This window comes from Propithecus coquereli, unplaced genomic scaffold, assembly GCF_000956105.1.
Source record: "Propithecus coquereli isolate 6110/MARCELLA unplaced genomic scaffold, Pcoq_1.0 Scaffold110, whole genome shotgun sequence".
Lineage (NCBI taxonomy): Eukaryota > Metazoa > Chordata > Mammalia > Primates > Indriidae > Propithecus > Propithecus coquereli.
The window spans coordinates 1-51464 of NW_012134970.1; the positions used below are offsets into that span (position 1 = coordinate 1).

Consider the following 51464-nt stretch of genomic DNA (forward strand, 5'->3'; position numbering starts at 1 on the left):
TTTTTTTTTTTTTTTTTTTTTTTGAGACAGAGTCTCATTCTGTTGCCCTGGGCTAGAGCGCCATGGCATCATTATAGGTCACAGCAACCTCAAATTCCCGGGCTCAAGCAATCCTCCCACCTCAGCCTCCCGAGTAGCTGGGACTACAGGCATGTGCCACCACACCCGGCTAATTTTTCTATTTTTAGTACAGACAGGCTCTCGCTCTTGCTCAGGCTGGTCTCAAACTCCTGAGCTCAAGCAATCCTGCCGCCTCGGCTTCCCAGAGTGCTAGGATCACAGGCGTGAGCCACCGCACCCAGTCCAGATTTGAACATTTTAAATAAGAAGCTACCTTGTCTCTGAAAGCCTGAAAGGTTAATCTTTTCTTGTTTCACTGAAATAGCAATGACACATGCATTTGTTCTCATGGAAGATGCAGGAGTATTTTTCAGATTATATATTATATTATATCTATATTTATATTCAGAAATATTATAATATAGATTTTATTCCTTTCCTAGGAAATAATGTTGTTGTACTAATGAAATGAAATGAGGTGCCCATTGTGTTAGCAATGATGATGATGATGGAGATAATGAGACGGCAACGGCAATAATGATGAAGAGTAGTGAGCCCCATGTACGTGCACTTACTCCCTCCACTCTTTCAGTAATTGTTGCCAGTTTCAAACCTATTAGGCGTTGTCCTTCTCTCACTGTAACATAGCCCTTTGGTGGATTGTTTTTTCACTGTAGCTTTTCTGCCATGAGCTATTATTTTTCTCTCCTGCCTGAGGTCCTTTCCATTCATGATTTGGAACCTCCGGATTTTTCTTGAGATACCAAATTCTCATGATTCTTCCTCAATTCTGGCCCTAGCAATTCCAAATAATTTGCTGACATTCATAATTGACTCTAACTTTACATCATAGTCATTCTCTCAGTTGCTTCATAAACAAACATTTCTTGTAATTGCAAAACATCTACCTAGAAAGTTGGGGGAAAGGGGTAGTGGCATCAGTTTCTTTTTTCAGTGTTAATCAGAGAAAGACTGAAAGTGATGCTTTATGACTAAGCTTTTGAAGAAAGGAGACTAGTCAAGTTGGTGCAATCTTTGTCCGGAGTCTGTGGTTGGCATTAAGTATACACTTCCAACATTGTTTTTTATTATCTTGACTAAATTTTTATAACTTAAATATCCCAAGTGATGAAATTAAAAATTTCCAAATAACTCTAAACATCATGAAATTTTCATTTAGATCCCATATCTCAGTTCATCTGAGAATGAGAAGCACAGTGGTGAATTATCATCTTGATGACCAAAAAGGAGAAAAGAGTTCTGAGCAACAGTGAACCAAGATCAATGGGAACACAAAGGGAAAAAAAGTTATAACTAAGTAGGGGGAAACTGGCAGTGAAAAACATCTATTTTTTTTTTTTTTGCCAAATGAGAGTCAATTAAAAACTTATGTAAAGAAAGAAGGATAGATAAATATAGGGAATACCCGTCTACCTTAAAGCATAGAGATAAACACAGACTCCAATGAAGACTGCTTATTTCTTACCCTCTGTCCATCAACAAGATGAGTTTTTGAAATGACTCCAGAGAGTGGATAGCCTTGCTCTTTTTCCCTGGCTGTCCTTTCCCCCAGCCTCCTGGGACCATGTTAATTTGGGAGACAGAGTAAGTGCTGTATCTACATAACACCAGAACAGGAAGCTGAAAGGGGAAAAGCTCAGTGTATTGTACATCTGACCTCCAAAGAAAGATTTAATTTGACAGCTTTTTATTTTGAGTTGACTGACTTTAGGTATTGAATAGAAAAGCCTAGGTTTGCATGAAATCAAACAAAGGAGACCAAGTAGCGGAACCAACCTTTGATGCAGAGAACAACAGAGAAAGCAGATCTGATGTCCCAGCCAGCAACAATAGCCACTGTTTGTGGAATACCTTGTACATGCCAGGTTCCTGCTAAATGTTTTAGGGCTCATAACTGCCCTTTGCAAAGGCATTATTATATGCATTTTTAAAATGAGAAACTGAGACAGAAAAGAGTGGTTTGCACAGCCAGGTTCTTTCCACCACCCTATAACCTCTCTCTGATGTGATCAGTAGCTCTCTAATGGTACTTAGCTTTTTCCATGTTGTATTGTGGACTGTGGAGGTCCTCCACAGATACATTTTTAAAATCTTTGTGTATCCTTGAGACTTAGTCCATAATTGTTGCACAATATTTTTCTTTTAAAAAATGAATGCATACTACAATTTAAGAATTTTGTCTAGAAGAGAGGTTTTCTTGATCTCTTCATTTGCTTATTTCTTGCTATGCATATTTTGTGTGACTTTGAGTCAGTTATTTAATCTCCCTAAGTTTTAGATACTTCACCTATAAAATAGGAATAATACAACTACTTAAAAGGGTTGTAATGAGGCATAAAAAAAAAAATGAATGCACAAAGTAAGCAATGACAAAACTCCCACTGCAGAAGCTCTCCTATCCAGGTGAAATTGATCAGTTAACTAAAACAATAGAATAAATAATAGCAACATTTAAAAAAATTGTAACCTAAATATTTTTTACTTCAGTTAATTTGCATTAATTTCCCATATATTCATGTAAGACTAAGTGTTTTTCTGAGCATAGTTCCTCTTACTGGAGTTTGGTGTTGTTTTCCACGTACTTTCATAATTTCTAGTTTCTCTTTCTTTTAAATGGAGTAATATACTGTTGTGAAACTGAGTGAACAATGCATTTCGATATTTATGGGTTTTCTTATTAATCATTAACAATTATCTCATACCTAATTTGTTGTAATATTTCAATGCAATGAATGAATCAACTTTCTTTTTCAAATAAGTCACATATGTCTTATAGAAATGATAATTTTTATTTTATGTTGATGGTTCATCAGTTTATCTAGCATTTAACTAAACTGTGTAATTACCATGACAATTACATCTGGCATAAACCATTCCACTGGTCAGAGTGGTGTGTCTTGGGTGTTTAGCAGGCCTGAAGAGTCAGCTAATGGGGAGATCAGATAAGAGTGCTTCTATTATACATGGTTGTTATTATTGTCTGTTCCTTCTCTTAGCACATAGCCTAGGAGAGAATGTACTAAACACTATATTCAAAAGAAGAGAGGACAGCTGAGTTTTACCTTCTTAATCAGTTTGATAGGTCATTGATACTGCTGTACCACCTGAGTTTTACTTGGAGTAACAAGAAAAAGTACAAAAGAAGAGATACGCAAAAACAAAGGCAGCGCCAAACTTCGAGTAGACAAACAAGGCAGGTTAAGAATTGAGGGCAAGGATTCATAAACTGCCGAAGTAAACTTTGCCTCTTTAAGACTGAATTGTCACTGCTTGCACTGCCCCCATCTGTTTCTCCCCTACTTATTACTATTTAATAATAAAACCACTAGAAAATTCAAAAGATTAGATGTTACCTTTTGATTTATTTAATCTATTTTCATTTATTCCATAATGCCACAGAAATTACATTAGAAATATTTAGCTATTTGTTTTTCAGACAAAACCTTTTAAGAGTGAAATTTTCCTTTCAAAGTGAAATTTTAAAAAGAATTGCTAAATACTAAAAAAATTAATGAAGGACCTGTACTATCAATAATTATAGAGGAGGCAGATGGTTCCACTGCCCCACTCCCATTGTCCCCTGAGGACCTCCACAGAGGCATAGAGCTCCATGAAAACCAGCAAATACTTTTCAGAACCTTGTTCCTGCTATATAGCCAGTCTAAAACCAGTCATATTAAATATACATGCACACACACACTAATGCACTGATAACAAATACAGATTTTACTGCAGGTTTCTTGAGAATTTGGAACAGGGCTATTATATGGTACAACACACAGAGAGATAGCCTAAGACTGTCAATTTGCCCAAAGGCCTATGGCACATTGGTGCTCTCCTTAGTCCTGTACCACCTTCTCTTCTCTGGCCACTCAAGCTCTTGGCATCTTTGCCCATATTTTCCCTACATATGCACATCAACCATTTCTTTTCTTAAATAAAACAAAGCAAGCCAACTGTCTACCAACACGAAGCCCTGATTTTTAGCCACACAAGACCACCTCTTGTCGCTAATCATGCTCTTTGAGAGCCAGCCACCATTCATTCAACCACACACTGGTCTTGCCCAACCCCTCCTGCCCAGAGAAAATAGCTCAGAGTTGAACTAGTCAGATACACTTTCCATCACACTGGTAGCTTCCACGAAATAAAGTATAGTTTCAAAGAGGAAAGGTCTCTGTTCCTTGTGCACGTCTATGAGCATATCACAATGTGAAGTCAGAGATTTCCGACCAATCTCACTGGAGTCCCGTGAACAATGTATAATTCTTCAAATCACATCATCTGAACCATGATTCATCTCTTCCTGTATTTGCGCCGTGATTCTAGTTATTCATACTAGAATACTAAAGTATTACTCCTTTGTGAGTAATGCTTTCCCCAATCAGATATCAGAATGGGACTTAGGGTATTGTCTTCCCCTCTTTTCTTCTCTCCATGATTTTCTTAGAATATTTATATCTATGGTACATCAGAAAGATGTGCCATTGAAAAAAAGATCAACAAAATTGACACAAGCCATTAAGTAGACTGACCAAAAAAAAAAAAAGAGAGAGAGAAAATTCAAATTACTAAAATGAGGGATGAAGAGGAGGCATCACTGCTGACCTCACGATAATAAAAGGAATTATAGGGAATGCTATGACCAGCTGTACGCCAACAAATTAGACAACCTAGACAATGGATAAATACCCAGAAAGACACAAACTACCAAAACTGACTCAACGAAAGTATAAGAAATCTGAATAACACTAAATAAGTAAAATGGTTAAATTAGTTATTTTAAAACTTCCCACAGAGAAAAGCCCAGGCCTAGATGGCTTCACTGATGAATTCTACCAAATATCAAAAGAATTAATGGCAATACGTCATGAATTCTTCCAAAAAATAGAAGAGGATGGAATACTTCCCAACTTATTTCATGCTGCTGGTATTACTCTATAGCAAAACCAGACAGACATCACAAGAAAAAAAAAAAAACCTGTAGATTAATGTCCTGTATAAACATAAAGACAAAAATCCTCAACAAAATACTAGCAAACTTGAATCCAGTAACAAAATAAGACCATGAACAAGTGAGATTTATCCCAGAAATGGAAGATTGCTCTAACATCTGAGAATCAATAAAAGTAAGACATTATATAGGTGAATAAAGGACAAAGCAAATATAATCATCTCAATAAATGCAGAAAAAGCACTTGACAAAATCCAACAACCTTTCATGATAAAAGCATTCAACAAAGGAGGAATAGGAAGGAGATTCCTCAACCCGAGAAAGGATATCCAAGAAAAAGCTACAGCTAACATTATGTTTAATGGTGAAAGACTGAATGGTTTCCCCCTAAAAATTAGAAAAAAGACCAGGATGTCCACTCTTACAAGTTCTGTCTGCCATTATACTGGAGATTCTATCCAGGGCAATTAGTCAAGTAAACAAGTAAAAGTCCACCAGACTGGAAAGAAAGAAGTAAAACTATCTCTACCCACATGTAATATGATCTTGTATACAGAAAATTTTCTATTTTCACACGAATTGACAGGGGAAAAAAGGAATTCACAAGAAAAAACTATTAGAACTAATAAATGAATTCAAAAAGATTGCAGGATATAATATTAGTATACTAAAAGCGATTGTATTTTTATACCAAACAAATAACAGTATGAAAAGGAAATTAAGAAGACAATTCCATTTACAATAGCATCAAAAAAAATATTATACTTAGACATATATTTAACAAAAGAAATATCAGACTTCTACACTGAAAACTGTAAAACACTGTTTAAAGAAATTTTAAAATCTTAAGAATGGAAAAAATCCTATGTTAGTGGATTAGAAGACTTAATATTTTTAAGATGGCAGTACTCTCTGAATTGATCTTTGGATTCAATGTAATCCCATCAATCCAGTAGCCTTATTTTCAAAAATTAGCAAACTAACCCTAAAATTTATATGGAAATACAAGGGATCCAAAATGTCTAAAACGATCTTGAAAAAAATGGAAAAATAATGTTGGAGGACTCACACTTCCTGATTTCAAAACTTACTACAAAGTTATAGTAATAAAAGCAGCAAAGTGCTGGTAAAAAGGTAGATACATAGATCAACAGAATAAAATTGAGCATATAAAAAAATAAACTTATACTTCTGGTTAATTGATTTCAGACAAGAGTGCCAGTGTAATCAAAAGGAGAAGGGAAAGTCTTCCCACAAGTAGCCTTTCCATCGCCTGGATATACACATGCAAAAGAGTTAAGTTTTTTTATGTTTTGTACCTGATGTGATTCTCTCTAGAGCAGTGGCGAGGAGACCTTGGGACTGCCGTGAGCTTCAGGTCTCCAGCGATAGACTTTGCAGTAAGAGAGCCAAAGACTGCCACCAGCCAGGCCTTGAGGGAGGGTGGGACTGGTGGGACAGTGTTGGAAGGGGATGAAGCAGTTGCACATCCAGGCAGGGATCTCAGGGAAAGGAGCCTATGGAGCTTATAAGTAGCAGGAGGACTCGGTTGTTCTCCAACCAAGCCAGAGGGAATTTCCTTGACTCCTCTAGAGAAAGTACTAAATAGGAAGGCTAATTTAGTTGGAAGTCCTGATTTAGGGCCTTCTCTCCAAGAGTGGCAAGAGTGGCTGTGTTGCCTGTGACAAGATTGCATGTGAAAGCAACGTTGCATGGGACACAGGAAGGAGGAAAGAGTGGGACAGCACAGCAGCCTGGACAGTGCTGGAGGACTGTGGCTGCAAAAGGCTTCTGCCCTGGCCTTGCATAGCTGGTCCTGGGGGGAGGCTCAGGCACCCCCAGGACACTGAAGGGAAACAATTGCTCTGATTCTTCTCCAGATGGAGTTTCCTTTGGGGGTGGGGTGGAGTGGGCAGGGGAAAGAAAACTATGCTCCATTAACTTTTTTTTTTTTAGTTCCCATTTAAGATCCCTTTGAAAAAGTCCAACTCCACTAAACCAAGAGAAAGAAATTTCAAGAGGTGAGTGGGTCAGGGAGGAAGAGGCCAGAGCCCCAGCATCAGGGTCATTGGTAAAAGCCAAGCTTCTCCCACAGCTCAGCCTCCTGGGGGAACAGGCTGGGCTGTGGCAGGGAGAGAAGGGCAGTGGGAGTCCACTGCATGCACAGTCTCCAGGGGACTCGGTCACTGTCTCATAGACATTGAGGCAGGAGGTCTAGGATAGGACTGCACAGGCTGAGTGTGACATGTTCCATAGGTGAGTATGTGCTCAGCCAGGGTTGAGAACTGCCAGAGAAGGAAATTCTGAAACCAGGGTGTGAGGGATCAGGAGCAGCTCTGGGCCAGAGGCTTTGTCCTGAGCTTTTTGTGTCTGACCTCCTAGCCACCACTTTAAGCCAGACAAGCAGTTGCTCTTAACATCTTTGAGGTCACAAACTCTTGGGAATTAGGGGAAAGCTATAAATTTTCTCCCCAGAAAAATGGAAAGCAAGTTTTGCATGCTATTGTGAGGGGTCTCCTGCCCCCCAATCTATCTGTGGGTCCCAAGGTGGAGCACAAATAGATGTGCCAATGCCATGTCCACCCTCCGTCAGAGCCTCTGTCAACACAATGCAAAAACTCCCCTCAAGCTCCTGTTCCTGCCCTGTTTCTGCCCCAACCAATGCATTTCTGCATCTCCTGTTTTAGACAGGAAGCCCATCTGAGAGTCTTTGTTATTCAGTCCTACTTTAAAGGAATCTAGTGTTTTCCACAAGATATACTCTTCTTTAGACACAGCCATCTTCTGAAACTCAGACCATAGTTAAGTACAGGACCCAAATGTCGTTTCAAAAAATACTTATAGGCCGGGCGCGGTGGCTCACACCTGTAATCCTAGCACTCTGGGAGGCCGAGGCGGGCGGATTGTTTGAGCTCAGGAGTTCGAGACCAGCCTGAGCAAGAGCAAGACCCCGTCTCTACTAAAAATAGAAAGAAATTAATCGGACAACTAAAAATATATAGAAAAAATTAGCCGGACGTGGTGGCGCATGCCTGTAGTCCCAGCTACTCGGGAGGCTGAGGCAGAAGGATCGCTTGAGCCCATGAGTTTGAGGTTGCTGTGAGCTAGGATGATGCCACGGCACTCTAGACCAGGCAACACAGTGAGACTCTGTCTCAAAAAAAAAAAAAAAAATATAGGAAACTCTCATTGTGAAAAAATGAGCCAGATATGTTACATGGTAAATTGTTCTACAAAGTTTTCTAGCCTTTTATTTTCTTCCCTAACAAACCTATGACATAACACATATGAGATAAAAACCAAAATAAATAGCTGGATGTTCAGGAACCAATTTCTCTTTCCTCAATTGAAATGCCCCTCCCTTCTTTCTGATCCCTCTTTCATAGTTAATGTGGTCAAGCCCTAAGAATTGCAGAATTTTAAAATGAGAAGTGGGGGATGGTGTTTAGAAGACTATTTGGATCCTTTCTTGCTACAGAGAAGTAAAGTGAGCCCCAGAGCAGTTTAACTTCTTGGTCTCAGAGGTCATGATGCAGTTTTGTTAAGTAAAGCTCTTTTAATTGCAGCAGGTAGATGAAGTAAGATGTCACTCGAAATTAGTTTGGCTCTGTGAGAGATTCCTGATGAGCTCAGCTGAGCCCTGAATGCCCAGCCTTCTCTGTTGACACTTGTCTTGGTCCGTGTCCATGTAGAGATTGCACTATTTTTCCAGCTGTAGAAAATGCTCAGGTGTGCAAGAAATGTGACCCTTTATTTCTATAATTCAATTCTGCTTCTACCTTGAGTTTTTATTCTACAAACAGTGAAAAAACTTGACCTTGCCAATGCAGAATAAAATTCATATGTTTTGGTTAAAACTTAGTTCATTTGAAATTTTTCTCCTTCCATAGCTCTTCTTGCATGATTGACTTTTAATTTTGTTTGGAGTTTGATTTAAGTGATGGTTTCATAATCTCATGTCATCAGGGGACAAATGTGGCCCTTGAACCCATGGTCCTCCAGAAATGTTTCTTCCCTCTGCAGCATCTTCTGGAATGTGTCATTTCATCTGGATCTCAAGCATGTTATCTCACCACAATGGCCTCTGCTGAGGCATCTGAGATTACACCTGGCCCCCAACACCTCCATGCATACAGGATCTGTTGACAGCAGCCCCTCAGCCCACAGCATCTCAGTGTCATATCTGTACAACTGTCAGGAATGCAGGAGAAGTGTTGGGCTCCTCCCTGGGCCCTCAGGGCACACAGTGCCTCTGTGAGAGCTCAGGCCCTTCTGCCCAGGCACCCTCTGCAGCCATCTCTACTCTGTTCCCCAGTGCCCTGGCGGTTTAGGGAAACCTGTGAGGAAGGCACCTCCTGGCATGCTGGTGACTGGTGAAGCCCAGGTCCCTTCTGTCTCTCCAGTCTTGTGCTCCCAAGTCTATCTGGGGAACTTCTCCCCTTCCCTGGATTCGTATCCCAGTGCAGTGAGCTGTTAGGACGCAGCACCCCATCTGCTCATCAGCGTTCAGCTCTCTCTTCTCCACTCCAAATCTTTTTTTCCTCCTTCTCCTTCCCCTTCCACAGTTCAGAAACTCTTGATCGTGTGTGTGTGTGTATGTGTGTGTGTGTGTGTGTGTGTGTGTGTATGTGTGTATACACCAGACTAGTTTAGCATGAGGTAGGGGAGAATGTGTCTTGCCTGACAATTGTTCTAAATCTTTCCTGTCTTATAGAGCATGGCTTTTGAACTTGAAAGCCAGGAATTTAAAATCTCTGTTTTCTAGTATGACAATTTCCACTTGGAGCAATAGACATGGATATCTGGTGGCAGAGGCCCATGGGGTAGAAGTTAATGGGAAGGGGAGACACATGGTTTAATATTTTTTGTGTGATTTTTGTTTGGGGGTGGGGTTTGTTTTTTTTTTTAAAGCTTTAAAACGTTTTACTTTTATCAAATTATTATTTTTTATTTCAAAATATTAAGGGGTTACAAATGTTTTTGGTTACATGGATAGCTTTTGTAATGCTTCAGTCAGGGCTATAAGTGTGCCCATCACCCAAATAGTGTTCATTGTACCCTTTAGGTAGGTTTTTGCCCCTCCCCCTGCCCTCCCCTCTGCTTGATTTCCACTGAGTTTTACTTCCCTGTGTGCATATGTGTGCTCATTCGTTAGTTCCAATTTAATAAGGAGTACATGTGGCACTCTTTTCCATTCTTGAGATACTTCACTTAGGATAATGGGCTCCACTTCTACCCAAATTTCTGCAAAAGGTATTAATTCATCCTTTTTATGGCTGAGTAGTACTCCATGGTATACATATACCACATTCGGTTAATCCATTCATGAACTGATGGGCACTTGGGTTGATTCCACATCTTTACAATTGCAAATAGTGCTGCAATAAACATTCTATTAACAGTACAGGTCTCACTCTCAAGGAGATGAGCAGGGGTGGGCTCCATTGCTTTTCTCCTGCGCCTTTCCTTCCCACAGCTCCTGTCAGCCTGAGAATGTGGCCTCTTGTCCCATCACTTCTCCCCGTTCTCTTCTCCCCTAATATGAATACTTCTCTAGTCAGTGGGATGGAGGGGTAGCAATTTGGGGGTGAGAGAGTTGGGAATCCTTTCTTTTGTTACCCTAATTATGCCATTCTTTCCCTATCTCCAAGGCTCAGACTTTTGAAATTTAAAAGCCAGAAGAGACTCTTCCTTCAGTGCTTTTAAATGGCACCTTTCTTCCCTGAGTCAAACATTCAGAGTACCTGGCCCGTGTATGAGGTGTGAGGGGTGAGAAGAGCAATAAAAGGAAGTAAAATACACAGGGGGTGGGGGTGGGAAGGGCAGTGATTATTTCCAAAATATCACCATGCTGGAGCTGGGACCACAGCACACTGGCTCAGCCTCCTCTTCCCTTCTGAGTATTTTGGAGGCCCCTAAGGCCTTTATAGAGGACCCTCTGAAAACTCAGGCACAGAAGACAGCCCCACATGATCTGAGATTTTACTTAAAATAAGATTTTGCTTTGTGGGAGACACTGTAAAATGACCAGTATAGGCAAAATCCAGCTTCTCATATGAACTGGAGAAGCTAAGAGTTGATGAAAAACATTAATTCTTTCAATGGAAAAACAAGTACAAGATGAGTGCTAGTACAAAGGCTGAAGTTCCCAGCCCACCCCTTGCCGCCATTATTACTCTGCATTACTCGGCACTACTAAGCTCCCGCTTTCAGCTTTCATCAGTGGAAAGGAGTTTAGCTAAGATAGCACAAGTCTTGGGCAGGGGTGGAGGAGAGACTACACAGTTTGTAGAGAGGAATAGACTTTCTTTGGAAAGGGGACAGGCAGTGCCTAAAAGGAAGTAAATGGCGGGAAGCCTCCCCAGGAGCAAAGCCAACCTCCCTCCAGGCACTGGGGATAAAATAAGAAACGATAGCTTTCTTCCTCTGCTCCTGAATAGGGAGGCGAGAGACCAGCATGAGGAAGCGATGACGGATTTGATGATGGATTTGTGATGTTGGACATTCCTGCCCTCACCTGATGAGACTAGAGTGAGAGAACTGGCCAGGGTCCTGCAGTATCCCAAAACACAGAAACTCAAATCTAGAGTCTCAGACACAACCATGTGGCTTTCTCCTGGTCATTGGTTCCATGGTGACCACTCAACTGCTTCAGCATGTCGTCACTCTTGGGTCAACGTATTAGAATTTAAAAGTTTTGGTCACAGTTTCTCTTGAGAATAAAATAAATGAAAAAGATCTTATACCTTTTACCCCCATATATTTCGTAGAGCTTCGGGAACCCCATGGAGTACTCATATTTGCAACATTAGCTTTAGAGTTTTGATTATATTTAAAATCTCCTGGGATCAGAAATCTGAGATCAGAAAAAATGGCCCTGGTATAAATATTAAAAGTTTTACTTCCTGATTGGCCAATGCAAGCTGTGCCTTGCCCAGGCCTAGGTCCACTCATCTGATAGGTCATTTTGTGTCTTTTAATCTCAAGATCAAATGTCTACTCTCTCCTCCCATAGATGGAGATAGCTCCCACTGCCCACATTCTTCATGATGCACACATTTGCGTAACCACTGAGGATACTACTCTTGCAGAGGCTGCTCGTTCTCTCAACATCCATTCTCCCCTTCTTCCTTTTACTAATAGCACCTCCAGTTTTAGCTGAGCACATAGCAACCCCTCTTCAGCCTACATTTCCCTGTCTCCTTTATAGTTAAAGCAGCCATGGTAACTATTAATATTTCCTGGCCAATAGGTTATGAGCAGAAGTAACTTTCAGATCACATCCTTAAAAAGGAAACTGGTTTCTCCTCACCTTCTCCTTTCATGAACTTCCCAAGTGCTAGAATGGGATCATGGTGCTGATAAGCTAATCTTAAATATGTGGTCAAGGGCAACTGCTTAGGAAATGAAAGGTGAACTGGGCTCCTAATCAAATGAACCCATGGGGCTGCCTATCTATCATGGATCATCTACTATGAGAAAGCAAGAAATGTGTGTTTTTGTTAAAGCCACTGTATTTCTGGGTCTCCTTATTTCAGCAGCATAGCCCAACTAATGCATACAACAAAACAACAAAAAATCTTACATTAAATCCCAAAGTTTCCTGAGACTGATAATATAGTGAAAGCATAAAGGTTTACATGTGGAAAAGTAAAAGTTGACAGTACTTTACCATTTTCTTAGAAGGTATCTGGAAGGGACAGTTGTATCTTAAATCCTTAGCCAAGGGTTATGTTGTGTGGCCATAGACAGAGCCCTTGCTTCATTTTTTAGGAACACCTGCTGATTTCCTGTGACAACTCCATAGAGAGTACCACTCAGGGTCACTTTTGACCAGAGAGAGAGAAAGTGCTGAGCTGCAGGGACACCCACGCTGGCTCCAGCTGCCCACAGCCTTTGCCAGAAGGCATAACAATTTCCCCAAGGGTCAGCCCTCTTGTTCACATTTTTATCAAAATCTGGGCAAGTCCTGAAATCAAAATACTACTCACTTTCTGGCAGAAATGTCTTCAGCAAAGAGTGAAAGGTTGATACTCAAAAGTTTCCCTTTTTGTTGCATCCCAAGGCAGAGGCTAAACTCATATAAAGGCAAATCAATATGACATTTCAAATTCTGCCCAGAAAGAACACAAATGACAGTGAGACATGGGGATGAAGATATGGGGTAAGGAGGAAAGGGAAATGAAAGAAGAGCCACAACAAGGAAAATGTTGTGCTCCTGGAAATGAAACTTCGAGATGCTGGGACTCCCCCTCAGAACCCCAGGGACTGACTCAGCACACACCGATCGAACGCTGAAGACAATTCATTGAGGACCAGAGCAACACTGGGTTTCTCTACAGCTGTCTTCGCCTGTTAGGACCCCCCTGGATGTTTTTATTTCTTTTTCCATAGCCCGTGGGGGTCTCCAGTTGCTCCACTGAGCAGGCCTGGATTTTTTTTTTTTGCCAGAGGAAGGCAGGGGCCCAAGACTGTTTTCCACCTTAAGGATAAAATCCGTTAATTAAGGAAGACACATTGACAGTAGATGGGAGCAGTTACACAGATTAAATAGAATGTGTCACAGAATGTGTTTCGGCGCTGTTGAATATTTTTCAAATATCGGATTTTGCCCAGGATATTCCTGTTGCAATATATATTGCCTATTACTGTGGTTGTTGTTCTTTCACTTTATTGCCCTTCAATATGCAATTACAAGGTAAGTGACTTTTAAATCATTCTCATTTAGGACAAATTACTAAATGTTTAAGTGCTATTTTATAAGCTTCATATAAAAACAGAGTCAGAGAAATACTTTTGCTCTTGAAACAGTTTGTTTCTAAGAGTGCTAAAAGAGATAATGCACCAGTATCTGTCCCACTGAATTTATAATTTCTGTAGAGGACACAGACAAACTTGCTGTTCCTAAGAGATGAGTCCAGACAGTGAAGATTAGTAATAAGTCTAGATGCTCAGCCTGAATTTGCCCAAGAAAACCTTTGTTCTTATTGATTAAAAAACAAAAAAGGAAGACATGGGACTTTCTGAGGTGGACTTTTATCCAGCTACCTAAAATAAAAAAACAATCAAATATGCAGACACTCTTCCAACTATAACATCCTCTCAAATTTCACCAGAAGGTCAGCTCTCTGAACTCTCTAGGACTCTACCCATTCTATAGGAGCACCACACAATTTATTGCAATATCAAAATAAAAGGAAGACTTTTTTATGTGCTTTGTTTGACAAATGACCTAAACAATCACAAAAAAAAAAAAAAGGAAAGAAGAGACTTCGCTAACTGGTACTGGGAGTCTTCTGAGGTCAGTGTGCTCTGCTTGTGTATGAGAAACAATAAAATGGTTTTCTTCTTTAATGATTCACAGCATCATAGGAACTCATGAAACTAATAAAGGAAGACAATGTGTAAAAGAGAGAAGAGAAGTGGGAATGATGAAAGGAAGCGATGAACAAAGAGGAGGAGAAGCCATAGGATCCAAGCCAGCTGCCACGCCAGAGGACTTGCTCTGCCCACAGTCCGATGCTTGAGTCCTGACGTTGCAGCTGGAGGCTCAGGTGCCCTGAATAGCCCTCCTAATCCTCCCTTGCTCTCTCTGTCTGTGCTTGTCTCACCAACAATAATGACAAAGCAATACAGTGAATGTCTTTCATCTGGGGAATAGGTGGAGCAAGGCGGTTCTTCCTCAGCTTTCCTGTTGTCAAAGACTAACAAGACTCGGGTGAAGGAAGAGAGAAGATAGCATTGTTCCTCCACAATCTCTAGAAGCATTAGTGATGCATCTCATTTTCCTTTGAGCCCCTCACACTTGATCTGGGCTTCTCTCTGAGGTCCTTTCGGCATCTCCTGCCCCACCCAGAGAGAGCAAGCACCCCAGTGGAAATCCCCTGAACAAACTAGCACATGCTGTACCAAAATATTGTGTCTTGGCTTTGTTCTCTCACATCTTCACAACTAAAGGAAAGAGATACAATCAAAATGATAGGCCACTTAAATGATAAACATGAGAACTTAAAGAGACATGACCCAATTACTCACCTGTGCTGTGACAATCTGTGAGCAGTTTATGAGATCTGTGTTGGTAGATAGATGTAATTTGTGATTCCTCCTTGAACACTTGCTTAATTCATGGGAATGTATAATTATAGCTTTCTTAAAAAGATGTTCAGCTCAGTGCACAAAACATACCAATTTTTGTGAATCAGGCTTATAATTTTTTAACTAACCTTTCAAAACAAGATTAGAAATGAGGACACAGAGCATTATCTGATGCACAAAATTCTCACTCTATTTGATTTGGAAGGCATCTTGAAATGCCAAAAGAAGGTCCCAATAAATGGAGAAGATAGAATTGGTCCCCTTCAGTTGGATTCTTGCTCTGAAATATCCAGAACATGGTCCTATAACTAGTGCAGACTGTGTCTGTCACTGAGTCTGTCTCAAAACTGAAGAGGGGTTTCCAGAAACGGGTCCCAGCTCCTTTTTTCTCATTTTCTTATCATCAAACAACTGTGATGATGTGATAAACTATTATAACTCATGCATCTTTCAAAGACTCTCCAATTTGCTTTACGTCTTGGGGGATATTGTTCATCTCTGTTAATTTAGGCAATTCACAGGCCCATAGGACCAATTCTACCCAATGGCAAGGAATCCAACAGAAGTCCATAATTTACCATCCACTCAGTTTCTCTGTACTCATCACATTTCAATCACAGTCTTGTGGCTTCTTTCCAAAAGAGAGCCACTGTAAATCAGGAGATTGGTGCTTTATGGCCTAAATCCAGGTTATTCATTTGAAGACCTAAGCAGAAGTGTGTCTTACAGGAGGCATTTTCTGTCTGTTGATGATAGGACAGCTCTCAACCTGTGCCTTTGAACACCAATAATGGCTTATAGAAAAAAAATCCAACAATTATTAAGAAGTCAGCCAGGCTTAACAAACACCACCAGTTTAACCACAAGGCCACATTGGGAAAGATTTTGATTGGCATACAAGTTTAGGGAGAGTCTGAATTATCTATGTCATAGTCTCAGACATCTACCCCGTATACCTAGGTACGAGTGTAGTTTGTAGGTACTACATGTTCCTGAAAAGTTGTGTGGCAATCAGATTTTCACAAATAAAATCCTGTTCGAAGCACACTAAGAAAGTAACTATTTTATCCTTTAAACAAGAGGTCAGCAAACTTTCACTACAAAGGGTCAGATGGCAAAGATTTTATGCTTCGAGCATCATACAGTCTGTCTCATCTACTCTACCACTGTAGCACAAAAGCAGCTTTAGATAATATACAAATGGGTAATGCATTTGACTCTCAAAATGTGGATTTTAAGTGTTGATTGATACCTCTGCTCTTATTAAAAAGCACTCAAATAGACACTACAATTGTGCTTGTTGGAAAATCTCCAAGGTAATTTTACCATGTCAGGCAATCAAGCTGGATTTATTTATAAAAACTTTATTTACAACAACAGGTAGTGGTCCAAATTTGGTCCCTGGGCTATAGTATTCCAACCTTTGCATTAAACAAATAATTCTTGAATGCCTACTATGATAGGTGAAGTATGAGTAAGTACAAGAGATACACAGAGAACAAAAGAGAAAAATTGCTGTTCTTGTGAAGCTTAGAGGTTGGCGGTAAGCTATTTAAATTAAACCTACAGTAAATTACTTCATAAAGTACAGAATCTTTCTTTAAAGCAAAACTTACCCCAAACAACCAATTGATTAGTTTTGTAAATTTCAATTTTTGACTTGTGATTCCTTTAAAGGGGGCCCTAGCTTGAAATAGGTTGAGGCCAGATTTGAATCTAGCACCTTACTTTGAAGTAAGCACAGTAAGTTTAGGACTGCAAGGAAGATCAGAATGGCATAATAAAATAAAATGGTCTTTCTCTTCATGTCCTCTACCTCTGCTTACAGCAGTGACACTTTTACTCAGACTTCCTGTTTCTGGAACTTGCCTACTTTTTTGCTGTGTTTATACTTCCCCCTGTCTGTGGTGAAATAAGTATAAAGCTTCAGATCTAAGACTCTCTCTGTCTCTCTCTCCGCCCCCCCATTCATTTCATACACACAGGCTCACAAGTCTCTTCTCTCCTCTCCTTCTCTCTCAGAATGACAATTCTAGGTACAGCTTTTGGTACAGTTTTTTATTTACTTCAAGTCGTTTCTGGAGAAAGTGGCTATGCACAGAATGGTGAGTCATTTCTTACTTTTCTTAAGGATTTTGGATTATCTCTAGCACACCTTCAGGTTACTCAGTTCTCTAACAGACCTGAGTCGGGCACCAGGTTAGATGGAGATTGAGCACTTACCACGTACTCGTTTTGTATTGTCTAACCATCAGGACAGGGGGATGGGGACAATACTGTGGGTGAAATATAAGGCCTCGGTGTTGTCCAGAAGGAAGGCAATGGACTCTCAAAATGTGGATCTTAAATGTCTATTGATTCCTCTGCTCTCACAAAAGGAACACCCGTATGGATGCTACAGTTGTGCTTGTTGGAAAATCTCCAAGATAATTTTACCTTGTGAGGAAATCAAGCTGGATTTATTTTGTTTGGCTTTTTAAGAGTTCCCAAAAGCATAACTTTCAGGACAAAATAATGTCCAGAAACAATAGTTTTGCCTGCATTGACAAGTACTATTTCCCCAGCACCAAAATGTGTCTAGAATACAGTAGATATTCAATAAATATTTTTAAATGTCTTCAATATACTTTAGTTTTGATAGATTCATGTGAGAGTCTTAGTAAATAACTGAGGGGAGAAAGATCTCAGTGAGTTGTCTCATTGAAATACACTTAATTGCCTTCCCATCAACAAATTTATCGTATGTAATAATTATCTTTGAGATATTTAGTACCTAAAAGCAGATCCTGCCCACTCAGCAAACGCACTGTCATTACAACAAAACTAGGCAAAAGTGTCCAGCAGCGGCAAGAACTACCTAGGCACTTAGCCCACCAATTTGTTCCTGCAAATGAAGCCCTTTCACTTTAAGAGTTAGAAAGTATTTTCCTATAGACAATATCAAACACATCAGCTTGATGACTCAGCTTAGATATTTTGAGTCGTGTAATTGCTAAGGATGGAAATCCCTAGAACTTTCTCATTAAGGGAATTGTCAGAGGGTTGACATTTTTCACAGTGTGACCATGTGAATCACTCTGTGGGGGATGATCATTATCCTGTGCTAAATATTCCCTAAATGTGGGTTTGCACAAAGATGCATGGCAGAAAACATATAAATCTTGCCCTCTTTTGGTGTAATATGTTCTCTCTATTTCTCTCTGGTGATCATACTGTTTTCAAAAGAAATAAGAATTCTAATTGAAAGCTTGGTTTTCACTTCAACTTTTTAAATTTCAGATTTTTCTCCCCAAGATCTGTAGCCACCTATCCACATGATCATATCAAAATACTTTCCAGTTTGGGGTGTAAGGAATTCATTGTCAGCTGCTGCTCGTTGAAAGATAAGTTAGTTCTCTTGATAACCACAATTACAATGAAGAGAATAAAGGAATACTTATAAAAAAAATCCAAACGATTTTAACCTGTTAATCAACTAACTCTATCCATTCAGTAGGAAAAAGACTTCTAAACCACACTGCCTTGCCTATTATACATACTCCAAAAATTTTAAATTTTTATGGATAAAAATTTAAATAGATACCTATTTAAATATTAACAATATTAATTATTGAGCACTTAAAAATAATAGATTAAGTCACTGTTCAAAAGCTCTGTAATTTCAAAACCATAGTGATACCAACACCTTCAATTGACATAGAACTCTTTTTCAAAAAAATCCCAATGTTTCATGTATGTTTTCAGAATTAGAATACTTATTTTACCTTTTCTTTCTTATTTCTCAGAAATAATAGTCATAGCTAACCCTTGTTGAGTGCTTAGTGTGTTCTAAGCCAAGCGTTCGTATAGATCCATTTAATGATTCTTCATATCACAAGTTTATTTTTGAGAACATTGAATATTAGAGAGGTTCGGTACCTGGCAGAGGACCACAGCTACAAAGAAGAGTAGCTGGGATTTAAACCCACATCTGTCCAGCTTTGACACCATAGATCTTAACCACTGTGTACACTACTCTTCCCTAAGAATTTTTCAGCTTGTGCCATGCAAGAACATTCTCTTTGTAAAATGCTGTGCAACTTTATAAGTAATTTAAGGGAATTTTTTCCGGTTACAAGGCGATTTTGCCCAGTAACACCTGCTAACGAGCCAATGAACTACTTCTTAAAACACGGCCATTTTAAGTGCAGAAAAAATTGTATAAATGCTGCTTTGCATATTACGTGAGAGTATACAGTAAGCATGCTTTTCCAGACTTAATGGCCAAGGTTAATGGGAGCCCTTCATTTTGCTGGTGCCCAGCATTTCCTAGAGAGCACTCCACTATTTCTGGTTTACCTTGTACATTGAAGAATTGTGAAGACAAAGCTGACCCACAGGATGTCTGAATCTGAATAGTAATGTATGTGCTGTGTACAGGATAGGTGGAAGGTCCAAAGAACAGAAGAGGTCAAGGCAATGAGAGAACTGCCATGGAAGGCCAGAGCCATTCCATTTAGAAGGTTGCCATCTCTTATGGAAGAGATCTAAGTCTACAAAATCAGGAATGAATGTGCTTTAAAATGTAAGACCTAAAGGGTGGGCTACCCCTCATTGTTTCACACTGCCATCAGGACCAGGACCATACCCTGCCAAAATTACATCAGGAGCCTTTTCTAGTAGCAGAACTGCGAGCTGGATGGATCTTGGGAATGGTCAGAAAGACAAATGCCCATGGCTGTGAACAGTGCCCACAGCTCTTATCTAACTGGGTCTGTTCCAGATTTGTTGCTTTGACTGAACTGACCCATCACTCAAGTGGTTGGTCCATTCACAATCAGCTTTATTAACTTTTCCACAGACCTTCCAGGTTATTTAAGTAAAGAAAGCATTGTTTAGACATCCCATGGCCTCTGGGGCACTCAATTGAGATTCAATTTTAGTATATTCTATATCCAATTTTAAGCCTCAGAAGCATCCAGTTTCTAGTACTGATTAACCAAAATATTATACCTAGAATCAGTCACAAGCTCACACTCAACCACTCTGAGAATAGCTTTGGTTACTATTTTCTCGGGTCCTAATGAGAGTATATTTGCTGACATATTTTTTTCTGCCTCATTTTTCTATTAAATATTGTTAATTACACATACAAAATAACCATTTAATCATAGAGTCTACAGCCTAGCTTAAGAAATTGAATACTACTGTTACAGATTGTACTTTCCAAAGTGGTAGCAAAAATAATCTGATGCCACATTTTCTTCCAGAAAGCTATAGCTAGCGCCTATAAGATACTGTATCTATAAAAGAAGAATCTAGAACAGAAGCAGTATGTATAACATTCACAAGAAGATCTACCAGATCTGAGTCAAGCCAGATCTAATTTTTTTCTTATCCTGTTTGTCTCAGTCAGTAATATAAGACAAGTTGCCTTAAATAGTCACACAATGGAGATAATCGATGCTACTTTTAATTGGGATGCCTTTTAGGCAAGAAAAAGCAATCCCTTAAAAAAGTGAACCTCTGACAGTAAGACAGCTATAATCTTCCTTCATTTGAAAAAAAAAACTTGGGAGGGAATAAATGAATATTAGTAGTAAAGTCAAAAATTAGATTAAGTGTTATATGAATAATGGAAATAAAGTATCTCTTATTTGAAATGTACAAACATTTCAATGTAAACAAATGTAGCAGAAGAAATTCCAGTTGGAATAAAGGAAAAAGTCTGTTCAGTGTCTCTTTCTAGTTCTCTAATGCATAAATATTTGGAGATTACTTATTAATTGTGATGCACTTTTTTCTGTTAGAAAACTCTGTGTGCGTTGTTTCAGTTTTTGGTTTTTGTTTCTTCATTTTGAAACCCTTTTCTTGTCTTTGCCCGTGGGCTTTTCTTCTTGAGATAAAATATAATCATTCCTTCGTGTCTGCCACAACATTCTGCCATTTTAGTAATATGATGCCAGACTTCAAAAGGATGGATTTATTTGCTTTATTATGAGCCTGCATGTTTCTTACTCCCCAGGAGACTTGGAAGATGCAGAACTGGATGACTACTCTTTCTCTTGTTATAGTCAGTTGGAAGTGAATGGATCCCATCACTCACTGACCTGTGCTTTTGACGACCCGGACATCAATAGCACCAATCTAGAATTGGAAATATGGTAAGGAATGGTGATTTCAAGGATATTTAGAAATCCTCTGTCTCTCTTTTCATGTGCTCTTTTCCATAGCTGCAAAGGAAAGAGTGTGTGGCCTAATTAACAAATGTTAAAATCTAATGAATTTACAAAAACCTCCTAAAACTCTCTGTTCTTCACCAAGATTGAAGCAAAGCAACTCTCACAGTTTATCTTTCATGTTCGGAGGGCTACAGCCAAATGCTGCTATGGATCTTGGAGATTTAACATCCTTCCCTACTTCATAGTAGAATTTAAACCCTGATTTTCCTAGAATGCTCCTCACAAAAAATCTGTTTGCCTAACATGAGATAATTTAGTCTCTTCAAGCTGCATTTGGGAGTGAAGTCGCCTGGTTTCTAATGCCAATACCAGTGTTTATGAGCTTTCTGACCTAAAGTAAGTTATGTAACTTATCTATGCCTCAGTTTCCCCACCTGTAAAATGAGATAATCTACCTCATAGGTAGGTTATGATGATTAAATAGTTTAATAATATACAAAGCACTCAGAATAGTCATTCAGTGTATGATGAGTAATGCAGAAGAGACACTAAATCATAATTCTGTGAATATCAACCTAACTTCTACCCTCTTGACACAGTTGGACTTCAGATGATCCTCTCAATGTAAATTTTCAAAAAATCTACAGGAATAAGTGGGCACTTGGTTTCCTAAGGCCTCAGAGTAAAAGCAAAGCAAAGAAAAAAGTCTCTGGCTTGAAAGTTTAGTAAAGAGCTCAGGAAGATTTACCTTCTTCCTCTTTCACAAATCATCTCCTGTTGCCAAGAGTTACTATCTCTGAAAAATACTTGAAAAAATACTCTAACGTGAAATTATGACTTGTGGCTATCTCCAAATTCTTATTAGATGACCTAATTTTTAGTTTGTTTCCTAGCGAGGAAAGTAAGTCAAGATCCACGAGTAGTAAAAGAGGTCTTCCTAAATTCTGTAGACGCTGCGTCCAAGAGCCCTGCATTCCATCTTCCATTAATTTATGGAAGCTTCCTGCATCTATTCAAACAGTGCTTCTTGCTGCAGTCATTGGATAAATATGGTTTTGGACCCAAATACTATAGTATGTTCTCAGTCTGCCTCTGTTAGTTCACTTCTCTAACATACTTTCCAGGAATAAAATATGTTGAAAGAACGGAAGCCTGAAATGTCCCGTATCTAGGCTGCAACTGGACTACACTAAAACAGTCAAACAACTCGTTCAAACAATGCACTCATTGTTATGGGCAAAACACCCTCCCACACAGAGGTTTGACTTTGGGTTCTCCAACCAGCTAGTGGTAGATGGCTGAGTTCATTGTGGTTTCTCTTGGCCAGGCTAAAGCCGACCTTTCTGTCCACTTTAACATATCTCTTGATTTTTCCTGTCATATTTTAAACTATCGAGAGCCTCCATTTGGGTTTTCCAATTGTATTCAGGTATTTGAGTTGGAAAGGGATTGTCAAGGGCACGTATTCAGTGTAAAACAGTAAGTATGAACTCTGATAGATTAAGGTATTTCTAGAGAGCAGCCATTTCCATCAGAGGTGTCTACAGCTTGAGGCGGAGATTCATGCACCTCAGGTTCGGAGAAGACAATGCATCTCAAATTAAATTCAGTTAAACAGAGCACTCTGTTTGCTAGTTAGATTGGGCTTCTTTTTCACTATGAAACTAGCTTTATTCGTTTGCTTTTTCTGTTAATATAAATCTATAAAGAAGAAATTGAAATTAATTCAAAATGGTGTGTGCTGATGAAGTCATTACACAGGTGGGATTGTTGATAGACACTTGATGCCATCTCTTAGAGGGCGATAAATTTACCAACTGCCCTGGATCTGACCACCAGTCTCCCAGGCTTAGTAAGTAATTTAGTTAGTGTTCAATAAGTGGATCTCAGAGAGAGACTTGGATTAATCAAGCTGACAGATTTGAATTACCAGCATGCCAGACTATTTCACATTGACAAATACAAATATCACAGAGATCCAAATAGTTATACTGGGCTCAGGATCTGTAGGATTTGGTATTGGGGGAGGGGAGCAGAGAAGGCTAACAGGTTGCATATCGGTACAAATTCACCTTGACTGAGAGGCCCGAAAATTTTTCATTCATCAAAATTCTAGCCAGATGTCAGGTGCCTTGAGTGACAAAACAGACTCTGGAAACAGGCGCCTGGGTTGGAATTCCAATAGCAACACTTAACTAACTCTGCGACCTGGGTGTCATTTGAACTCTCTGATCGTAACAACTGCCTTGCACTGGGGTAGAAGGGATGAGTGTCTGGCATATGGTATGTGTCTGTAAATGGTCCTTAATCATCTCAGGATGGTTCAATTTTCATTAAAAATATCATCAAAATGTTATTTGGTATAGAAGCAAAACAAAGAAAACATTTTTGTTGATTTTAGGTCCAGAGTTATTTGGTTCAGATCACAATGTGGTTAATTTTTTTTAACTAGCTCCCAGCATTTAAAACTCTTAATATCTCTTTAAAAAATCAGATCTGATAACATTGGGCCCATACAGCAAAAAGCAGTGGGAACAGAATTCTGGCTGATTCTTACAGATGGAAAATTAAATCTCAGTCTTGGCCAGGCATGGTGACTCACGTCTCTAATCCTAGCACTTTGGGAGGCTGAGGTGAGAGGGTCACTTGAGGCCAGGAGTTCAAGACCAGCCTGAGCAAGGACAAGACCTCATCTCTACAAAAAATAGAAAAATTAGCCAGACGTGGTGGTACACACCTGTAGTCCCAGCCACTCAGGAAGCTGAGGCAGGAGGATGGCTTGAGCCAGGAGGAGTTTGAGGTTACAATGAGCTATGATGACACCACTGCACTCCAGCCTGGGTGACAAATGAGATCCTGTCTCAAAAAAAAAAAATTCTCAGTCTTAAATGTAGAACCACTTCTCTTACATATATTACTTGCATAGACCCAACAGAAATTTTAATTTGAGGCCTTTCTTTTTAAGTGTTTGCATAGTTTTCATAATCCACTTTCAGAAAGTAATTGTATTTCCTCTATTTCCACATTCTTGGGGGTACCACAATTTCCCATGTACTGCCTACAGATACCACTTCAAATATATCATTTTTTGTTTTCAACAATTACCGACACCATTACAGGCTGCACCCTGATATTGTAGGCTCAATTAGCAATATCTGTCAAGTATTGTTAATTTAGTCCTTTCTACAGCAAACCATACTAACCCCTAAAATTGTTAAGCATTTTTGAACTAGATTCTGTCTTTCAGGGCCAACTGAGAAATGAAAGCAATATTTGTGGGGTTTTTTTGTTTGGTTTGGTTTGGTTTGGTTTTATTATGTCTTTCAGTATTTCCACAGAAGGACTTGTTTGCACCTACAAGAGAAATGCATTTATTATACTAAACTACATAAGAACAGAGGAGGTTTAGGAGGGTGGAGGTGAGGTTAAGAATCAGATTACATGAAACCAGGAGATTTGTGTGAGTGGCTCCGGGTTGAAGTCCCTTAAGAAGGTCCTCCAGGCTCAAATTCACTAGTCTATGGTACTACTTGGATACTTACAGTGCTCTTTCTCCCCCCAGAACCCTAAAATAGCTCTGCCCAATAGAAATACTAGGCAATCCACAAATGAGTGAGCCATTTAGGTAATTTTAAATTTTCTAGTAGCCGCATTTTAAAAAAAGGAAAAAGAAATAGGTGAAATTAATTTTAATATTTTATTTAATCTAATATATCCAAAATATTACCATTTCAACATGTAATCAATACAAATAAAAATATTAATGAGATATGTTACATTCTTTTTTTCATACTAAATCTTCAAAATCTAACATGTATTCTGTACTTAGATCATATATCAGTTTGGACTGCCCACATTTCAAGTGTTCAATAACTATATATGGCGTGGTGGCTATTGTGTTGGGTAGTGTGGCACTAGAACATTCCTAACCCTAACAATACATAGGAGCAACCAAGTGAGTTGTTTTAATTGACTTGAATTGAAATGATTTGGATTGCATTGAGTTGGACTCCTCATGAGGGACACTAAGTTTCCTTCAATTGCCTGAAGCTGGGGTCAGTAGCACAAAACAAGGCTGTGTACTCTAGCCCATAAGGTTTATCTCAGTCTTCCAGCATGGGCCCCAACCCACATGGAGTAGCTCCTCAAGTTCAGATCCCTTAAAAGGATGCCTAGTCTCAAAGGACAGTTATGTGGTGATCCTCGATTGTCCATTGCTCATAAATCTCATTCTCCAAAAAGTGGGAATGAGCTGAGATCATTTTGGATCCTTTTTAAACTCCCAGCAGTACCAGAAACCTGCTACAGGTTTAGCACCCATAACTGGATATTCCACACATGCTTTTCTTAGAAATATATTCTAAATTCAAGGATTGAACTAAAAGACATTGTCCTTCTAGTTTCCCCACATCACAAGTTTACCTAAAATTCAAAATAGAAGCTCTGCCCCCAATTCTTCCCTCTATTCTAATTTGTCAAATCATGACAATGTTGCTGTCTTCAGACCTTTCCAGCCGGTGTTCATCCCAAGCTCGTTCCCTGATATCCATCTAGCTTACCTTAAAATTTGCTTTTTATTTTTACTTGGTTCCAAGTGGGAAAATCCATCTACCCCAACAAGGGACACAACCCTCTAGAAACTCTGACACACACACACACACACACACACACACACACACACACACACTTCAAAGCCTGAACAAACTGCATACCCTAAAAGATAGCAGTTAACAAAAGTTATATTTTGAGAGGACAATTTTAAGGAATGCCCACAAACATTCAACATATTGGCCAATTAATTAACAAAATTTCTTGACCAATCTCTAGTATTCATGATTGCAGGAGCTTAACCTGTCACTCAAAGACCACAGTAGTCCAAAAGTGAAAGATTCTGTACCTAAAGCTGTGAGTGCTTTTCAGCTTTAACCCCATGACCAGCTCACCTGAAGCCATGCGCAGACAGGTTCCTTTTTCTCTATGGAGTCCCGGAACCATTCTAGAAAGGACTCACTTGAGCACGTGCAGGAGCACAGTATACACACATCCAATTCACTAAAGAAAACCCGACACACATTCTGGGTTATAGACTGCAAAGGACCTTCCTAGAACACACCCCTCAGGACTTAAACAAAGATATCTGGTTCATGGGAACGGTTCTTTCATGTAAGCAAACTTACACAGAGGTACTTTTTTCCGCCGAGATTCTCACTTCAATTTGACACAGTCATACCTCTTTTTAGAGCTATTTATCTGAGTTTAAGGAGCCACAAAAGAAAAGCAAACTGGTAACAGTGGTTATCAGAGGAGAGAGGAATTAAATTGTGGGTTGGAAAGGAAGGAAAACTGTAATTTTACTTTTATTTCGCTTGGTTTAATTACTTTTACAACAAGAATGTATAACTTCATTATTCTTTAATTCTCATATTATTAATTTGTTTACTTTCTTTTTTGATGACAGTTCATTTTGAGAGTAAAATTTACTAATGGGAAAATGTGCAAATCTTGAGTTTAGAAAAATGTCTATGACATATAGCTGACCCATCATTCAAGATGTAGATCATTTCTTTTGCCCTAAAAGGATGCCTTATGTCCTCTTCCAGTCAACCTGTATGCCCAGGAGCAATCATAATTCTGAATTCTATTTAATATTACCCTTGGGTTTTACCAGTTTCTGATAGTTCTTCTAAATGGAATAACTCTGTTCCTACTTTTCTGTCTGAATTTAACACAATGTTTGTTAGATTTAGCCATGTGGATGCACGTTTTATAGCTCATCTTTTCAATTGCTGAGCAGTAATTCCAGTGTATGAATATACCACAAATTTTTAATCCTTTCTCCTCATAATGGACTTTAGTGTTTTTTGAAGTTTGAGATGCTATTAATTTTTTAAGTAGTTATTAACATTCTTTTACAAATCAGTTTGTGCATATACATTTTCATTTCTCTGGGGAAAAAACCTCAGAATGGAATTGCTGTATCATAAGGTAGGTGCACATCTAACACAAGGAACTGCCCTGCAGTTTTCCAAAGCCATTCTACTGTCCTGTCAGCAATGTATGAAAGTCACACATTATTTCTAACATTTGAGTTTGGAATCGTATCTCATTGTGATTTTAATTTTAATTTATCAAATAACAAATGTTGAACACTTTTTCAAATATTTGGCCATTTGAATATCTTCTTAGGGCAAGTATCTGTTAAAATCATGGAATTATTTGTCCTTTTATTATTGATAGATAGTAGATCTTTATATGTTCTGGATACAATTACTTTGCCAGATATATGTATTGCAACTATCTTCTGTCAGTCTAAAGCTTGCCATTGCATTTCCTTAATGGTTTATTTTAATAAGCAAGAGACTTTTTTCATTTTGATGAAGTCCTATATAACTTTTTTATTCATTTATGTTTAGCGCTTTTTGTGTTCTTGCTAAGGTATCTTTGCCTACTCCCAAAGTTGGAAAGATATTTTCCTGTGTTTTCTTGCAAATGTTTTATAGTTTTAGTCTTTATATTTATATCTTAATCTATGTATAACTGTGTGGGATTAGTTCATATTTTCCATACATTTACTCAGTTGTTTCAGGGCAATCTGCTGAAAAGAGTTTCTATGTCCCCTTGGATCTATTGGGTGTTTGCATTTAAAATTAATTAACCTGATACATGTGAATCTATTTCTGAACTCTATTATTCTTTCTATTGATCAATTTATTTATCCTTATGCCAGTACTAAATGGTTCTGATTGTCATAGCTTTATACTAAGTTTGAAATCAATGCTCTGAGTCCTCCATATTTGTACTACTTTTATCAACATTACTTTGGCTGTTTCTGGTTCCCTACACTTCCACATTAATTTTAGAATCAGCTTATCAATTTGGTAAAATACTACTAAGATTTTGATTAATATTATATATGTCAATTTGGTAAAAATTTCATGTTATCAATATTGAATTTGCTAATCCATGATCAGAACTCTCCATTTGTTAATATTTAGACTTCCTTTAATATCTACCAACAATGTTTTATAATTTCCAGTGCAAAGAACTTGAGCATCTTTTATTAATTTTATTTCTAAGTATTTAATATTTCTGTTGCTATCATAAATGGAACTATAATTTTTAAATTTTATTTTCCAATATTTTGGTGCTAGCCTATAGAAATATAACTGACTTTTGTATAATGGCCTTGACGAATTCACTTTATTAGTTTCTGTAGTTGTATCAGCAATTCTTTATAATTTTCTATGTGAACAAACATGTTGTCTGCAAATAAAGAAAGTATTTTTTCTTCCTTTCCAACCTGGATGTCTTTTATTTGTTTCTCTTATCTTATGCATTGGCAGAACCTCCTATACCCTGTTGAATAGAAATAGTGAAAATGGATATTTCTGTCTTGTCCTGATGTTAGACGAATAACTAATATTCACAATTTCACCATTAAATATGATATTAACAGTAGGCTTTTTGTAAATGTCCTTTATCAGATTGAAAGAGTGCCCTGTTCTTTTTTATCTACTGAGAGTTTTTAGTTATGAATGGACATTGAATTTTCTCAGATGCTTTTTCTGCATCGATTGGAGATGATCAGATTATTAATATCTTTTATCCTGTTAATGTAGCAAATTCTATTAATTGATCGTTAAATGTTTAACCTATTTTGGTTTCCTGGGATACACCCTACTTTGTCATAATGTATTAAAATCAATGTGTTAATATTTTCCTGAGGAATTTTTCATATACATTCTGGAGGGATAATGTCTGCAAATTTCTTTTCTGTAATAATTTTGCCAGGTTTTGGTACCAGAGTTAAGCTAGTTTCAAAAAAAAAGATTGGGAAGGGTCCATTCCTCCTCTATTTTCTCAGAGAATTTATCCAAGATTGGCACTACTTTTTTTCTTATACATTTAATAGAATTCACCAGCATGTAACCATCAGACATCGATTTTTCTTTATGGGGAAGTTTATTGATAATAAATTTAATTTCTTTGAAAGAGATAAAACTATTGACGTATTCAGTTTCTATGTGGATCAGTTTTACTAATTTGTGTTTATAAACTTTTTTCATTACATCTAAGCCATTGTATGCATTAGAATATGTTTTTAATTTATTTATTACACTTTTAATATCTGCATGTTCTATACTGCTTTCCCCTCTCACATTGCAGATGTTGGTAGTTTACATCTTGCTTTCTCTTCTTAACCGGTCTTCTTAGTATTTATCAGCAAAAGTTACCTATGAAAATCCCTTCTGTATATGTAATGTTATGTATGTAATTCTTTAGACTATTTTATCATTTCCTTTAACCCTTTTTTAATCAATGCTTCTTTACAGTCCTCATTTCTCCCATTTATTCCTATAAAACATAAAAACAGCAATTACCTTTTTACCTAAACATAGTATTTGTTTTTCAATGATCAATTATAAAAAAATAGGAGTTTTTTAAAAATAATTTTCATGAACATACTTTGACTATTTCAGCTTGATAATATTTCAGCTTGATATTTCAGGTTCAATTGTAACTAGTGACTGAGTAAATCATCACTGAGTATAATGTCAGCAAAAAGCCACATTATTTTAATTCATTCTTTCTCTCTAACATGCACCCACCCATCCACATACCTATGAACAGAGTCACAGTCATACAACTGAAATGCACATATGGTACCATTCCATTGTATAAAGAAACTCCTGCTTGAATCAAGACAGATTCCCTTTTTGTTTTACAGTGGGGCCCTTTTGGAGATAAATTGCCTGAATTTTAGTAAGCTTCAAGAGGTCTATTACATCAAGACAAAGAAATTCTTACTGATTGGCGACAGCGAAATATGTGTGAAGCTTGGAGAAAAGAGTATAACTTGCAAAAGATTGAACATAGTCAAGATAGGTAAGAAGTTGTATATAGGGATATGGGATATGGTTGTCATTTTTTGGATACCTGAAGGCACTGTTTCTGTACTTTCTGTATGTTAAAAGTAGATAAATGGTAGAAACAATTAGCAATTGATCATAGCAAATCCTCTAATGCACTTTTTAAAAAATGAAAAATTTGAAGCTTATACTATTAATTCCTGCTGTGAAAGAATTCTGAGTATCTTCACAGTCAGCTATGAAAGAGAGTGTTTGACACCTAAGACTGAGGGAAGAGCAAATCTACATGAAGCTTCTGACTAGAGCTGGGCCTCCTGTCATCCATGCACATGTGCCCTTTCCTTCCTCACTGGGCCTTTTCCTGAATTCCTTATAGTCTTCTCGCCATATCCCCACCAGACTCTGAGTGTGTTTGGCTAACTTACTATGTTACTTTAAAAAGTAAATATGCCTTCTGTATTAGTCAGAGTGCTCCAGAAGAAGGAAAACCAATAGGAGATAGACAGATAGATAGGTAGGTAGCTAGATAGATTGATAGAAGAGAGAGATTCTATTGAGGAATCAGCCTGTGTGTATGTGGGGGCTGGCAATTTCAAAATCTGTAGAGCAAGCCAGAGGCTAGAGATTCAGGTAAGAGTCCAGTCTTGAGTCCAAATTCTGCAAGGCAGGAAACTCAAGTCGATTTTCTGTATTGCATTCTTGAGATACACTTGCTTCTTCTTCAAGGAATGTCAGGCTTTGCTCTTAAGGCCTTCTACTGATTGGATGATACCAATCCCATTATGAAAGATAATTTGCTTTACTCGAAATCTACTGATTTAAATGTTAATCATTCTAAATAAAATACTTTTATACAGGTATTTGACCAAACAACTGGGCACCATAGCCTAGCCTAGTTGACATAAAATTAACTGTCACAGTTTCCTAAGAGACTTACTGTGGGAGGGAAGCATGGCCAAATCTGATTTGGCCAAGAATATCTAGATTATACTTTGCCAAAAATGAACATTAATAATTACATTTTAAATAAAATTATAATATCTGCATGTTTCCTTTGATTCTATATAATATTTATATACATAATGAAAGGAATTAGTAAATCTATTTAATTATGTGGTTGTAAGTCAAGATTAATTATCAATTCACCATTTGTTTACCAATCAAGTAAATCAAAACCATCAGAGAGACTGGGAATATAGGCACAAAAATATTTTCATTTATTTACAGATTTATGGCCCTGAGGTGAATAAAGTTTTTTTTTTCTCTTGCAAAACCTCAGAGATACCCTGATATAGGGGATTATGTAATCCAATTATGATATATCACTGTGATGGAATATTAATTATTTGTCTTTATTCTACCTATAGAGATTTCCAAATGAAGTAATATATGTAGGAGAAAAACCATTCAAAGTGATTAAAGATATACATTTTTTTGCTGGTTTTAAATACTAAGATTATTTCTCTCCCTATTCCTACCTCTCTTCACCCTGCAAAAAGAAAATTAAAAGTAAGAGAGCAATACTCATTAGAGACAAGAAAGAGTGAGAAACTTAGCTGTGTCTCAGCTTTATTTCACTAAGATGGCAAAATAAAGAGTAAAAGCAGAAGTTCCACATGTGAACAATTATCTTGTGAAAAAGGCAATGTCGTGGAAGAGAGACACAGGTGGATGGTCGTGCATATAGACCACACAGCAACATTGGCCATGACCAGTATGAACACTATCCACGATGGGGAGGATGGTAACAACAGTGTGTCTCCAAGTACATGAGCAAGCTGGGGTTTGGTCATTTGGAGACCGGCCTTCCATGGATGTTCAGTTCGTTCCCTGCACAGGGTCACCACATCTAAAGGTTCACCATTTGCATTGCAAATGTATATTCATTTCTCTGAGAGCAGAGAAGGCAGAGATTCTTGGTCTTCTGACAAAGTCCCGGAAATCAGGGGAGAGCCCATTCTGACACAAACTCACCCCAGCACACAAGCCCTTGCATGCATGTGAACATTCACAGCACACCCAGAGCCCCCAGGTGACATCCTGCCACATACAAATCTCCAGATCTCACACACCCAGTGGTCTCAGAGGCCCACACAGCGCACACCCCAGCAGACTGCAAACCTGGCATGCCTCATCTGAGGGGCCAGGGGAGGAGGCAGTGTGTGCACGCTGCTGGTAGCACAGGCCCCTGAGGAAGGGCGGTGTGAGTCTCTGGGGGCTTTAGAAAGCACCCTTGGGCAACCAGGATGAGAGGTGATGCAGGCAAGTCTCACAGCAGCATCTTCTCCTGGTTCCTAATGTGACATTTCATCAATGAAACTACCATTTAACTGAATTTAAACTGGATGCTCCTGATTGAATCCCAGAGCCAGAGCCCCTCTGCAACCACCTGCCCCCTCACTCACTTACCCTTGCAAGGCTGGAGGGGGCAGCATCCTGGCAGAGTAGATATGATTGTTCAGGTTGCATGAACATATATTACCTTTTAAGAATGTTGCTTGAAGAATGAGCACCTTTTTCTAATTTGCTCAAAGACACCATTGGGCTAGAGGCAGACCTGCCCAGAGAGTGCATGGACAAGCCACTGTGAGATTACAGGGTATAGAAACAAAGCTAAATGAAGAGTGAGCCTCAGAATCAGACAGAATTGGATTTAAATTCTGTTAAGCCATGTTACAGGGGCCCGAACATAAGTTAATTAACTTCTCTGAGACAAAGTTTCCTCATCAGTATAGTGATAAGTGACTGTTGTTTGAAGGCAGTATAAGCAAAATACTCAGCACTTAGTAGGTGTGCTCTTCCCTCAATTCCTCCATTATTCGGAGATGGCACAGGGCAGGGCTTCAGTGTCAGAAGGTCGTGCTGAGAACAGAGTGAAGGGTAGAAATGGGCCCAGCAGTTGTGGGAGGGTGGCCCGGGTCTCTGTCGGGCTGTTCCTGTACACCCACCGCCTTTCCTCCTGCTTCCCTATAAGGCAGCTTATCTTTTGGTGGCCCATGTTAGGGTGAAAAAGGATAAACTTCCCTTTTTACAAGACATCTGAGAGTTAAGGAGTCACTTCTTGTTCAGTAACTCCAGGGCAAGGCAGGAGAAACTTAGGCAGTCACCACGATGGACAAGTGACTGCAATAACTGGGCCAAACTCTGTCACCAAAGTTTCATTTTATTGGGCCAGTAAGTCAGTCTAAAGTCCAGCTCAGATAGCCTAGAATGCAGCTCAGACTACCGATTGAAAGTCTGATGAGCACACACCCTCTCATTAATGATGGGGCCCCAGAACAGTCATGTAAACAGAATAGTGGCCCCATCCCCAGACAACTAACTTCCCAGGCTGTGGTCGACAAGCCCTGGCTAAGGAACCAGGTCAGGGACATCTCAGCACTTGTGTGGGAAATCAGTACCTTTCTCAGGATTTGCTTTGCCTGAAATAACACCTGCCTCCCTCCAGCAGCACAGCGTGTGTGGCACGTGGGATCCTAACAGCAACTTTGCCAGGCAGGCAGAAGGAAGAGGCCCAAGATCAGTCCAGAAGTGATGCAGCTGAGGCTGACAGAGGGGACCCCCTGAGGCCACTCCAGAAGTTACGAGCCAGGGCCAGGATGCAGACCCTCCACATCTGAGTAGCTGACACAAGGTGTGAGGTCTCCAGCGTAGAACCCTATTTTATTGGAAGAATGAAGACTCGAAGTTGAAATGCTCCTGCTTTGGGGCTAATTAGTAACAAAGTTCTCCAGTATGCAAAAGGCAAAGAGAGTGGGTTTTAGTGTAAAATGAACACTGGCTGCTGTAACAAATAAGCCCCCAAACGTATGATATCTCGAACACCGCGCGTTTATTTCTCACTCACATCAGAGCCAAAGTCGGTGTTTCTAAGCCGTGGGTGGTGCTCCTCCAAGCAGTGTTCAAGGCCCTTCCATCCTGTGGCTCCGCCATCTTCAACGCAGAACTCCAAGTGGTGGGAGGGGCCTGAGCACAGGAGTCACACCAGGCAGTGTCTCTGGGCCAGGCCTGGAGTGGGAGTACGTGACTTCCACTCGCATCACCCATGTGGCCACCCCCAGCTGCAAGGGAAGCTGGGAAACAGGGTCTGCATTTGCACCCGGGAAGAAGATACGGCTTTCTGAAGAGTTAGCCAGTTACAGATGCAGAAAAGGTGGGAGTGATTTTCAGAGGAGATGGATTTTAAACATCACAATTATTTCCTTGACTGCCCTTTATACAGACATCATTTGTTTTTCTTTCCCAGTTAAACCAGAGGCTCCTTTTAACATAAGTGTCATCTATCGTGAGGGAGCCAATGACTTTGTGGTGACATTTAATACATCGCACTTGCAAAAGAAGTATGTAAAGAATTTAATGCACGATGTAGCCTACCGCCAGGAAAAGGATGAAAACAACTGGATGGTATGTCGATCAACCACATTTATAAAATAAAAATGTCTTAATGTTACATGTGTTACTGTCCTAGACGTGCATTTACCCTGGGAGGGCCTAAAACAATTTTGTTTTCAAAATGTACCTTCTACTGAAAGAAGCCCCCAACACCATATAGGCTTCAGGCCCCACAAAAACCTGGATCTTCCCTGGAGCATACTATTCTAGCTCTGATTTTTTTTTTTTTCTTGCTCTAAGTTTTGTCTTTAGGATATTTCTAAGAGAGTTACTTGGATAACAATATAGATCGAGACCAAATTGATCCTGTTTATTTGGGGGCCTCAAAAAGTGTCATGTCTTATACCACTTTCGTAGGCAAATCAGGCAAAAAATATCCGTGGGTTTGATCACCAAGTCATGGCCACAATTTGGTCTATGGGCTATGTGGGAACAGTATGAAGTAAGGAGGAGAGGTGGAATGTTTGCCTTTGTTTTGTTTTTATTTTAAAGCCCAAGGTCTTAGTTCCTGAAGTAACAACTTAATTTTTTCCTGTAATAACCTGGAGGGTTATTTAGATTATTTATTCATGATTCCTTGAGGTTGGAATGATCTGGAAGTCCCTGGGATCTGTTCTCGGGAGGTGGTAGGAGAATAGTAGAGTATCCCAGGTTATCAGATTCCTAGCATAACTTTGTCCTTTCTGTCATGGGGACAGAAAATAGATAGTGGTTTCTCTTTCTCAAGGCTAGCAGAGTGCCTACTTATTCCTACTGTCCTGTGTTCGCAGGCCAAGGTCAGCCTTGCCTTGTGCAGCATGCTGCACTGTGCCACTTATGTAACGGGAATGCCTACCCCAACCACCTTCTCCCCGCGTGCCCCGCCCCCTGCACACGCATCAACTGGATGACCTTGATCCCGCCCTCTTTCATTATTCATCTGAAAATCACACCAACAGAAAAGCAACTCTAGTGGAAAAAGGAGGAATTTTGAATAAATAGTGCCAGGACAATCAGTTAACTATTTGGAAAAAAAAAATTAAGTTAAATGCCTGATACTCTTCCTATAACAACAAAAAATATAACAGATGATTTAAGGAAACTACATAAAGTGAAACTCTAAACAAGCTAAAAAGAATATGGGCAAATGTTATATAAACTTGACATGAAAAAGAACATTCTAAACATAAAAGCAGTAGAAGAAAGGGAAGGATAGATACATGTGACCACATAAAAAGTAGAAGCTTACACATGTCAACACACAATAATCAAAATCGTAAGGCATACTGAAAATTAGGATTAAATTGCCACATATGCAGCTGACAGATGGTTAATATCTTTAATATATAAAGAGCTCTTGTAAATCATTAAAAAGGACAAATATCACAATAGAAAAATGAACAAAGATTTAGAAAAGTCTCAAAAATAAATATATGCATTCAATAAATATAAGAAAATTGATTATCAAATAAATACAAATATAAATAAAAATGGACTACTTTTTACCTATCAAATTGATAGAGCTTTGTTTTTCTTAAGAATACACAGTGTTAGGGAGACTGTTGTCTCTATATTACTATTCCCAATGTGGAAATGCATCTTTCTGGAGGGAATTGATTCCTGCTCACTAACCTAAACTTTCATCTCCCCTTGGCACATGAAAGGGAAGAGGAAAAAAAGAAGATATTGAAGTGTAGAAAGGAAGGTGGGAACCTGGGATTGATTTATATCCTCCCAAAGTGGGAGTGCCTAATTAATCCAAATAAAGACCCATCATTTCACTGTCCTCGTTGGCCACTCACAGCATCATTTATGAGCTCACAAACTCTGCCCCTAATTCTATTGCTGACTCCTCCACATAGTAAGACTCCTATTCTAACAGATATGAGAGAACCTGAATAGAGTGCATGTGTGACTAAAGGAGCTCCATTTGCAATGGCTTGGGAGATCTAGCCAACACCTCTTTTTCCGTCCTGAAAATGCAATGGCACTTTTTACTCTTCAGCACGTGAATTTGTCCAGCACAAAGCTGACACTCCTGCAGAGAAAGCTACAAGATGATGCAATGTATGAGATTAAAGTGCGATCCATCCCTTATTCCTCCGACTATTTTGAAGGCTTCTGGAGTGAATGGAGCCCAAGTTACCACTTCAGAACTCCGGAGACCAAGCGTGCAGGTGAGCAGTGGCAAAGTCTTTGTTTCCCTATAGTGCTTTGCATGTCAAAGTCAAAGTGTGATAGTTGGGACCCCTCCCCCAGGGCATTCTTACCCTTTCTTTGTAGAATATCCTGCCTGCTGTTTTTCTCCCTTTTTTGAAAAACAAGGAAGCAGAGGCTGGGGGTCCTTCATCTAACTGATAACTGGTGCAGGCTGTCTGGAGCTACTATCCTGGGCATTCCTAGGAACTGCTAATAATTCTGAACAAAATCCTCACCCACCATCTCCAGCTAACCATTTAGCCTAGAATCCTAATGGCTGGTAGCTCTAAGACCCCACTAGGGAACACGTTTGGTGATGGCAGGTATGGCTGTCCTTTGTCTCCTTTTCCAAAATGATGAAGATGTCCTTGGGGTCTAGGAGCTGAGATTGGCCAGAAGAGCCAGAGAACATGGGACAGGCAGTCCCCTGGGGACCCAAAACATTCACATTTACTTTTCCTTTGCAGGAGGCAGTAGAGGGAACTATTCTACCATACCAGCTTCCCATCCTCACCCTGGAACTTGTGATGACTAAGGGATGAACATCTATCTCATTGCCCCCTGCTCTGGTCTGGCTTTTTTCCTTTGGTGGAAAGTCAAGAAGGGAAGGGAGTGGTGGTATCTTTGATGCTAGACCACTTTACACTTCAAGTGGCAGATGTTCTGGGCCTGGTCACCCAAGTTGGCGCTACTTATGCCAAAATTTCCTGATAAAGCTGGCACGTCATCCTGGTTACTGAACAGCAACTTTCAAGAAATAATAAATGGGCCCCTGTTACCAAATAAACTCAAAGCATCCTAAAAGTCTGTCCCAATGCATGCTTACTAAATGCTAACTGTGCTCTATCCTTGTATTCCAGAAGACACGGATCCTGTGTTACTAACCATCGGTATTTCTGGTTTCTTCTCTGTGGCTCTCTTGGTCATCTTGACCTATGTATTATGGAAAAGAAGGTAACTTTCTTCAACTATTTGTAAAGATGATTGTGTGGGATCCCAGAGACCAGAGCTTGAGCCCCATTTATTGATGAGAAAACTACAAAGAGGAATAAGGCATTTTAGGAATTGTAGTGGCCAATATCACTTTCCATCCTTAGGTACCAGAGAATTTCCACAGTTGATTTCATAAGAGGCAAAAATATATAAACTGGACATAAGGCAGACCTTTTCCCCAAAGGAGGAATTCTTTAAGGCAGTGTTTCCCAAGCTTTTCCTCCAAAGTCTTCTAAAGGGTTTAGAAGGCATCACCCATGGCAAATGTAGAATGCACTTGAAGTCTTGACTTTCAGCACACAAATTCGTAGAAGCTTTGTATTCTACCCCATGATAGGGCCATGCTTGTTTCATCATACAAATGATGTTTTAAACATACACCAGTTATTTAATATTCTAGGAAGATGCCCTCAGCACAGGGCTACATAATTCCAGGATTATAAACACCCTAATATGTAAAGTATTACCTTAAAAGTACTAAACAATTTCCCTGGGCAACTTAGAAAATATCCTCTACTTCCACCAAAATTAGGGCAAAGGAGTTGCTGGCAGTACAGAGAAGGAATAAGACCACAACACCTAAATGACTCAGTTCCAGAATGCCACAACAAAACACCTCATTGCAAGCCTTCTTCCCTCTAGGGCTTTTCCCCAGAGGTGTATTGTTGTCATGTCTTATTCACAGAGTAGATTAATGGCAGTGATCTCTGGTACAACCCTCGTTGTATTAATAGGGCACTGAAGCCCAGAGAAAGCAAGTCACTTGGTCATGGTGATCACTCAACCCACCTAGTTGTGGCATAGCCCAGACTAGAAATTTGCTCTTCCAATTCCTGGCTCAGAATAAGTGGAAAATCTCACTGTGCCTATGTCCTGTACCATTTATTTCATCTACTGATGTCCTCTGATTTCAGGATTAAGTCTATTGTATGGCCCAGTCTCCCGGATCATAAGAAGACTCTTGAACAACTGTGTAAGAAACCAAGAAAGGTAAGTGTTTTTGGTGCTTACAAAAGCACTAGTGGGCAGCATCCTGGTAACTAAGAATGATATTCCAGGACAAGGAACATTGAATCTCAACTTTTGGTCTTTTATGCGTCCCCTAACTAGTGTCCATCATAAGACCCTAGCTACACTAGGGAACTAAAATGAAATACAAGTCTCAGAACTTCTAGGCTTCCTAGGGCTGGAGGGCACAGCCAGTGGACACTTTGGACCTGGAAGTGTCTCAGCACCTCCAGAGGAAAGAGTCACTTGAGGAATATGTGGGCAATTCTCTGTCAGAAGTTTCTCTAGATCTTTTCCTGAACTGAACATTTGGTGATGCCTCTCTCTCTGGTGCCATCTTAATGCCTTCTCTCTTTTTCTGTGCAGAATTTGAATGTGAGTTTCAATCCTGAAAGTTTCTTGGACTGTCAGATTCATAAGGTGGATGGCATTCAATCTCGAGATGAAATGGAAGGCTTTCTGCAAGAAGCTTTTCCTCTACAACCAGAGGAGTCCGAGAAGCAGAGGCTTGGAGGGAGTGTGCAGGGACACAGTTTGTCACCTGAGAATACAGTCATCACCCCAGAAACTTTCAGAGAGTCACCCCTAGAGTGCCTGGCTGAGAATGGCAGTGCATGTGATGCCACTATACTCCCTTCCCCCGTGTCCCCAGAGAGTGGCAAGAATGGGCCTCATGTGTACCAGGGCCTACTGCTTAGCCCAGGGACTACGAACAACATCCTACCCCCTCCATTTCCTCTCCAGTCAGGAATCCTGACATTGAATTCTGTTGCTCAGGGGCAACCCATCCTCACCTCCCTGGGACCAAGTCCAGAAGAAGCCTATGTTACCATGTCCAGCTTTTACCAAAATCAGTGAATTGTGAGACACCAAGACTGAACCTACTATGACCAACAAAGGTGACTGAGAGAACTCTAGAGCTCCCATTCTCCCTCCCAGCACAAAGAAGGGAAAATTGACAAAATCCCACTTCATAGTCTACAGGACTCTGAAACATGGCTTTGACCACTCCTCCCTGGTTCAGTGACCCTCGACATTCTGCTTCTACCATGCTGATTTGGTCACTAGGTTTCAGGTGACTCAGTGATTCAATTATTAAAAAAAAAAAGGAAAGAATGAAAGAAAGAGTGAAGGAAATAATGGAAGGGTGAGGAAGGCAAGAAGAGAGCAAGAGAAGGAAGAAGGAAAGGAGAATAACAATGATAGTTGCCATTATTAGGACTTCCCATCTATCCAATGCCATGCAAGTGCTCTACACACCTTGTCTCATTTCATCCTCATCATAATCCTGGGAGATGGGTGCAATTATTATTATTATTCTCTTTTAATAGATAATTAAATTGAGAATCAAGGAGTTAAGTAATTTGCCAAGTTGCTCACTCAGTGGAGGATGGAGCCAAGATCTGATGACTGAGAGTCCAGCTGTAGTTCCCTGAGCCAAGGACCTTTCTCTTCACTAGGAACTGTCCCATTCCTGAGTGCCAAACCTCACTAATACTGGGTGACCATATAACTTATCATCCAAGCTAGTATGAAGTATCAAGGCCAGCCATATCAAAAGAAGGTGAAGAAGGCAAGAAAAAAACACAAAACCCATTCAATTTCATTTTTCTGATAACGAGCTCAAGAGAAAACAAATTAGAAGCCCAGAATTTTTCTTGCTAGTTATCAAGACCACAGTCCTCTTCCTGCCACAACCCAACTGCATCCATGCACGATTGCCAGAAGAACCTGTCGCTGACCCTAAATACTGGCACATTTGACCAATGAGTGGGGAATAACCCCTCCCATGTGTATAGACACTGCCCCAACCAATGTGTCCCCAAATTTTCCTGAGTTGCATAGCCTGAGTTCTATAGCCTTGGATGTTGCCATAAACTTCAGGGATAAGGAATTATGCGCACATGCAGTCAATGAACCAACTGTGACTATGTTACAGAAGATACAGAGAAGAGACATATTATTAACATTTGACATTTGTCCTCTTACTTTTCTTGGTCTAAATGAATTTCTAGTGACTAGCTCAAACCAAGGCAAGGCAGCTGAGCAATGTCAGCTCGGGGAAGTGCAGCTAACCCCTCTCCCACAGGCCACCAGACCCTGGCTGTTCACAGAATGGCACAGGGCAGAGGCGGCCCAGGGAAGTAAGAAGGACTGGACTTAGGTTCTCCAGGGTTTTGCTTGGGGTTTGACGTTGTTGTTTTTATGTTTCAAATTTTCCTCTTTGTTCTGTTTTTACTTTCTTTAGGGGGACCAAACATTTTCAATATTTTAATTTTCCTGTTTGTTTTGTTTTGTGCTGTCTGTGAATGGGGTTTTAAGTTGCGGACTGATGGGCCTTATCTGTTGGCTTAAAGGACTAGGAGCAATCAGACCACGTTATTGTTCATATGAATGGTTTATTTTCCAAAGTGCTTTCCTCTGCATCAGTAATAATAAGTACAATACCATAGTCCCTTAGGTTTGCTTAGTGCTTTTGTGATTTTCAAAGCACTTCTATAAGCATTCTCTTCCATCTCCTTGATGAGTATTTACAAAAAGCCTGCTGTGGGCCAACCATAGTGTTAGGCACAGCAGATCTAAAGACAAATAAGGATGGCACGCTGCCTCATAAAGTGCAAAATCTAACAAAAGCGACAGCTTTGTAAACAAAGTATTATTACAATGCAAAATGCTATAACAGAAATATATTGAAAATGTCCTGTTGGAGATAAGGAAAATGCCACAAAAATGACATAAATTTACATGGAGGCAAAGTAGAATCTGCCTGGTGTGTAAGTAGCAGAAGACATTGTCCACCAAGCGGGCAGGTATTCTTTATCTTTTGTAGAAGTGTGAGCCAAATCTCAAAGAAAAGTTTACACAAAATCTCATGCCTGACCTAGGTCTCTGATACCTTATTCACAGAGGTTCTTTGAAGTGTTTATTATCTTTGACTTGTGAAAAACTGGGACACAGAGAAGACAGGTAAATTACTAAACCTCACGTGAAGTCAGAACTGGGAGCCATAATTTTGTATACCTGATGTAAATAGACAATCTCTAGAAGAAATGAAGGGATGACCCTAAAGGAAGGAACATTGAGGTCCCTCCAGCTCTAAAATCCTCTGTTCCAGTGTTTTTCAGCATATGTCACTATTGGAATTTAGTGTCTGTCTGTATTGGAGGCATTTAAAATCCACATATTATACTCTTGTAATCATAACTGCTGCTAAGGCTTGATTATATACTTAAGGACAATGTATAATGAAAAATTATGAATTGGTTCTGCTCAATCCCTTATTGGATTTCATTAAGAAAGAAAAACTCCTGGTCAGAGACAATGTATAAATCAGAGATGTAAACTGCCATTTCTGTATAGCACGAAATGAAAAGACGACTGAGAAATTGGCAGCTAATTTGCTCAAACAGCCATGTCTGGGTCTGGGGCACCCTAACTTACTGGGTTCATTTTCTACCAGCCTTTGCCTCTTCCTTCAGTGTGTTTTTTAACAGGAATTTGCTTCAGAAAAGCCAAGTATGGGCTGTTTCAGATGTGCATACTTGTGTCTTCTTAATTCTTCTGGAGAGGCTACCAGACTTGCAACTGGCCAGGAAGAAAATGTGGTAGAGGGTCTGGGAATGTTTTAGATCAGGTGGCATATTTGCCAGCTCGGTGGTTTCTCTTTGGGGTTATTCTTAAAAATATCCATCATTCACTACAGGGAAGGTCTCTGATTTGATGGTGTACTTTCCACATGCATTACAAACATTTTGCAGAGCTGCTAAGTATATAAGTATATGATGTGTGTTACCATCTTATATTTAATTAAATGCTGCAGAACTCTTTGTGGCTGTGCTTGTCTTCTATGAAAACTGTGCATTGAGGGATACCCAGAAGTGACCGTTTGCTGTCACCTTTTTGGTTTGGACTTTCAGAGGAATCATTTTTTCAATTAAATAGGTAATTAATTAACAAATTAATTAATAACAATTTTTTGAGGATCTCCTCTACACTACTTTGCACTGTGCTAGGCACTGGTGTTACAGAGATGAAATGGGACACTTTCAGCTCAAAATTGTATGGGGACAAAAACACATAGGAACAGTTATAATACAATGTCATACCATTGTTTTAAGGCAAAATATCAGCCAGAATTTTTAGCTTTAAGCAAGAGAAATCGATTTTGGCTAATTTGAGCAGAAAAGGAATTTATTAAAGGCTATTAAGGGGACTCACAGAGTAACTGGGAAGGTCAAACAACCAGTCTCAGAGGCCACAGAGCTACTCAATGTCCCTGCCATTGGCACCTCAAAAAAATGAAAATAGCCACCCCCGCTGTGGCCACCCAGCCCCAGGGTCGTCTCAGCAGCAGTGTCCAGTGGCTTCACACCCCTGGCTTTCAGGTTTAAAGGCAGAGCTAATGCCTGAGGTGGACGGCAATAATACCCATCTCACATGCCTGGGCTCTAGCAATGGGGAATGAAAAGAATAACCTATGTTTTCATCTCGTACATATGAGGTAGACACTGCTTCATAGAGTGGGGAAGTCCTCAAATATGGGAAAGAGGTTCTGCTGCTGGGTGAGAAAAAAAGAACAAAATCAGGTGAAAGATGCATTAAGGAGAAGTGCCACGAAGGGGCAATGTGAAGGAGGTCACAATTGACACGGTAGCGCAGGATGCAACAGAGTGTGCCAGGTAACAGAGCCTGGAGTCAGGGGAGAGCGTGCCCTGGCAGAGGAAATGCTCCTTCAAAGTAATGGAGCTGGGAGAACTTATGGGACAGTTGGGGAGTTACTAATATAGTAGGTGACGCCTCCTTGCCTGTCTCAATTGGGAACAGTAATGTGTTGGGGGGTTACTCCAGAAATTCAGATAAAGGGTGCTTTCATAGAAAATTACATATATTCAGCTTGGATATTTTACTTTAATTTAAAACTTACACCTATGTATTCATTTGTTACAGTGTAGTCCATTATAGTCCATTCTGGCTGCTATACAAAATACCCTAGACTGGTTAACTTATAACCTAGAGCATGAATCCACTTCTCACAGTTCTGGAGGCTGGGAAGTCCCAGATCAGGGTGTCAGCATGGTTGGAGTCTGGTGAGGACTCTCTTCCAGGTTGCAGATTTCCAACTTCTCTGTGTCCTCACATGGTGGAAGGGACAAAAGAGGTCCCCTGGGCCTCTTTTGTAGGAGCACTAGTCTCATTCATGAGGGCTCTGCCCTCATAATCTAATCACCTCCCCAAAGCCCCGCCTCCTAATGCCATCACCTTGGGGGTTAATATGTCAACGTATGAGTTTGGGGGATTCACAAACATTCAGACCATGGCATGGTACAAGGCCAAGGCCATTCTTTTGAGTGTGGGGTTATTGATTATAGTTTTGCTTTGTCTTTCTTAGGTAAATACACACCAATAACACATCATCTACTCTTTCCAGTCTTGCTTTCTTCCAAATGGGAAAGGACTTTAAGATTCTTGCAAAGAAATCTAAGTGTAGAGGCCTAGCTTTTTAAAGATATTTCTGCTCTCAAACCTTTTACCATCCCTTTTCCACCCCAATTTACTAGCAATATTCTTTCAACATATACTTACCAAGTCTTTTCAAACCATTCAAAGTAGTTCTCATAGATCAATAGCTGTCTTTCTTTGCATACTCATATTTCATAAGTTTGCATAATATAATTACAAAAACAAGTCCTACCAGCTTAAACAAGTTTGTGAATGCATACAACTGACTTGGGTGAGTTTACATGTCACTTGGTGGGAGCAGAAGAATACGATACACTAGAGGACAGCCTGCTAGCAGCCACATCTCAATGTGGGTATCAGTGTACTTATCAGAGAAAATGGAGAATGCCAGTTCACTCAGCAGGTGGTTCAGTGGAAGCTGTCTACAGGCATCCATTTAACTTAACATTTCCAGTCCAGAGAGTCTGCAGAGTAGTGGCTGGAAACGAGGCTTGGTAGAATTGGTGGGGGGCAATGATTAAGCATTTGATGTGCCAGTCTAAGAAGCTGTGACCCAGTCTGCAAAAGATAGAGGAACTTGGCAGGATTTTAATCAGGAGTGTGGTATAATAAATTTCATGTGCGTGTGTGTAACAGGTTTCAGGGAGGAATCTTGATTCAGTAGGATATAGATAGGAAACATTTTTGACATTTCTCTAATTACTCATCTCCAGAGGTGCTCTGTTGAATACCCCTTTCTGAGACATATTCTTTTCCATGACCAAAGCTTAATTCAATCTTGTTTTAAAAATGCAGTGTCATATTCTTTTTTTTATTTGATTCAGAAAAATAATTTATGAGTCTCATATTCTAGTCAAAGCCACATACATCCCCATCATAGGCTGTGGCAAGAGGGACTTGGAAAGAAAGGAAGATAATAGCTTCTCTTCTCTCTACTCCTCCCCTTTTTCCCCTCCTCACTCTCCTCTTCCTCCTCCTCTTCCCCCCCTTCCTTCTCCTCCTACTTCTTCTTTGTCTTCCTCTTCCTTTCTCTTTCTGACAGCTTACAACACCACACATTTCTTTTCTCACAGTGTCTGTGGGGTGGGAGTCTGGGCATGGCGTTGCTCAGTCCTCTTCAAGGCTGCAATCAGGAGATTGGACAGGGTGTGGTTTTCATGAATCCACTTCCGATCTTACTCAGGTTGTGGCAGAATTCATTTCCTTGTGGTTGCGAGACTGAGAGCTCTGGCTTCTTGTTGGCTGTCACTCTCAGCTCCTTGTGTGGCCCTCCCCATAGCTCTCTCACAACGTGGCAACTTGCTGCTTCAAAGCCAGCAAGGGAGACTGAGCCTGCTAGCAAGATGGAGTCTATGTAAGTAATATGATCACAAGGTGACATCTCATCACCTTTGCCCAGTTGTATTGGTAAGAAGCAAGTCAGAGGCCCCACCCACACTCAAGGGGAGGGGACTCTACAAAGACATGATTACCAGGACATGGAGATTATGGGGCCACATTAAAGTCTGTTTGATACACAAGGTGACTCAATCATGCCAGTTTCAGCTCAGTCTCTTCGTTAACTCTTCAGTCAAAGTCAGATTTCTTTTTCTTCCATTTTCTCTAGGGTTCTATATACATGGTATTATAGGTTGAATTGTGTCCCCCAAATTCATATGTTGAATTCCTAATACCCGATAGCTCAGAATGAGATCTTATTTAGAGATAGGATCCTTATAGAGGTAATCAAGTTGAAATGAGGTTGTTAGGGTGGACTCTAATCCAATATGACCTGTGTCCTTATAAAGAAGGGAAATTGGGAGACACAGGCACAAAGGGAGAATACCACATGAAGATGAAGGCAGAGATCTGGGTTGAATGTTTCTACAAGACAAAGAATTCCAAAGATTGCCAGCAAATCACCAGTAGCTAAGAAAGAGATGTGGAACAGATTCTCCCCTACAACTCTTAGAAGGAATCAACTTTGCTGGCACCTTGATCTCAAACTTCTAGCTTCCAGAACAGTGAAACAATGCATTTCTCTTGATTAAACCACCCAGTTTGTCATACTTTGTTATGGCAGCCCTAGAAAACTAATTCATGTGGTATTGGGGGAGAAATATCTGGGGTCATGTGACATCTCTGGGGTCCCCTGAGGACTAGGTTTCTCATCTTGTCTTTGGATAGTGTCCTCTGTTGTATCTGCTACTAATGTATGAGGTGCCATCATATTTCTTTTAACGTGGACCATCTACATGCTGTCTATCAACTGGGTCTCATGTGCTGTCCATGAACATATGGACAACATCCTCCAGACCTCTCTGCCCCTTGAAGTACGGGAACATTAGGCTGCTAGCCTGTATCACTCAGGAGTGCCCTGGAGTCTCTGAGAATGCCCAGGTCCATTCTTCTGTCATTGCTGCTCTGCTGCCTTGTCACCATGCTCCCTGAGAAGCTGCTCCCAGAGGCTCAAAGCCTCTTTCTCCTCCCTCCTTCCTTCCTCTGCTCCTCCGGGGCTAGGAATTAGAAGAATAGAGAAAACAATGTCTTTTTCTTTGCTGTTGCAATTTTAAGAATATTTTAATCTCAAAGGAACATTTCCATAATAAAATTTTGAAGTATGAAAAATGACAAGAGAAAGAATTCTGGTAGGGAGAAGTAGAAATAATATATTGAGGAACAGGAACATTTAGTTTAGTTCCCTATCATTCTACATTTTGTAATTCTTCTCATCCTTTTTCTTTAAAACTATGGTTTCTTTTAAAGTTTCAGATTTTTGTTTTGTTTTTTCTTTAGCTCTCATTGATTGTCATCGCTTCTCTGGTTAACACTAATTGGCCGTCAGTGCATTTTGTGTACCTGCATCAAACACTAATTGGTCATATGTGTGGGTGTGTGGGTGTGTGGGTGTGTCTTTGGGGGATTGTCCAGTAGTCCCCACTGCATGTTTCTTGGCCACATTTCCTCCTCCCATCCCCTCCTCGGATCCTGCTTTTTCTTTTCTTTTCTGCTAGGGTCCCCTGGCCATATCCTTAAGAGTCTGATTTAATTGATCTGGTATGGATCCTGAGTATTTATATTAATTTTAAAAAGCCTCCAGGTTATTCAAATGTACAACCAGGCTTGAGAACCACTTTTATAGAGGCTGGATATTTCCTGAAATCTGAGCATATGCCTAAAATTTCAGCAACATTCATCAAGTTTATGGCGGTGTCTGGAAAATGCTGTATTTCTATGGCACAGATAATAAACACAGAGAACACACAGCACATGATTCATCAATTAGCAAACTTGCTCATCAAGTACCAGCATTTTCACTGTGCTAACAAAAAAGATAATGTTTAAAGCAATGGTTCTCAGACTTTGGCCTACATAAAAATCACCTCTTATTCTTCAAATATTAAAAGGTTTCCTGACCACAAGACCTTGCACCTGCTGTTCTCTATCTGAAACACGATTTCTCTGCATCTTTGTGTGACCGGCTCCTTCTTATTCTCTAGGTCCTACCTTCTGTGTCACCTCCTCACAGAAGTAGTGATGAAAACAAAACCCTCCTCTTAGCTAAACACAGTACCTAAAATTTAGTAGGCATTCCCTCGCAAACATGAATAAATGAATCAAAGAATGAATAAACATATTAGCAAATGATGTTGTATTAGTCAAACCGTTTCCTCATCACCATGCAAGACAGAAGATTGCCAGGCTAGGCTGTTGAGACACAGGCAGGCACCGCAGCCCTGAGAGTGCAATACACTAGCACATCTTCCTATTTATTCCCTCCAAAACCCCTGCGCAATATTAATTGCCTCACTTATCTTTGTTGATTGTTGCTATTATCTCTCTCAAATTCTAAAATTCAAGTTCCATGCAAGTTCCATTATCTTTTTTATTCTTGGAATAAAATGGGTATTTAGTAAGTCCTAGTAGATGAAAGGGAGGAAAAGGAGAGGGAGGAGCTTTTCTGACAAGCAGAAAGTTGGCACAAAAACCTATTTTATCTTAGCCTCATGCTCACTTGGACCTCATTGTGGCACCCCTAAGTGGCTAGAGAGGTTTAAAAAAAAGTCCGTTTGCCCTCTCCCTAGTCTGGCTCTACTTATGACCTATTCTCCAACACACCGAGGGATCATTCTAAGGAGGAAATCTAATCAATCACTTCCTTGACTAAAACCTTCAGTGTCTTTCCAGCATGGCATGAAAGGCTCTTGATAATCTAGTATATTAGTTTCCTGTGGCTGCTGAAACAAATTATCACAAATATAGTGGCTTAAAAGAACACAAATTTATTATCCTACAGATCGGGCAGTCAGAAGTTCAAAATTAGTCTTACAGGGCAAAAATTCACGTGTCAGCAGGGCTGCGTTACTTCTGGAGGCTACAGGGGAGAATCTATTTCCTTGCTTTTCTCATCTCCTAGAGGCCACTTATATCCCCTACCTCCTGGCCCCTTCCTCCATCTTCAAAGTGGGTCACCCCAACCTCTGTGTTTGTCATCACAATGCCTTCTCTCACTCTGACCCTCTTGCCTCTTCTTACAAGAACTTTTATGATTACATTGGGTCCACCTGATAATCAAGGTTTATCTTTCTGTCTCGAGATCTTTACATAATTACATCTACCAATTCCCTTTGGCCATGTAAAGTAACATATTTATATGTTCCTGGGATTAGGAAGTGGACAGTTTTGGGGAAGGGAGGAGCATTGTTCAGCCTACCTTATCTATTTCCTGCCTACCTTTCTTTCTTCACTTCTTGTCATGCTCACTCCATGCTTATTCACAGCCCCAGTTCTCAATCATTGGCCTTTGCACTTACCACTCCCATCGTCCGGCTAATTGATACCGGTTCCTCTAGACTAACCTCAGGCATCACCTCTTCTGGGAAGACATTCCCTCACTGGTTAGGATATGGTTCACTGAGTGCTCCTAATAGCACCTTATGCTTATTCCCATTGTCGCCACACTGATTTGTAATTACACGATTTATCTGACGCCTCTGTGGCCTTTTAAGCATTCTGGCATAGAGGACTATGACTTCCTGGGGCTTCTGTCTCTCGCTAACACAGTAGCTAAAATTTAGTAGGCATTCACTCATAAACCTGAATAAATGAATCAAAGAATGAAAAAACATATCAGTGAATGATGCTGTATTAGTCAAACTGTTTCCTCATCACTGTGCAAGATAGAAGATTGTCAAGCTAGGCTGTTGAGAGAGAGGCAGGCACTGCATCCCTGAGAAAGCAGCGCATCTGGGCAGCCATGTGTAAGAAGTCGGTTGCCTTCCCCATCCACAGTTACCTCCCCAGCTGCACTCTTAACCACTGTAACCACAGAAGTGGGGAAACAACAGGTGGGGTGGGCTGGGGAGACAATTTTCCAAAGGTTCATTTCTCTGATAAATATCTGCATTTAATTTTGTTTGTTGATGTTTAGTTTAGTTTAGATCCACACTAAAGTCTATCCTAACTTCTGAATTACAATGGCTTTTAGCATTTGTGTGTAGCTTGTAATGACACAGCTGTTCTGACCAAGAAAGTGGGATGCATAAAATATTTTAGGCTCAAGGAACATATTAATGCTCCTCAAGAGACTAGTAAAAACCAAATGTGAAGCAAACAACAGGCAAAGCCCCTGAGGTTTGAAAAATAAAGTTTAAACACTGAATTGTGCTGAAACATTTGAGTTTATCTGGAGGATCCCTCAACTATAAATTATTATAGCCAATTTGCCTCTACTCTAGGTAAAGATTTTTCATCAAGAGGTGGAGGACTTGAAGAGACTGAAAGGACTTTTTTTGATGTCAAAGTAGTAGTTACTGCAAAGTGTTAACTGCATTATTCATATTAATTTTAATATTCATAATATTAAAATGTAGAATAATCAGAAAACATTTTAATATTAAGCTTATCCACTGATAGAATAAAATATTACTTTTAGAGCCTAAGGAATCATCAGTTTAATTAGATAGAGGCTCATAAACGCTATAGCATGAGACTGATAAACATACTGTAAAATCTGTTTTTTACATAATAATAAACTTTCATGAATTTAAATGTGAATTTGCCAGTGTAGATTTGAATGATGCTTAGGCTTCTACTTATTAAAAATTTAAAAACCCTAGTAAAATAAAAATAGCACATAAGCCAGGGAAGTAAAACAGTGTTTCAATGATGAAATGTTAAAAATATTCCATTATATTTAGGGATAAGACAAAGGCAATTCTACTGTCACCACTTTCAACATTGTTCTAGAAATGCTATGGAATGCAATTAGATAAGAAAACAAAGTAAAAAGTATAAATATTGAACAGGAGGAAACAAAATTATCATCATTGGCTGATGAAATTGTATGTTTGGAAAACAGAAGGCAATTGAGGAAAACAAAAACACTGCAAGACACAGATAATTCATTAAGGTCTCTGATTATAATATTTTCATATATAGCTATTTATTTAAATCCTTATTGAATTTTTACTACTAAGCTATTACTTGCTTGTGCTCCAACTTCAAGAAAAATAGATGTGTGTAATATATTAATAATAAGTAAAAGATGCTACTCTAATCACACTCCAGAAATAATCATAATAAATAACTGATATGCATGCACTTCTATGCATGTACTGTTATTCTAAATATCACATAGTGAAATAAATGTTCAAGAATAGCCTACACAATTCCAGACAAGAAAAGAATTGAGAAGAGACTAACCGCACAAGTGGTTTCAAAATCTGATTCAGCAGGAATTGATGGAATAATCAATGATATAAAATAGAGAATCTGTGAGTCAAGATCTATGAAATTATGAAAATTTCATTCATTTCTAATTAGTGGGGAAAATGTGGATTAATTAATAAATGAGATTGGAGTAGTACACTAACCATTTACAAATAAAGAGGAAAGATGACTTCGTATTCGAAAATAAATCCCACATATCAATAGATCAAAGATATAAATAATTTTTAAAATGAGAAGTGCTAGAAGACATGGGTGTGTCATTTTATATTTTTTAGATGTGGCAAGCATTTCTAAATAAGACATAAAACCCAGAAACCATAAAAGAAAAAGATTGTTACGTTTGACTACATAAAATTTAGAACGTTGGTAATTTCTTTACTAAATTTAAAAAATATCCACGACAAAAAGGAAAGATAAAAATAAACTGGGCTGGGTGCGGTGGCTCACGCCTATAATCCTAGCACTCTGAGAGGCCAAGGCGGGTGGATTGTTTGAGCTCAGGAGTTCGAGACCAGCCTGAGCAAGAGCGAGACCCCGTCTCTACTAAAAATAGAAAGAAAT

General features: G+C 39.5%; 1 protein-coding gene across 1 annotated transcript; it reads left to right on the plus strand.

Annotated features, from left to right (window-relative positions):
* The first annotated feature begins 17153 nt into the window (after positions 1-17153).
* On the plus strand, positions 17154-39726 carry IL7R (interleukin 7 receptor). Its single transcript, XM_012649721.1, has 8 exons — positions 17154-17235; positions 21135-21273; positions 30020-30177; positions 34408-34565; positions 36538-36709; positions 37592-37685; positions 38639-38714; positions 39099-39726. The coding sequence occupies exons 1-8, from the start codon at positions 17154-17156 to the stop codon at positions 39588-39590; spliced, it is 1371 nt and encodes a 456-aa protein (XP_012505175.1). The 3' UTR covers positions 39591-39726.
* The last annotated feature ends 11738 nt before the right edge of the window (positions 39727-51464 follow it).

What these genes read in the sequence shown, in the direction of transcription:
- IL7R (XM_012649721.1), top strand. Translation starts at nt 17,154, where the DNA reads ATGACAATTCTAGGTACAGCTTTTGGTACAGTTTTTTATTTACTTCAA. An exon ending in TCCGGAGACCAAGCGTGCAG is followed by an intron (nt 36,710 to 37,591) that starts GTGAGCAGTGGC and finishes CTTGTATTCCAG; the next exon opens with AAGACACGGATCCTGTGTTA. An exon ending in TATGTATTATGGAAAAGAAG is followed by an intron (nt 37,686 to 38,638) that starts GTAACTTTCTTC and finishes CTCTGATTTCAG; the next exon opens with GATTAAGTCTATTGTATGGC.